The 71,523-nt window shown below is 41.1% G+C and overlaps 5 protein-coding genes across 32 annotated transcripts in view; 2 read left to right on the plus strand and 3 right to left on the minus strand.

The window, feature by feature from the left end:
* Positions 1–3,687: 3,687 nt before the first annotated feature.
* Positions 3,688–18,777, minus strand: LOC111872443 (protein D2). Of its 3 annotated transcripts, none has more exons than XM_023866376.2 (6): positions 18,745–18,777; positions 8,305–8,375; positions 6,584–6,704; positions 6,030–6,167; positions 5,249–5,324; positions 3,688–4,050 (listed from the first exon to the last, which is right to left on the minus strand). In XM_023866376.2, the coding sequence occupies exons 2-6, from the start codon at positions 8,362–8,364 to the stop codon at positions 3,909–3,911; spliced, it is 537 nt and encodes a 178-aa protein (XP_023722144.1). In that variant the 5' UTR covers positions 8,365–8,375; positions 18,745–18,777; the 3' UTR covers positions 3,688–3,908. The 3 variants fall into 3 exon arrangements, with proteins under 3 accessions (XP_023722144.1, XP_023722143.1, XP_023722142.1); XM_023866375.1 differs by lacking the exon at positions 18,745–18,777 and adding an exon at positions 8,993–9,096; XM_023866374.2 differs by lacking the exon at positions 18,745–18,777 and adding an exon at positions 8,993–9,087 and having other exon boundaries at positions 8,305–8,436.
* LOC111872441 (BLOC-1-related complex subunit 6) lies at positions 12,672–46,215 on the plus strand. 4 transcript variants are annotated; one of them, XM_023866371.2, is made up of 7 exons: positions 12,672–14,455; positions 14,667–14,823; positions 38,567–38,661; positions 40,603–40,816; positions 42,393–42,490; positions 44,462–44,533; positions 45,418–46,215. In XM_023866371.2, exons 3-7 carry the CDS (start codon positions 38,632–38,634, stop codon positions 45,505–45,507), a joined length of 504 nt encoding a protein of 167 aa, XP_023722139.1. In that variant the 5' UTR covers positions 12,672–14,455; positions 14,667–14,823; positions 38,567–38,631; the 3' UTR covers positions 45,508–46,215. The 4 variants fall into 4 exon arrangements, with proteins under 4 accessions (XP_023722139.1, XP_023722136.1, XP_023722138.1 ...); XM_023866370.2 differs by lacking the exons at positions 12,672–14,455; positions 14,667–14,823 and adding an exon at positions 28,236–28,342; XM_023866369.2 differs by lacking the exons at positions 12,672–14,455; positions 14,667–14,823 and adding an exon at positions 34,173–34,344.
* LOC111872442 lies at positions 23,649–27,941 on the minus strand. Its single transcript, XM_023866373.2, has 2 exons — positions 27,850–27,941; positions 23,649–25,151 (listed from the first exon to the last, which is right to left on the minus strand). Exon 2 carries the CDS (start codon positions 25,149–25,151, stop codon positions 24,255–24,257), a length of 897 nt encoding a protein of 298 aa, XP_023722141.1. The 5' UTR covers positions 27,850–27,941; the 3' UTR covers positions 23,649–24,254.
* Positions 46,216–53,398: 7,183 nt separating the features above from the next.
* On the plus strand, positions 53,399–70,404 carry LOC111872416 (zinc finger protein OZF). 23 transcript variants are annotated; one of them, XM_023866297.2, is made up of 6 exons: positions 53,400–53,631; positions 53,858–53,964; positions 54,128–54,276; positions 65,228–65,664; positions 66,791–67,385; positions 69,583–70,404. In XM_023866297.2, exons 3-6 carry the CDS (start codon positions 54,274–54,276, stop codon positions 70,066–70,068), a joined length of 1,521 nt encoding a protein of 506 aa, XP_023722065.1. In that variant the 5' UTR covers positions 53,400–53,631; positions 53,858–53,964; positions 54,128–54,273; the 3' UTR covers positions 70,069–70,404. The 23 variants fall into 23 exon arrangements, with proteins under 23 accessions (XP_023722083.1, XP_023722065.1, XP_033610583.1 ...); XM_033754692.1 differs by having other exon boundaries at positions 54,153–54,276; XM_023866300.2 differs by having other exon boundaries at positions 53,418–53,484.
* A 100-nt stretch (positions 70,405–70,504) lies between these two features.
* LOC111872415 overlaps positions 70,505–71,523 on the minus strand; it is a 14,566-nt gene continuing 13,547 nt past the window's right edge. The window contains exon 6 of the mRNA XM_033754690.1: positions 70,505–71,523. This exon is cut by the window's right edge and continues 1,311 nt beyond it. The gene's annotated coding sequence lies outside the window, so the exon portion shown is untranslated.

The raw sequence follows: 71,523 nt of genomic DNA on the forward strand, positions 1-71,523 counted from the left end.
ACATGCATGGAATGAGCAATGATAAGAATTTGGGGGAAGGGGAGGAACTGCCATGTCAATTTCATGGTGGCACTTTATTAGTTGAAGTGTACTTCTTGAACATAATATTGTGACTGCTGTGCTCGAACATACATGTCTTTGTTCCAGATTTTCTTGTAGTCTGTTTATTCATCTGGTAAACAGGTGGATCAAAATAACAAAGAAAAATAAATTAAACTAAAGCCTAAAATATCATGTTTGCCGGATTGTAACGTGTACAGTTTCAGTTTTCTTAGGTGTTTTACTGAGTGTTACCACTAACATTGCTGGTTCTTGAAATTCATTTTATTCTCTGAGATTTGGAATGCTCATGGCAGTGAATACCGAAGTTACTGCATTCTGGGATGCGATGTCTGGAGCGAGCTGGGACAGCTCAGTCTGTATAGTGAGTGGGTGGCAACCTGAATAACCAGGAAAGAGGAGTTCAAGTACCAGGGGCGCTGGAGGATTTTCTCCACAGCATCCAGATTGCCCCTGGGGCCTATCTGGTGTCCTATCCAGTAGGCATCAAGTGCTCTATCACCAGGGGTAAAGGAGACATGAATATGAAGCCAACCATTGTATAGTGCTGAGGTTAAGAATATGTGGAAGTATACTTACTTTCCTCCCTCCCCCCACGTCCTATTGGTGTGGTGCTTTATTCTTAGGATATGTCACATCTGAGAAAACAGTAATCTATTTCCCACTGTGTTGGGACAATTTATGTCAGTTATCCAAAACTGGTTTAAGTATAGTACAGTTTACAGCATTTAACCTCCATGAATTAAATTTTGTAGAGCTTATGTGTAAAAAAAAATAGGTTTGGGAGTTGGAATGGGCATTATGTCTGGTGAACATTAAACTTCAACAAAGACAGTATTTATATCTAATGATAATGAGGAAAACAATGTGTTAAAATAACAGGTCTCATGGCAGGACTCAAATCATGGATCTCATTAATATATGAAGTAATGACTAACATTCTGCCTGATGGGAAAAGCAAAGTATTATAGGATTCTGTTTAAAATATTCAGCAGATGAGCAGAATTCATATCGGAACATGTTGCCTATTTGTATAGTTTCCCCATACAAGGAAATATTTAAATAAAATTGGTTGAAGTGTCTCTTTTCTCTTCACTTTTGTTCATATTTTGTATTCTTTGGTATGAATAAATGAGGGTCTATTTGTAACTTGTGATTCTGTGATTAATGATTGATGAATTTTAAATACAGTGACAGTATCAGAAACCGTATTTTTTTGGTGCTGAAACTGTCTCTTAAGGACAACAGATGTCATTGACAATACTTGCCAGCACTCTATCAGACACTGTGTCACTAGCTGGGAACATTGTGAGTTAATTTCATTATTCAGTCCTACAAGGTTTCTATGAGTCTAGTCATTTAAGTAAAGAAGTAACTAGATGTATTTATATTTCTGTTTATTGTATATGTGGAAGCATATTAAAATGTGTGCATGTGTGTTGGTTTATAAAACAAGAAAATGTAATGGTTTAAATTAATTTATAAATTATCAATAATTATTTATGGCTCCCTATCCTTTTCTTTCTTCATTACTGTTGTGTGTGAACATTCTTGAGTAATGACTTAGGCATCCATTTTCTCCCATTTCAGTGCCCATCCTGTTTGCCGATATTCAGATGTTATGATGATTGGTGAGTAATTAGAAAATATTTTGAAGGAAGAAGTTGCGGCCTGATTGAGGTAGTACCCAACTGTACCTGGAAGGACTGAGGAAAATAGTGAAAACCCTTGGGATATGCAGTGTCCTGGCCAAATTCAAACTGCACCTGAATGCAACCAGAGCGTCACTGGTATGCCAACCTTCTCAATGTCAATAATATCACATTGTGTACTTAAAATAGCAAGGCAGCACACAGTAACATGGTTGAGGCACTATGCTACAAGCTGGAAGGTTGTGGGTTCGAGTACCAATGAGGTGGATTTTTCTTTTAATTGACCTAATCCTTCTAGCCACACTGTGGCCCTGGAGTTGACTCAGTCTTTAACAGAAATGAGTACTAGGAATCTTCCTGGGTGGTAAAGGGCAGCCGGCGCGTAAGAATGGCCTCACCGCCATCTGTGAGCAGATTGTCTAGAAAAAATGTAGGAGCCTCGACGTCTCACAGCCCTATGGGCCTCCATGGCCTGTTACAGGGAGCTGATAGATCCTAACCATTATAGTGACTTCATTACAGGCCTGATGATCAACCAGTCAGATTTTGATTCCCAGCACAGGCAAGACTTTTCTCCACAGCATCCAGACCAGCCCAGAAACCCACCCAGTGGATACCAAGGTCAGTCTCTTCATGACTGAAGTGGCCAGAGCATGAACATAACCTCTTATCTGAGGAGATGCAGGGACTTGAACAGGACAGAATTTTTAAATTGCACTTATATTTCTTTGATTAAATTTTCATTGGCTTAGTGTTGCAATAACTAGGCTATGTGGGATTAATAGATTTTTTTGACTGTCCATCGTCTGATTAAAGAAGATGTTTCAGAAACTGGGTCTGTTTCCGTCATTGGGTAAGGGTGTGGGAGAGAGAGACTGTTGTATCTGTCATAAAGAGCTAACCTTAATCACTCAATAACTGATTGTGACTGAGGTTGGCTCTTTCTAATAGACGCAACAGAGTAGGCATCTCCCCACACCTGAGGATGGAAATGGATCCAGTGTCCAAACCACTGTGGTCTTTAGAACACCAGACAATGGACGAAGTCCAAATCACATTAATCTCTAGTGTTGTACATGTCAGAACCCTTCAGAATGTAAGTGCATATCACAGTTTGACCATTTTTTCATGAATGTAGATTTTATTTTTAAGCCATTTAAAATGTTTCATTTTTCATATTAATGTTTTGTAGGTTTTTGTCATTGTTTCCACATGTCCCGGTGGGTGCAGAAGCATCACATTAACCATGACTTCCAGCAACGCCCATGAGTGGGACCAGAAGCCTTCAGGACCCCGCAGTTTTGTTTGTCAGAATGAACCGTGTCGGTGAACAGCAGAAATATCCACTGTACAAATGAAACTTTAGAGACATGCATCTGGGACCCCCATTTCATTCTTCCAGGACATGTAGAGTGAATAAATCTGTGTTGCATCTCCAGTAGCCACACAATTTTTAACCTTTAAGCCATAGCAATTTATAAGTTTTTTCCTTGGTACATTTGCAAGAAAACGTTTCAGAAGTGTACGTGTTGTACTCAGTCTGCTCCATGCACTAATTTAACAAATAAATGATTTTCATGAAGTTCATACAGTTGAAGTTTTCAAAAATTTCTTGACATTCCAATTTTAGATTTTATCAGACCGGAACGAAGAATGTTACAAGGGCATACATGTGTCTCGGCAAGCAGATCACTAAATATTTATCTGAGAACTGTTCTGGAAAAATGCTATAGCAAGTAGTGATACACATTTTCATCCAACACACACTTTCAGTCAACTGTATTGTAATAAATTAGGAATTTTCCAAGTTTTGATTTTCCCCAGTATCTTTCTATTGTTGCTCCAGACTCACCTGTCACTGCCCCCTGACAGGCAGCAAATTACCATATCCTTTTCTTCAGTTTAATTCATGAAATGGAGAAGAATCTTCAAGAACTAACATAGCAAGAATAAGTGCAAAAATAAAAGAATTACACATTATTTGCAACCTTTATCTTTTACAGGAAATATACACTTTACATACTGGGTACAGACAAAAAATTCAGATTCCAATAGCATATGTAATTTATGTTCATTTTGCTGAAAAAGAACATGGTCTGTAGTTCAACTCATGCCCTTAAGAAAACACCATCTGGTAATGCATTTGTGAAAGAAACATATTCCACCACTATGAAAAAATCCGATCCCTAGGCATATTTACTTGCCACTGAGCTGCTCGTAAAGTTTCGGAACATAATCGTCCCACTGAGCCTGGTAAAAGTTACCGGCAATAGGATTTCCCAAGTTGTGCTTCTTTGCAAAGTTCCTAATGGAGAACTTTCCTCTGTTATCCCCAGATCTGCAAAAAGGATAATAACAGTAAGTGGTAGTAGTAATGGTAGTAGCAGCATTAGTAGTTGTTCTGAGGGTAGCTGTATCCTCAGATGGGCCCAAAGTACCAGCACGTGGAATGTCACAGGAACTACGGTCACCTCGCCATAACAGCTACAAGGACTAGCCCAGAACTTAACATGGTCCTCTGCAGTGAAAAGTTGGTGATCAATCACCCCAAGCTATGGCATATCAGAAAAGAAAATACGAGTAGTACTGTGTTAATCTGCAATATTAATGCAAGTGGCTCTGGGGTCCATCCTGCCTTTTATTCAATGGGATACTTTCCCCTGGGATAAAGGTGACATCTCCAATGCCAAATGTGTGAACCTTTACCTCCATGCACCCCATATACTCCTAGCAGTCACTGACTAACCGTCGCAGTGCAGCAGTTGCAATTTGTTTCATAAGCAGAAGGGCCCAACACCTGGCCTCAGTCCCTACAGCAAATTCTTCCTTCTTCATCCCTTCCAGTTCATCATTCACAAATTTACTATACTATTTGACACTACATTTAAATACAAATCAGTCATTCCTAGCTTCGTGCTAGGGCATAGGGCCAACTTTAACTTTTAAAATAATTTAATTCTATATAGGTTACATTTACATGATGTCAAACTGCGGAAATGTGGAAGTGGTCTTGGGACTATTTTAAGATATTCCAGCAACACTTTTTGTCTGACTGAGAAAAGCATGAAACAACTGAATTTAAGGCTTCCTGAAATTTAGTATCTGTACTGTCTAAAGACTGTCAGTGAGAGAAACGTAGTTTCAGCAAATGCATATCTGCACTAATGAGGGATGCAAAATAAAGAAAAAGCAAACTGCAAAAACATGCATTCCACAAGATCTGAGATTTTTGCAGCAGTATGAGTGAAGATTACAGTCTTCTGAGATACAGTGTCATGTAGTTTGGTTGACAGGTAGCAATGTTTCACAGTAACCTGCTGCCACCATCTTCAGGGCAGAATAGAAGATGGAGCCAACAAGTTCTTCTGAAACTTATCTAGGAGATTATGTAATGCTACATCCTAGAAGACTGCCATCTTACAATGGAATAGGTCTTTTCTCCTTGGCACCAAAATGTCCCCATCAGTCCTGTCTGAAACAAAATAATTTCTGTATAAATTTTAGTAGGGAATTTTTTGGGGGTACTGGTCTGTTACCTGTTAGTCAACCGGGGCTCATCATATGTGATTTTTCCAGGCTGCAAGTACACCAGGAAGACATAGCGATGAAGGCCTGAAACAGAAGGGAATGTACACAAGTTTTTATTTTCCATTTGTTGAAAACTTCAGTGTTTTCCCTACCCTCACTCACTCATGGAGCTGAGCCCTTCTTGAGATGCCACCACTTGTGCAGCTCCTCAAGAACTTCCCAGCGTTTTATAGAACCAGAAGGTTCATCACCGTGTTCACAAGAGCCCTCCACTGGTCACTAGTCTGAGCCAGATCAATCAAATCCTTAGCAACCCATCCTATCTGTCTAAGATCCATATTAATATTGTCCACCGCCCTATGTCTTGGTCTGCCTAGTGGTCTCTTTCCTTCTGGCTTTCCCACCAATATCCTATATGCAATCCTCTTCTCCCCCATTCGTGCTACATGCCCTGCATACCCTTTCTCGCCTAGTTTTACTTACTCATTTTGTGTGCTTTTAAAGAATCTTAATATAGCATGAATTTGATAAAATACTGTGTACTGTCTACAGCTAGTGAAACAAGCGTAGCTATCACAGAATGCTGCAAGAGTAAGGAGTAGAGTCCGTAATATCTTTGTGTCATCCTGTATTATGTCCACCACAGGGAACAGGACAGTCACAGTTCTGTTTGCGTGTACAAGAATTACACATGCAAATACACAAAAAGTGTTCACGTATGAGAGACAGTGTAGTGACAGCATCAAATCGGTGACGACAGTGCACACAAATTCAATAGTCAGAACCCACCTGTGCCCTTTGGAGGTCCAGAACCGACGTATTCTGAAAGAGTTTCACCCTGGGACACACTGTTTCCAGGAATGTTTCCAACCAGCCAGTGGTGCCATTCTCGAAACTTGGGGTCCTTTCGGCTCGGGGCATCAGGATCTGGTGATTCAAACAATAAGATTTAGCAATACTAAAACTGAACTGCGATCAGATAGGTTCGCTTAGTGGGGGGTGAAGTCCAACTGGGTCCACTCGGCATGACAGCAACTGATTGGCCTATAGTACTCTGAGGAACCCTGCCCCAGCGCCACTTTGTCCACCACAAATCCCACTTTACCAGCGACTAACCGCCTGAGCTATGGTGCGGCCTTATCATATAGGTTAATGTGATGTGGCGAAACCCCTAGTTTACATTATGCTTAAATATCATTACTACCCCCTAAATTTGGCACAAGACATGATACAGAATATAGATTTTGCTCATTCAGTGTTAATCCTGTCGCCTGCCAGGATGACGTGTGCCAATGTTGATCCTATCAAGTGACGGGCTGTTGCCTCTATGTAGGCTTACATACCTGTCATGCACAGTAGGTAATAGGAGCCATCCTCGGCATCCCACTTGACGGTGGGTGGATCCTTCACTTGTGTTGGCGTCAGTTCATTTCCCTCATCGACGCTAAGTGACCCATATGTCACCTGAAACATCTCTTGAAATAGATTTTGCTTATATGTCAGTGGTGATTGAGGAACCAGTGTGGAAACTGGAGATCTAGGCATACTTTTTATTTATCTATTCTTAAGGTAAAGCTATGCCTGTAATAGGCCATGGATGTCCATGGGGTCATGAGACGTTGAGGCTCTCACATTTTCTACGCAATAGGCTCATAGCTGGCGGTGATGTTGTCGGCTGCACTTTACCCCCAGCAAGATTGCTGTTACTCATTTCTGTCAGGAGCTTAGTTGACCCCAGGGCCGTAGTGCGGCTGGAAGGATTAGGGAAATCGAAAAACTGCAATGACGTCATGGGGAATGAAACCTGTAACCTTCCAGCCTGTAGTGTGGTGCCTCAACTGACTATGCTCTTAATTTGTAGTTTCTTTAATGATAATGTCAGTGACTTGCATTATATAGTGTTCAGTAATTGGATAATTGTGAGTAATGAGTTGGAATGGATGTGGAAAGAAGTGCTCATGACCCAATTTAAGGTAGCTGTCCCTTCATTTAACTAATTAAGTACCACACCATCAGGGTGTATGGGGGAGTGGATATATACAACCACATTTTCTCGACTTCAGCAAAATTTGGAGGTGGGTGGTCAGCTTCATACCCCAGCCACTTTAGCCCCTCCCCCCCCTCCCAGCAAAAAAAGACCCCAGTACCCATTGGATAGGAGGCTGGGTGGGCCTAAGAGCTGGTCTGGACATGGACAAAATTCTTGAACCTACCGGGACTCAAACTCTGATCCCTCGGTCTCCCAGCCTGTAGCCACTTGCTGTACCGACTGCACTATCCCTCCAGCATTTGCCTGGAGGGACTGAAGAAAATCTTGAATAAGTATAGTTAGTGTCCCATCTGAGATTTTAATTAGACGTGTCCTGAATGCAAGTCATAAGGGTTACTACTTGAGCAAGAGCACAAGGTTTGCATACAATTAAACTCAACCATATAAGTATAGTGTGAAGGTGCTGGCTGCATTTGTTCAAGTTCCAATAGGGTCCAGTGGTGGGTTCTTGTACCACTGAGGTTCTGTTTCTTGCAAGAGCAGGAATAATCTCTTTGTCAGAACGCCCAGAACTCTGATGACCGTAATCTGCCACCTACCACTTGAGTCGGTATAGGGGACTCCTGTAAGTGCCAAGGATATGAGCATGTGGAGTTATACCTCTACTATCCTCTCTTCATAGCACTCCAGTTAATTAACAAGGGCAACTTTACCTTTACTTTATCAGTTTATGTGAGACCTATATTATCTGTGAAGAGTGTGAACTTTCAGCATAGGAAATGCAGATTCTGTACAGCTCTAAAAAATATAAAATATGATGCTGCCTTGTTCAGCAGACGTGTTGCGAGTCTTAGAGTCTACCATGGCCTTAACCCTTTCAAGCTTGAAATTCATCTAAATGTTTAAAAATTAATTTCCTACCTAACAGAAAGAAAAAACAACTGGTTATTCCTATTTACTGTGAGTTCTTTAATATTATAACAGAGTGTACATAATGTAACTGCTTTGCCTTGGAGGGTTAACACTGCAAATACTCCTGGGAACACTGGAAATGTAGTGAATTTACAGTCTTACCTCAAGTTTTGAACCTGGAGCTGTGTCGATCACATCAGGTACAACACCGTGCTTTTCCATGGTTTTTGAAACTGTGGACAGTAGGCGAGATATGATGTTCAGTATAGGCCTTCGTGCAATCATTGGTGTAACCTTATCCAAATGTAAATAAGGGCATTAATTGTTCAATTAACCATGCCACTGTAAGACATGGGGAGTTAATTCATTATTAGAAGGCATCTTTTGGCAATAAATACTGCACTCATACCGTATTAATTATCACAAATTCGTATCGAAAGATGCAACAATACTGCAGAACGGTTATCAGCATGGTAATGTATTTCTTTTACCATTTACGCCAAGAAACTGTAACACTCGATGGCTGACGGTAGTCGCAATGATCCGTTAGTAGGTGATAAATAATTACGTAACGTAATTGTGTCTTGTTTATGTAGAAGATATTTAAAATTAATCATCTTATAATAAGATATTACTAAGTATTCCTCCGTATCTGTTTGAAAACAAGCGAAAGTGAAAATTTTATCCCTCCCCCTGACCTTGGCAGTTTGTTAGTAACAGCCTTGGCTTCTGATTACCGGCTAACACGGAACATAAGAAAGAAGCATTTCTTTTGTCTGTCGTTCATTATTTATCATACCAAGTGACACATTTTGCCATACATGAAGGACATTTGACTGTGTGTACTTACTTCCGGATTTTATTGTTGTATTTCTCACTTTCTGCGAAGTAACAAGCCACACCAACGTTCATCAAGATATCGAGATACCATTGATACCAACATTCACAACTTTCGAAAATAAACGTCGCGAGATAAACAGAAAGGACTAAATGTCAACACGTGGAATATAACGTATCGGTATTCCTTGTGTTTACGGAATCCGATTTCACAATATACCACCTGCAGACCATATTTTGAGCCATTTCAGTCGAGTTCAGCTTAATACCATCTAGCTTAGGTCTCAAAATATTGTCGTTCTCTGATACCTTCCAACCAGAAATTTCGTACGTATTTTTTTGTTCCCTCTGTATGTTGCAGGTCAAAGCCATCTCATTTTTCTGGAAAAATATTAAACGAAAAGTCCAAATTTTGAAGATCTGCATTATGTTATTTTATCCATTCGTCTGATATTACGTACGTTTCCTGGATTCGGACAGTTTGTTGAGGTTGGGGACACATTGTAGAAATCCCCTTAGACAAAGTTACACTTATTCCTGTATGAAAGTGGAGCACGGCGTGCCGCAAGGATGAGTGTTGGGGCCGCTTTAATTTTTGCTGCATATAAATGTTCGAGGGGCAAAGTTGGTCTTATTTGCAGATGATACTAATTTGTTAATTACTGGATCAGATGAAGTTGACCTTCAACATAAAATAAAAAACGTGATGAGAGAGTTAAATATATGGTTCGACAAAAATATTCTTATAATACATTTTGAAAAAAAAAAATAATTTGCTATGTCATTTCATCCGAAACAAATGAGAGTTCCGTTAAGACCACAAACAAATTTAAAACTTTAGAAATTACCTATAAATCAGAACTAAGATTTTTAGGTATTTACATCACAGAAAACCTAAAATGGGGCGCCCATACTCGATTTTTAAGAGCTAAGCTATGAAAAGTAGTTTATATGATAAAAACATCAAAAGAAACGTTGAGCCCAAATATGATAAGAAATATCTACTTTTCAAATTTTGAGTCCTGTCTGCGGTACTCTTTACACAGCAAAACAAGGTCCTTCAAATTATCAGTGGGGTTAATAATCGATCGTCATGCCGACAAATTTTTAAAGATTATAATATTTTAACATTGGCAGCGCTATACATTTTTGAAGTGATATGTTTTATTAAAAAATATAAAGACTTTATGGCAAAAAATGTGGACAGCCATAATTACAACACGCGAAGAAAACTAAATTTACACGTAAATCAATGCAATACATATTTTTTTAAGAAAAGCGTTATAAATATGGGAATCGCCTTGTATAATGAGATCCCTGAGCAGATAAAATGAAAAAGTAAATTTAATTCTTATAAGAGGGGCTTAAATCCTTGCTGTTGAAACATTCCGTTTATTCCGTTGATGAATGTATGTCCCTTTAATTCTGAAGGTCGCCAGATTTAACCCCAGTGGATTTTTTCTTGTGGAGTTATGTGAAGAACATTGTCTACCAGGTTAAGATCAACGACCTTCAACACCTGAAAGCCCGCATAAGGGACGCTGTGGTTGCTACGGTAACACCAAACATGCTTCAAGCTTGGATATTTGTCGTGCCAGCAAGGGAACCCATATTTAAATTTATTAAGAAAGTTATATAAGCAGAAAAAGTTTGATAGTTTCCCTTTTTAATGGTGTAACCCATTATCTATAATAAATTCCTTTTGAGATATAATGATTTCATTTTGGATACCTTTCATCCGGACATTCTGTATGTTGAAAGTAGAGTCAAGTAACTTTCTAATGATGACGTAACGGTCAACGTCACTAAATGACGATGACTTCCTTTCGTTCCGATAGCAGATGGAGTGTAACAGTGAATAATGAATTGGATAGGATCTGAAACGAAGCGTCCTTGGCGTAGTTAAAGATATTTGCCCCGGAATTTTTTCGAGAGAATGAGAATGAGAATGAGAAACTTTAGTCTGGATAGCAGGTGTCCCGTCCGAGATTCAAAGCGTTGCCACCGGAACTTAACTAACTCCCCAGTTCATAGCTTTTGTGGTAGCGGTAGTTGACTTTGCAGGAATTCCTTCTGCCAATATGAAATTTTATGAGCTGTTCTGGGAATATTTGGGCTTCGTGATCTGAGTTTGCGCGTTGAACAGTCGCTGATTGTCGTGCAGTCACAAGTTGGGAAGTCCGGGCGCGATAAGGCTGCCAGGCAGCTGGTATCATGCCACTTCATTTTCATTTCATGCATCCTGTTGTGTTACAATATACAACCTCTTTATTACAACCGTCACAACACAACAAATTCCCTACAGAACGGACAAAACTTTGTAAGATGAGGCACCGACTAAACAATTAATATTAATTTACTACATCTACATCACGAGCCTCCTATACAATTTTATATAAACAAAATATAGAATATTCCAATTTGTCCGTGGGAATGTAACGAAATTACAAAACCAACGACTGATTCGATGATATAAAACATAAATCTAAGAATTTTATTCTTGTTTTATACTATAACTTCTGTTTTATATAATCTGATTTTTGTATTTTTACGTCAAGTGTTTTATATAATTAACAGTATTGTATCCAATTTTGCTAGTACTGCAGTTCAGTGGTGTATGTATGTTAACCATGTATTTGCCTGATGATGGCTATTGATAGCCGAAACATGTAGCAGAGCCGAAACTAGGCACTGATCTTGATATTTGTTGTGTTGTGACGGTTGTAATAGAAGTTGTATCATGTCTGTCTGTCGCAGTTTATGTGTCATGTAAATACTACACGTCGTCACCGGGTCTTACTAATATGCTTAAAGGCAGCTTTAGACTGGGGCCAACACTTCGAAAATGGGCTGAACGGCTGGAGCGCGAAGCTAGCCTTTCACATTCATCTGGCGCTGGATTTAATGTGAATATGTGGAGACTTTCCCACCAGTCGTCCTACACGTATGCATGGCACCGGTGCCTAGACGCAGAGCACTGAGCCACACTGTTGCAGACTGTACACAGTGTGGCTAAGTGGTGGTCACAGGCGAACTGAGCAGAGCAGTGATTCTCAGCCTTTCTCAGACCGCGGCCCGTTGGTTGAGAAACGCTGGAGTAGAGTATCTACTACTTAATTTGTATGTGTGGGTGTGAAACTTGGTCTTTCACATTAAAGGAAGAAAATAATGGAGGGTGTTTGAGGACACGGTGCTGAGGGGAATATTTTGACGAATGAGGGAGGAAGTTAAGGAAGACTGGATAGAATTGAACGCTCATAACTTGCAATCCTCGTCAGACTTTGCTTATCTTGAGTACGTGTACTTTAGTACTAAAGATAAGCAGCGGCACGCACACAGGGGCCTACGCAGAATAATACCTGAGCGGTGCTGAAAGCAAGAAGTAGCTGCTGAAGCACTGTACACCTAGAGCAGGTATCCCTGTGAACTTTAAATTAAAAAAAATAAATAAATTTAAATTGAGGATCTTAAAATACCAAAATTCAAAAGTCAAATTGACGTATGTAAATTAACAAAGATTTTATACATATCTAACAAATATTAGCAAGGGATTCTGATATATCGGGACCTATTAACAACGGAGAAATGAACAATTAAGAAAGCTGGTGTTTTTTTTTTAATTTTAAACTACGTGCAGTGTAACAGCTACGTGAGAGAATACACCTGATGATGGCCATTTACGGCCGAAACATGTAGTGTAGAAGAAAAGAAGACAAAAGAACTACAATAAATTGTTGCACTTAGGACGGAGTTTGTGTCATACATTTGTACTGGAAGTTCTACACTGTAATGTGACAAGACAATGCACATTTCGATCACTGTTGCTTCGTGTGTTGTTTTAAATCGCACCACTTGCAAATAAATTAACCTCTATCTTTAAACGATTAGAAGTTACCGATACTCTCAAATTCCAGAGACATTAGGAATGTAAAGACTGTACTGAGGCTACGGAGTTGAGGCCCATGGGTCGACCCCCTCCACATCTCCATCATGCCTTTACTCCCCCCCTTCCAGGGCAGCTCCCTGTGTTCCCCACCAGTCATTCAGTCACTCTCCCCATACTAATATTGGTACAAGCACCTTGCCTCGGTTTACATAGGCCAGCCTGGGTTGCAGAAGAATTCGACAGTAGACAGAGGGGGAAGCTTCGAGCATGGAGCACAAATTAACAGAACACAGTGCCCCCTCATTATTCCGCTGCTCCAGTCATTACCCCCCCCCCAACTTGATTACGTATGTTTCACGTCGTACACGTGTCAATGATGTTTTGTTGCAATACAAGACTGCATTGTAGCACTCACAGGTACAGGGGGCGAGGTCCACAGTCCGCTATGAATAGGGCGGGTGTCTGCTTTTTCTAACTTTGGGAATAAAGGTAAAAAGGTAAAGTTGTCCCACGCCATGAAGACATATGAGGAATGAATTTATACATTGACGTTTTCTTGACCTCGGCACTAGTTGGAGGTGAGTGGTCAGCTTCGCACCCCGGCCGCTTTGTCCCCAGCACCTATTGGATAGGCGGTGTGGGCCCCAGAGGTTGGCTGGGTTACATAGAGGAGTGAAAATTCTTGACTCTATCAGGACTCTTTAACTCCGACCCCTCGGTCATCCAGCCCGTAACTGGTCACCATACAGACTGCGCTGTTAGCTCAAATAGTAAAATGTATTGAGCACCCCTTTTACCTGCTCAACCTCAATCTGAAATTGCCTTACATTTCATACGTTTCTTAGTCACTGCATAAAATACGAGATCACATGACAGAGCAGGAACTGAACATGTTTGCTAACATCGGCTTTGTGTGGAGTGTTCGTTGTGTTAACAGCTGGTCCCAGCAGAGGCTAGAAACAGTTCTTTCAAAACACAAGGCAGCAGGCATAGTGCAGAGCCCGTCGATTTTTATCGATGTTGCCTTGCCTTCTTGGCAAAGGGGCGATCTGGCCCACAACCACTGGACTGTGTCCTGGGAACAAAGGCAAAATTGTTCCTATGCTTAAACACCACGCCACGAAGACGTAAAAGAGAGCGGAGTTGTAACTCCTCGCATTCTTAATATCGTCACTAGATGGATGTAAATGTTCAGCTTCACGCTCCACCTGCTTTATTTTTTGAGAAAGAGACCCCGGTACTCGTTAGATAGGATGCTGGGTACGTCCTGGAGGCGGTCACGGGGTTCCCCCGATCGTCCAGTCTGTCACTTAATCACTGCAGTCAACTCCGCACTTTGACGTAACACAATATAAGACGACAGGAATCCAGCTGGCAGTGGAATACAGCGGGAAGTACGTCGCAAAATCCACGACTGCCATCGTCACGATCCTGTACTGTGACCAGGAATACAGCAGCCAGCTGTGTAAGGGCACGTAGTTGACCGTGATCGTGCAGATCAGCCAAAACACCAATCTCCCTTCATCCTTCGCCTTCACGTTGTCAGGCGAGCTGCATCTCCGACATTCACTCACTACATAGAAAAATGTGGTGAGTACCATAGGGACTACGCAAAATGACAGACAATGAAGTATGACAGTGCGTTTAGTATTGGCGTCTTCAAAGGTATCGCCATGTTGGATGTAATATGGCGTGTATGACGTCACGGTTCCAGAGAGGGAGTAGCATATCGCCATGATCCAAATTACAAATGTCTGAGAGGAGAGTGTGATAATGCGATGAATGTTATGTTTTGGCGCAGGCGAACCAGAGCCCTCTGCGATGCTCTCCTTGCACGTGGAAGCTGAAACGGATTCGTAACGGCGTGGCTGTAAGTTCGATATTCTCAGCGCACTGAGCACTGCCACTGAGAAGATCTGCACTCCAGTTGCGACGTCACGTAGTATCCAGAAGGCCATGTAAGTAGGAAACTGCAGGCCACAGTCGTTGTGGAACTGATATATGTAGTTGATCGGCAGGCAGACAGTTGCAAGAATGTTCCCAACGACCAGGTTGATGAGGCAGGCGCTGCGTATGTTCCTGTGCTTTATGAGGGTGACAAGAAGATCCGCGTTTCCGATCGTTGCAACAAGGAAGGTTACTAGCCATGTCAGTGGTTGGTTGGCCGATTGCTTGTCTAGTGGTTCCATCTCGACACACATCTGTGAACAGACGGAACCGGATGTCGCATCAGAGGTTCTGTCCGTGTATGCTAACCTGGCTGTTGTCAACAGGTCGCATGAGAGGTTCTGTCCGTGTATGCTAACCTGGCTGTTGTCAACAGAATTCGCAGTCGATTTGGTCGATAGGGTATTAAGGTATGTGTGGGTTGCAGTAGGGCCTTAGTGTATCACCCCCTTCCCTTTCTCCCACAATGCAGCTGCAACCACTGCCAGCCACACTTCTCACGCGTAACCCAGAGATCAGGTTTAAAGCTTCTGTACCAGGGTCGAATCTTTGTCAGGAACATGACAATCTGATAGGTTTTTCTGTTTTATTAGTTTCTACAGACGAATGAATGGCTCAGTCACTGTAGTGATCAGATTTCAGGCTAAACGGCCGACGAATCGCGGTTTGATTTCTCTCCTCCACAGCGTCCAGACCGGCTCTGAGGTCCGCCCAGCCTACTAGCAAATGAGTATAGGGGCGTGAGGCTAACCACTGATTTTCATCTGGTGCAAAGATTAAGAATGTTTGGAACTATACCGCCTCTTCGCCGTACATATTCAGGTCTGTTGCTTAGTGAAGCTCAGGAGCAACTTTACTTTTGCCTGTTTGTTTATTTAACGATGCTTCCAGTAGCTACGATTATATAGCGCCGAATGATAGGATTGGTGAATAATAAATTGGAAAGAACGTGGAAGGAAAGTGTCATATCCTAATTTGGGATAAACGTTTGTGTACCAGAATTTGGCTGAAGGTACTGAATGAGGTCATGAAATATTCCAGACAGGATTTGTTGGGACCGAGGTACGAACCCGGGACCTCCAGAATAGGAAGCAGGAGTCTTATGCACTTGACCATTACGAATGGCCGGCTTTGGCACAAGCAGTGAGCTGTGGGACTCTCCCAGCAGATATTAACTGGACGCACAGGCGTCACTCAGCCTGTTGGCGCATGCGCTGGCTGCCACGATGATTGTCAAGGTCTATGTGAGGTCAGCTCCTGTTGACCCTTTAAAGCACCACGCCGTAAAGGCATAGGGGGAGTGGAGGTGTAGCTCCATCATTGTTAACGTTGGCACTAGATAGAGGTGAGTTGTCAGCTTCACGTTCCTGCCATTTTATCCCCGGCATTCATTGGATAAGAGGCTAGGTTTCTCCGGAGTCGGTCTGGACGCTGTGGAGAAGAGAAAACTATCTTGCCCTGCGTAGAATCTAACCTCGACCTTCCAGCCTGTAGCCTAGTCACACAAACCATCTGCTTCAACACTCAGTGTACGAGTGTGTTTCGTATGATTCATAAACATGACGCATCTCATAACATTATATTGCATCGTGCTGTTGGACTGTGTGTATCTGACTTTGTGCTGCCCTTTTGCCGTCTCTCTGCAACGTCGGTTAATATTCACTCGTGCCCTTCTCTTTACTGTATATCAATACAGTAACTACATTAAAGAGAGTGTATATTAACCGACGTTGCAGATAGACGGCAGAAAACGGATCGCAAACTCAAATGACTTACCATAATTTTTTTTCTAATGCAGTGTTTCGAAAGCTGGATAAGCTTCCGTCGTCAGGTACAAGGCAGGAATGGTTTCTACTCAGTTGGTACTAGCAGGTTGGCATAGCGGTAACGCCCTTGACTTGTCTTCAGCAGTTACTCGGTTCTAATCACTGCCGTGACAGCGGTCGTCCTCAGTTCTTTCGTAGTTTCCCCCAGTCACTCCAAAGAGATTATGTTACGGTCGCCTTCGTCCACTTCATTATTCACCATTCACGCTAGCCTGAGATACCGGGTGAGTCGTAAAGTAAGTCACGGGTCAGGTCTAGTAACGGCACCGCCTTTCCTCCACTCGATCTGATGATGGCAGGGCATCACAGTCGGCGGCATGGCAGAGGTTGCAGCTGTTTTGTGGGTTCTGTCACGGCGCCAGATAGCTAATGCCCCGACTGAAATTCGAGCCAGGCACCTCCCTAATATGAGTCATGAGAGTTGCTCCTTCACCTTGCTATTAATTTAGCTGTTAGTTGCAGATGCCGTGTCTTCGGGCGACTCACGGTGTCAGGCACTCTGTTGTAACCCTACGGGAAGATATTATCTAAGCCGAACTAACAGTAGATGCAAAGTACAGTTGAATTAACCTCGGAACGGGTATAAATAGGTAAAACAGTCCACGTGGTTTACTAATTAAGCACTACATCACGAAGGCGTATGGGGGATTGGTGTATAAGTCCACATTTTCTTTACCTCGGCACTAGCTGGAGGTGAGTGTTCAGCTTTACGCCCCGGTCGTTTTATCTCCGGGGAAAGAGCCCCTGGTACCCATTGGCTAGGAGGCTGGGTGAGTCTCAGAACCGGTCTGGACGACGTGAAGGGTAAATTCTTGACTCCTACCGGGACTCGAACTCCGACCCCTCGGTCGTCCAGCCCGTAGCCAGTCGCTCTACAGACTACGCTAACCCGGCTCCTACCCTCGGAACATGACTTTAGCTAAATTGCTGATGTGATAGGAGGAGAACCCGTTCAGTCTGGCAAAAGCGCGCTCTGCTCGGTTTTTGCATGTTGTTTGCTTATCTGGCAGGTGAGATATCGTATCGTAGGCATGATTTCCCGGAGGAGGGCAGATATCTTATAGCACTTCAAATAAGCGGGTATGGTGACCTAAATAAGCAGCAGATAAACGGAGTGGAGAAGTAAAGGCCACCAAAAATAATATACGGAAAAATATTCACTACTCTGTAACGGGCCAAGTGCCCTCAGCCAAGGATGTGATAATGGGCCGCCTGGCCAGGTGAGTATGCAGTTTGCGTAGTGACCGGCAGGGGAAACGCGAGCTGCTACAGTGCCAGTACGTCCAAACCGGCGTCTAACCTGCTTGTGTTATGGCGCGACCCTAAGATTTTGTGAAGCCAATGCGTGCAACGTTTTATATCACACCAAACAGGCAGTATAAAGCCACGAGGCCAAGGATTCACATGAAAATTTATTTTTGTTTGGATTCTATTACTGATCACGTCAATAATGGCTTCAAATGAAACTTATTTCTGCATAACACTAAAGCTTCTTAATAACTCCGCAGTTTCGCCACGAACCTCCTTACGACAAGCTTCCACTTTGAGGCTCATGACCAAAATTCGCCCCTCATTTCCATTCAGGACCCTTTTGCACCCCGGTAACCTACATCGCGGCCCCCAGACTGCCGGACTTTGACAAGAGGCATTTATTCATCAATCTTAACTTACCCGGAAGTGATGTTTATCTTCAAAACACCCTTTTCCCATTGTAAAATTTCACGTTTAAAGTAAAAGAAGTTTTCCTTTCGTTTGTAACAAATACTTTTGACGTCATATCCTGTTAGTTCAGTTCTTTCCTTGACATCTAGAAACGTGTCTATGCGAGAAAACCGTTATGGCTCAAAGCATAATGAAGGGTGCAATAATAAAATCTAATTTTACAAACACCATTAACATTGGTCTGGTTACAGAACGTACCCTACCTAGCCTGAGGTAAGCCTATCATCTTCTTGGGAACAATTGAGTGTCTAATATAAATAATTATAAATACTTTCAGGCTAGGAATTTACGGTTACAACAATTACCAGTGTGCTGTAAAGGGTTCACAGAGTTTCCAATAAATAAACAAAAGCTAGCGATGCCCATTGCAAAGATCCTACTTACGTTATCCTCGCGCGATGCCATGCAAGCCCGTACTGAAGTAGTCAGCAAGCGACAGCCGCCCGTGTACGCATGCTCGCTACCTCGCTACTACCCACATCCTCAGATGCGATGACATGGGTCGCTGCTCAAGGACCTCAAGGAGCGTAGCTGCTAATGCGATATTTCAACAACACATTTCTGCTATGTTCATGCTCTTATTTAGCAGCGTCGGGTGCTAGGATGAGTAATGAACTGGAAGGGATCTGCAAGGATGAGGTCATGGCGTCGTATCGTATAATATCACTAACGTTGGGTGGGGGGGTATAATTCAACGACTGGACCACATTCTACGTCGTCCAGACCGGTTCTGGGGTCCACCCAACCTCTTACACAATTGGTACCGGGGGTTCCTTCCTCAGGGGTATAACGGTTGGGGCGTGAAGCTGACCAATCAGCTCCAACAAGTGAAGAGGTCAACAAGACAGGAGTCTATACATCCACTCCCCCACACGCCTTCATAACGTAGTCCTTAATTATTTACCTACATATGTTACGCCGGCACGGCTAGTATGTCCGAGGAGACTGAGGAAAACCAGCGCGTACCGCAGGCAAAATTGAAGACCGAACCCGGAACCTTCTGAACAGGAAGGCGTTCTAACAGAACGTCACCGTCGAGCCTGCATCACTCCTGCTTCATATTTGGAAGGTCCCTGGATCAAATCTCTCCCCAGACAGACTTTCCTATCTAAGGGTGTTCGTGGTTTTCCCTCGCTACCGCAAATTGAACTCTAATCGCTTCCTTTCACATCCTTTGCAATTAATTTCTTAATGACTGTCGTTCACTCGACGCGATATGATTTGAACTACTGACAGCAACGTTGAAAGACTCAAGAGTAAGTGATTAAAGGTTTCTCGTTGGGAAAGTGGGAACTGCTCAAAGTGTTCACTTATCTGAAGGCTCCCAGAGCCATGGTCATGAGTCCCGTGCGACTAGGACCCAAGAATCACTGCGCTGGTGAGAGAGCCAGTAGCAATTGAGCAGTCAGACCTGATCCCCTGCATCAGCTCATGTAGGCTACATGCATTAGAAATGTGGCGGAGAAGTTGCCGAATTACACGGCGCTGAGCAGCTGATGCAAGGCAAGTACGCAAATCATTACAGTGAATGTCTCGCTAATATTCCACACTATATCGGTGGGAATGGTAGGGTGAATGATGAATGGGAAACGATTTGGAAGGAAGCGGCCATGTCTTAATCAGGGTACTACCCCGCCATTTGCCTGGAGGGAATGAGAAAAACCACGAATATTTCTGTCAGAATAACAAGTTTCTCGGCGGAGATTCGAACGGAGAATGTTCCGAATACGAGTGTTACGCCGCGGAGCAGGGGGGCGTGGAGTTAGCCCGCCTCTGCCACCCCTGTTATGCCGCGACGCTGGTACCACTTGTAACGCCGTGTTGCAGGAGGGGCGTGAAGTACCCCTCCTGACCACCACAGCTTACGCTGTAAGGAGTTAACACCATAATCCTAGCTCACCCTCGGCTAGGATTCTCCTGTTCGGGGTTTCCTTCTCTCAAAAAGCTGCCACCATCTATTATATGTCCTCAGTGAGGTGATGTAAGTACCAAGGGCCGGTAGCGCGTAGTCGAGCGTTCACTGTTGGCTGGCCCTTTCATCACTGTCACCTCTTATCATTGGCGTAGAGCGGGCGTATCAGGTCTGACCCGCCTCTACCTATCGTCTGTCATCTCTATTATGGGAACTACCCCCTGACATATAGTCATAGCTCCTTCTTGACAACTCCTCATATAGTTTACAGGTAGCAACGTATTACATTATTATGATTCTTATTATTACGTCTTAAGGGGGCGTTGATATTAAGGCTAATAAACTGTTGCCTGTGTGACCGGTGCCTCTCCCTGTCCATTCCTGGTACTTCGCCCCTAAGCATTCGGCTGCTGTCGCCTTTCATATTGGTAGGATCTGCGTGATCTGTCGTGGGAAGATGATTATGGAGGGATGAATCACAGTTCCCTGCCTCCATCCTACTCTCTCTACTCTGTCTATTTACACTCTTATATTTACATGATTCACAATATTTACAGTATTAACAAGGCCGACTTTCAGTCGGGTCTACATAGGCTTCACTTCACGCTACACTAGGAACCTCCCCCTTCGGGGGTGTATAACTGGAGTCTCTCTCTCTCCTCGACTCCTGACTATAGGCAAGTATTGATCATTCCATGTGATCCTGTTTCCCTACTATTCATTAGGTACGATTACACTATACTTCGTCAAGTTTCACTCTTCACATAATCTACCCTTAGTTATACATATTAAAACCCACAACTATATTTATCACTACACGCTAACCATAACCTTAACACATTCACTATAAAACCCTTATTGCCTGACTAACCTCCTAGGCAATTACATATTACATGATTCTAGTATCCTCCCCTAAGGGCTCGCCGGGCACACTGGAGTTTGCACCTTCAAATCTCACAACAACACTTTTATCAACAATACTATTAAACAACATGGCTGTTATGCGTAAAGAAACTTACTTGTAGTACAAGATGCAGGCCCACTGCCTCCGCTCGTAAGGCCCATGTTGAAGAGAGCCTTCGGCTGACAACTCAATATCCCAAGTCCCTCGAAATTCAGTATTTATAGTTTTAATTTGCTAATTCAGCTGTTGACGACAGAGGGTAGTTAACTCCTCCTCAGTGTCCTCAATTCCCAAAGTAATATTCTAATTGGTTATTATTTGTGGGTGTGGGCGGGCTCATGGCGTCTCATCGCTGTTTATGCGGTAATATTACGATACTCCAGTGGCCTAGTGAGGCAAGCTTCTTGCTAGTGCGGTTACGTATGAATGCTGATCATCACATTCTTAGCCTAGTTCCTGCCCAGGTGTTGACAGATTACTGTAATAGCTGTGAAACACTTTTCGCAAGTCTCGAACATTTGGGTAATGCCTTACAATCTCCAGTCTCAAATTTGAGCCTCTACAACGAGTCTATGCTTTCAGGCGTCCCAGGTAGAAACAACTTCTGCACATATACTGTATGGTTGCTTGTCTACAGGTTATAAATATGCAATAGGAAACAGAAGCATGTTGAGGAGAATGTTTGGACCGAAGAGGGATGAAGTGACAGGAGGTAGGAGAGAACTGCATAATGAGGAGCTTCATAACTTGTACTCTCCTCCAAGTATAATTAGAAGGATGAAGTCAAGCAGGATGAGGTGGGCAGGGCATGTAGCACGAATGGGGGAGACGAGGAATGCATATAGGTTAATGGTGGAAAAGCCAGAAGGAAAGAGACAACTGGGAAGACCAAGGCTTAGGTGGGTGGACAATATTAAAATGGATCTTACAGAGGTAGAATGGAATGATATGGATTGGATTGATCTGACTCAGTATAGGGACCAGTGGAGGACTCATGAACACGTTAATGAAACTTCGGGTTCCATAAAGTGCTGGGAAATTCTTCAGTACCTGCAGAATTGCGGCTCATCAAGAAGGGCTCAGCTCCATAAGTAAGTAAATATTTTTTTTAATTCGCTAGTGGGGATTGCAGTCCAGCTGGGTCCACTCGGCACGGCGGCCACTGATTGGCCTATTGTAGCCTGTCCGGGGTGATTATGATGGAGAATTTGGTGGAATGAAGATTGGCGGGGGAAACTGAAGTACTCGGAGAGAACATGCCCTAGCGCCACTTTGTCCACCACAAATCCCACTTGACCAAACCCGGGATCGAACCCGGGCCGCCGCGGTGGGAAGCCAGCGACTAAACGCTTGAGCTATGGCGCGGCCTCCATGAGTAAGTAAGTAACTAATACAGGATACAAATATTCACCTGGTACACTTCCTGTGGGATGTGTTCTTCGTTACCAGGAGTGGCACACATTGGCTTAGTAACCCCACGACTGTCAAACAAGTCGGGAGAGAGACTCGAACCCCGATACGGGGTGCCTGTGGCCTCCTTCTGTCATTTCTGCGAGTCGCTTAAGGCCAGTTCTCTGTATTTCACAAGGAAACAGAACCATTTTAGAGCTTGCTGGTTCTGAGGAACTCAGGGCGGTGACTAGACCAGTGCTGTCTTCTGGGCCGTGACGCCGTGCATACTGCTATTTCGGAGTTGTAGGCTGTGTCCATGTTCAGGGTCGAATAATGAGTCAAGCAAGAAAACAACAAGATTCTTCGACCATTGAAGATCGAGGCAATACGAGTCTGCGAAAAGTTTGTGAAGTTCTACAGGAATCCACGGCGTCACATCTCAGTGTATAGTATTGTTCAGGGCTTAATGATATGTTTGTGTCTCTTTGCTGCCTGTGTACTCCCATAATTATATCATTACGTGTAAGCCGCACTGCAGGTGTCCCATAAATACAAAACCTTGAGTAGAATGCGACTTCGCCTTGTCACGTTGTGGGTGATGGTGATAGGTAAAGGCGGACGTATTCAGTAGGTCGCTGTCAGTGAGAAGTGGACGGTGTGCAAATGATCTCATTTCATAGCGTCTGTGTCTGAGCTCTGATATTCCGTATTGCTGCAGACGTAGGGGGTTGCTATGCGAAATACTGAAGTGGCAGTGCCAGACTGAGGTTGATATAGCTGTGAAAGTCCCACACAAGCGCGCGCCCTGAACACAACACAAAAACAGAACACGAAAATTAGGCAGATGTACGTGATATAAATCCAGCACGCGACAGGAGAACACGGGAACCTGGTGCCGCCGTGCTCATCAAGAAAAACGTCATTACACAGGACTCGGGACTACGCGTCTAAATAGAGTCAATATAAAATTATAAAAATAGTAATTGCATTACTAACAAGAATAATAATTAATCAAAATTAGTTTAATTTTAACAAGTTCAAAATATTTTATTTATTTTAACCCAATTAAAACCAAAGTAGTTACAAAAACAGTTTCAAGGCTGATGCAAAATTAAAAGACATTTTGTTGAGAGTAACGCAGACCCTTCGGAACACTAGGAGAAAGGTTTATATGATTTACAGTGTTTAAGTCTATAAGTAAAAACCTGCGGCCAATGGAGAGCTGAGAGTTACTGTATAAGCACTCCCTGATGATGGCCACAAATAGTGGCCGAAACATGTCGTAATGTAAAACTGTATAGTTATCATACAATTATGCATATATTGTGAGCCTGTAACTGAGTAAAATATCCCACACACAGTATGACGCTAATATTACTTTCCAATTATATATTTTTTATTTTTAAAAATAATTCTGACACATGGCGTTGTATGACCTGGTATATAGGTACCAACTTTTGGAAACTTGTGTACCACACTACACGGCGTCATACACCACAATTCTGGGGTCTCGATAGTCACTAATGTGTTATCCAAAAATTCTTATGGCCTCTTCTTATGTAATGTTTTCATTATTTAAATGGCAAAGCTACAAACGCTAAGTTCAGTTTAGAGACAATTGACACAGAACTTCTAGGTTTCATTTGGCAAATAAGAAACCTGTCTCTGTAGGTAATGCCGAAGTTTTCAGTTCATGCTGAAGTGACGCCTCACATTGGGCGCAGTATAGCAGACAAGCAAGGGCAGCATGAACGCTGTCATGTAGGTAGGAAAGAACATTGAGTAATCCACGAGCATCTTGGCCACTTGAGGGTACAGTGATAAGGCACCGATACGCACTATGTACCCCGAAATGTTATTAATTACAAGCAATAAAACAAACCCCAGAAGTAAATATTGTTCGTGATTTTTCGCCCTTATCCTATTTGGTTCTATGGACTTAAGAAATACTGCCAGCAAGAGAAGAATTAGGGTAATGCTGATAGGGATAATGCTAAAAACAAGGCGCCGAATTCTTGTTAAATATATCGTGGAACTATCTTCAGAGATGAGTTTGTAATTGAGGTGCAGAGAGCAAGTGTCTTCAGACGAGGCTGCTAAGAAGACAGAAACAAATATGGCCAAAATCCATACCACAGAAATCTGTATGAAAGTAGGAATTTGGTTCGAGATAGTCACCTCTGTGAGAGAAGTAGATGTTGTATGGGAACTGCTGGGTCGATTGTTCCCTTTCTTATAGTTCACAACACTGAGCATGAGGCATGAGTAACTTTGAACTGCAGCTGGAATGTCGCGAAGTATCAAGTACGCAGTGCACATTGTAGAACTGAGAGTCCATTCATCGTCAAAATGGTGGATGCAGTGTAAGGGAAGACACAGAAGGGCAACGAGATCTGCTGCAGCGATGTTGATGATGGTTGGAGTCCTCGCTTTCTTCTTCAGGGCCAAAATCAACACAAAGGGGACGTTTGTTAGGGCCACCAGTACTCCGATAACTGTGCAGTGCACGGTAAGAATGTACTTGCTGTTCTCTGCCCAGAATCGCTGGATGGATTGTTCATTGTACATCTCGTAGTCCGCCATCTGCAGAACACAAATTCAAAGCCAAATTAGGAATCTGTGGAAAACAGCTTATACATAGAAATAACGGAATCCTACGGTTCTAAAATGGGTTCAAAATTTAGGGCCACATGTTCCCATACATTCCACTTCGCTCTTAGCCCCCGGTCCTTATCCACTCCTATGTCACTGACCATTGTTTCTTTGCGTGACTTTGGTCATGAAGATGGATGCAGCAATTTCCTACGAAACGTTGATAACGATCAACCAGACAACGCGACGTCACACCTCACTAGACTAAACTTTCGATACGAAAGTTACCGTAAACTTCTTGTCTACAGTTCTGCCTTTTGTAGCCGAAATTTTATTAATGTGGACCGCAAGTTCCTGTACTTAATTAGCCAAAACTAAATGGAGACTTATGGAGGTGTGGAGGTTTAGCTCCATGCGTTTTTGTCTTCGGCACTAGATTGATGTGAGTGATGAGCTTCACGCCGCGTCCGCCTTTATCCCAGGGTTTTGTATATCCTTAGATGGGACACCAGCTTGTTGCATCCTGGGATGGCACAGGTTGGCAGGGCGAGTTAGTGTGGGATGTCGGAGAACTGCAACTGAGGGCTCCCCGGCCGCACTTATTCATGAAAGTAAACAGACACGTTGAATGCTGATAGCGCCAGTCGCCTGCATATACCAGGGCGGCGGTCGACACATGGAGACAGTTTACCTCATTTTGGGGGCTGCGGCCGCTGACTATTTATTAAGATTGAGCGACCCCGAACTTCGAGATGTTTATCAGATACAAACAAACAAAAAACTCTGTGGCCTGTAGTCCGCAAGCGAACTATACCAACCGAGCTACCGCCGCTTGTCGGCGAAGTTAGTACCAACTTTTGCTGATAGAGGGTGTCGAGTGGTCAACGCAACGAATCCCCACGGCCGTTAATTTCAGTTTTCTAGACCGGAGCCACTACTTTTCCATTCAAGTAGCTCCTGTTATACTCACGAGGCTGAGTGGACCCCGTTTCAGACCCACTACTCCTCATAAAATCTGGTAGCCCCGGAAATCGAACGCGGGACCTCTGTATCTGCAGCCAGGAACCGTGACAATAGACCACAGAGGCGGGTAAGTGTCACAAATAGTTCGTATAAATGGTTTTCTGGGGACCTCAGTTCAGGTCGGTACTGTGCAGTTGTCTACCCGGATCTTGGCGTGTCGTCACCAGTACCCAGAGGGCACGCTGTTTCCTCGTGTATGGCTAGGATTTTGAAACGACAGGGAAAGAGAGCCGGCAACAAAATTGTCACAATGTAAGTCAGTAAATGCAACGATTAATCAGTTCATAATGATTGTATACGGAACAGCAATAGCTACATCCAGAAGACGGGAAAAACCCTGAGGGGAAATTGCGAGGGGCCCAAAACTGGCCTGGACGCTGTAGTAGAATTGATGTTCCTCAACCATCAGCCTCCCACCTTACTCACTGATAAGGCGAAGTTATCCCTAGATTAATTAAGCACCACACCATAACGAACTCTAGGGGAGTTGAGGTATAGATCCACCATTCTTAATCTCGGTACTAGCTAGTGAGTGGTTAGATTCAAGCTCCGACTGCTTTACCCCCGCCCCGGCAAACAGCCCTTGGTACACCACTGGATATGAGTCTGGGTTTTCCAGTCTGGACGTTATGGAGTACGGAAAATCCCTTGTCCCTACCGGGAATCAAACCCCGACCTCTCAGTCCTCCAGACGGTAGCCCCCTTCTTCCTTTATCAATTCATATGCTAATTACGCGGAATTTATTCAGTGTTCAATTATACGGGTGAAAGTAAACAGGAAGGGATCGAGGAGGAGCAGTAGATGGCCAATATTTTTTGCACGTCGTGACTGATATATCCCGTTCGGGATACGAAATGGGTACCAACCGAAAGAATCTCACTCCCCTGTCTTCTCTGTATCTTTTTGGGCACACTGTGGACACGAGACAGCGTCTCGTTAACCGTTAACCCTCTGAAGCTTCAAGGTCTTGTAAACATGAATAGAAAGGTGGTGCAGTGCGGGGCAGTGCAGAATATTCCGAGCGCCGTTCTCTGTACCTCTTTTGAGGCCGAGTTATACGGGGCACCCCAGGAAAGTACCAGGTATTTTACATGGAGCAAACATTAATAATAATAACTGAACATTTTATGTTCTTTAACGACCCTCTAAATACCTAGACTGTATAGCATTGGGATAAATATAAAAGCTATCCCGTGCTTAATTAAGTACCCCCCCCCATGAAGATGTGCGGGAGAATGGTGGTATAGCGCCAGGTAATCTTAACCTCGACAGTATATGGAAGTAGAGTGGTCAGCGTCACGCTCTGGCCGTTTTACCCTGGGAGAAAAAGCCCTCAGTACCCATTGCACGATAGTCTAGGTGGGCCCTAGTATGGGTCTGGACTCTGTGGAGACTAATATCTCTGGTCCCGTAGCCACGTCAATGTACTGTACTCTTACTCGTTTGTTATCAACGAAATTAGGAACGCGAGTGTCAGAGTGGTGTGGGCTTTCAGTGGGCAAGGACACCGCCTATCTTCACTGGGATTTGTTTCGCGGATTTCCTCAGTCCCTCCACGCAAATGCTGCAATAGTACCTCTGTTAGGCCACTACCGCTTCCTTTCTCGACTTCTCCTCTCTCATCCTCTCCTCTACTACCCTCCAAAATGTAAACAAAGAACGTACGTCAGTTATGTGCGCTGATCCTCTGCTGTGCTCTGCACACTGCGTCTGTACACCGACTGCCAGCGGTAAACTCTGTAAACATGGTGGTAGGGGACGAGTGCGCATCTTTCTGCACCCCTGATGTACCGGAAGGGTTGGGGTGGGTACCTCCCGAATACAAACCAGAAACGTTGCCGCTACATTAACTTGCTACTTGCAACGTTTTATAATATAATGTCTTTGGAGTGGACTTTATGATTTTAATTCCAAAAATTATAAATAAAATATTTTACCACTGATGCAAGAAATTCTAAACACGATAGACTTTTTTCTTTTCGAAAGGCACTAGCCGCCACGGACAATGTTTAGTTCTTCTGTTTGCCGCTACGTTTCGCTACCGTTTACTACCCCTATCGCAAGTCAGTCGGACGCGTCGGACGGGTCGGACGTGCAGTCATAGTGAAGCTTCTGAGGGTTACACTGCAAGGCAGGATGACGGAACACGGATTTTGGGGTGAGTACGCATTCAAACATAGTTCCTTTATGGCGCATGGGGTTGCAACTTTTGTTTCAGTTTCAGAATGTTATGTTAAGAAGGCCTGTTCTCGTAGCGTTTCGTTTATATATTTATGGTATTTCGTAATACGTGGAAAATTTGTTTAATTTTTGTGTACTCTTTATATCCCTATGTCTTAGTTCTTGATCAGCATCGCGTTTACTTTCTTAACCATTTTTTTAGAAGTCCTCCTGCGTAATATTCGCAAATTCCGTTTCTACCCACCTCACAGGAAACACATTACGTCTCCGCTACAAAGCCCAACCGGTTAATGTTGTTTAGGGAAACAGTCGCTGTTTATTGTGAGAACCATAAGGAACACACACATATACACTTTGTGGGCAGAATGTAGGGTTTCTTTTAACGTATCTGAAGTTGTACGTTTATTAACCCCAATACTTTTAGAGGATTAAAATACCGATTTGACTGCCATAACCTGATAATCGTGTGCCCCGTTTCTTTTCATTAGCCCTGTAGCACTCGTTTCATGGTGTACTACCCCATAGCAGTGAGCGAGATACGAGGGTCTCAAATTGGTGAGTCAGAATTACAGCCCTCTGCAATGTGACCCAGCCTGTTACATAGATATTTGTCGACGTTTCAGAGGAACATGCTACGTCACTACTGCAGGACATTGCTATCTGTCCGTCTACGTGGCGCCACATCCCAGAGAACGGTCTTTATATTAACATATTTCCTCCTTCACTTGACCCGTGTACGCACACTACAGCCTTCAGTGCAGCTTCACATGTTACGGGCTGAATCACCACTTAGCCCTTGCTTTCATGTAAATTTAACGGCAGGTTTCGGCCACGCAAGGTCATAGGTGTATATGGTGACTCGCTTAAGTTGATATATTGTCGTACGGTATTACATAGACGAGGCATGTCCAACGCGTCGATCGCGGGACGATTTTTGGTCGATCTCATGGGCCTATAAGGAAATTACACGTGAAAAGAATGTAGATTCACTTATAATATGATTATATTCAGATTTTGAAGGGGAAATACGTATTAAACTAGTCTCTACTTTTAGTGTGTGTTGCTTTTACAACAAACATCATGTGTCGTATTATTTTTACCAATATTTTTGCTTAAAGCGAGGTACGAGGTAGATCACTGGCAGTTTTGACACTTAAAAGTCGATCACAACCTGTTTGAAGTTGGACATCCTGACATAGACCACGATGGCTGTACGTCCAAAAAATTCCTAAAAGTTTTATGCATTTAAAATGACGTTTGCCGTTTGTGCGCCGCAGCAGCAACGCATATATACAATATAATTTTCCCTCCGTTTCGAAACCCGTTATTTTATCGATTTTTTATAATTACGCCGATTTTTGTTTTGTTTCCATCTCTTACATTTCTGGCTATAGATTCACTTCCCATGTTTAATGTAGTAAGCGCTAGCAGTTCAACCGGAGCCCCCACTCACGTATATGTAATGTGATTGTTGGGCCCTTCATTGAAAGTTCTTTGAAGCTTCCAGTACAAGTAACGGTCGCTCAGGATTCCCGAGCTACTGGACCTTGTCCATGGTCCGGTGAGGGCCGTAATTGGTCCCAAACGACACACGGATGGGCAAAGTACAGGGCAGCGTCGCCAGGACCCCTTAGAAGCGAAGGGCATGCGCGCCGTGCACTTGGGCAGAATTCGGTCGAATTTTCGGAGGAATATATTCTAAAGGCTTCTGACGATCGCGTATAACACTCGGAAATATATTTTTTTTTGGACTTCGTCCATTGTCCGGAAGTCTAGAAACTAGAAAACACAACGTTTCGAAAACTTGATCTGTTTCCGTCCTCAGGTGAGGTCCAGTGATTGAAGTTAAATCTTTATGAGGGACCGAAAAGATCAGGCGTCTCTAACCCCCTGTACCTGAGGATGGAAACAGCTCCAGTTTCCGAAACTCTGTGTTCCCTAGTTTCTAGAATACCGGACGATGGACAAAGTCTAAAATCCCAGTTTCGGATGAATGTACCGTCGCTGTGCTCATATACGAAGAGGAAGCCAACAGAGTCACTTAACTGTGGGTCACACGTGTCCAGTATAAAGCCATTTTGACGTTCTTCTTTTTATAACATGTGTAGGTATGTCCCTTGCTTACTTATGGAGCTGAGCCCCTCTGGAGGAGCCGCCAAATCTGCAGCCACTCAGCAATTTCCCAGCATTTTATGGAACCCGAAGGTTCATTACCGTGTTCACAAGAGCCCTCCACTGGTCCTTATCCTGAGCCAGATCAATCCAATCCATACCATCCCATCCTATCTCTCCAAGATCAATTTTAGTATTGTCCACCCACCCACGCCTTGGTCTTCTCAGTGGTCTCTTTCCATCTGGTTTTCCTACCAATATCCTATATGCATTCCTCGTATCCCCCATTCGTGCTACATGTCCTGCCCACCTCATTCTCCTTGAATAGCTATTATATCAATGTAATTTAAATTTTGGTGAATATAAAAAGCCGCGTGGAGAGATCTAGGCACAGATGGAATGATAATACAGTCAAATGTAGTTACAGCACCAACCTCTTTCCACCGCCGATATCGGAGTTAAAGCGGGGATATCTACACTGCAAATTCTTAGGATAGGACCGTATTTAAGGGCGCTTTCAATAGCGAAATTATGAAGCGCCGAATAGTAAGAGAATAAAGGATTTGGGAAAGATTCGGAAGCAAGCGGTGGTGGCTTAATATCGCAGCAGTTATCTCGAAGGGCTGGGGAAAATCGTGAAAGGAACTCCCTCAGAATAGCTGGTGTTCCATTCGAGATTCGAATTCAGTGCCTCCCAAATACGAGTCTCTAACGCTGCCGGTACTCCAGGCTGTTCTGGTGTGTTTGCGTTTGGGTGCACGTGTCCGTATCAGAAGGGAATGCGGGGGCGGTCCGCTGTAGTTGGGATCTTCAGGGGAGAGGTTGAGGCAGGCATGTACATACATACATACATCTTGCGTATGTAGAATTCTGTGCTTCCTACTTGTTCGCAAGGACTGAGGCCTTCAGGGCGATGAAGATTCCAGATATGATTTTATGGCTCTTGACGCCGTGACATCTAACGGGTTGGAGTAGCGGTAAAACCTTGCTCACCTGTTCGTGAGATGGCTCCGTTCAAGCGGCGGCCAGAATGATTGCTGGTGTTCATGTGTTTCCTCAACCCCTCCAGACAAACGCCACTACAGTACCTTGACCGCCACGATCACTTACTGATATAGTCATTTCAAATGAACCATTTTCTACTGATGGCTGGGCAGTTTAGTCATATACGAAAAGTTTCATATGTCATCAAGGCTTGGGTTATAATAATCTTTCCTCGTAACGTACTGAAATAATTTATTTTAAAAACAATCCCAAAGGCATGAGAGACGTGACGGTTCAGTAATCGAGAAATGTTGATGACCATATAATAACCCGTTACGAGGAATGGTGACCCATTTTTTTTTTCAGAATATAATAGTGAGTTTTAATGTAACTTTAAATTCTGACCTTTGGGATTTTAGGAAGAAGAAAAGTTTACCAACAGAATAGACTTTTCGAATATCGGAGACTAATTTTGGGAGTGTAATTGACTCACGGAAATTACAGTGAGTTTAGTGTTAAGTGGTACAGTGGTCTACGTGAGGGGCACGTGATGCTCTAGTGCAAGTATTGTAATTAGCCGCCTGCTTCTTGCTGATTTTATGCTTGGGCTGCGCTTCCACCCTTAAAGACGCAAGGCGGTATTTCATTCCGAAACGCCGGTGCACTTCTAACGGACCACAAAGCTTTAAGTGCTTTGATTTTTAAGGGACGTTTTGTATGTTAAGGGCTGAATGTCTGCCAGGTGTAGTTTAAAGACACTGAAATATTCTGTAGATGGTTCTGTAACGAACGTATATTGAAACGCTTGTGAAATGTTTCTACTAATAACTCATTGTATATTGTAGGGCCGAATACTATAACATAAATACCATAAACAAGAACACAGAAACAGTAATATGTTGATGTATCATCACCAGAAGGCATGACCAAGTCATAAGAAAAAGGTAGTTAATAAATGTTTTGAAATTGTGTCGAAGTTCAAACCTCTGGAACGACAGTAACAAACCTAAATTTAATTCATGAGGAAACTAAGAGGAGATTAAACTCGGGTAATGCTTGCTGCCATTCAGTTCACAACCTTCTCTCATCGACTCTCTAAAAAGATAAAAAATTAAAATATACGAAACAGTAATTTTTTCTGTAGTTTTGTATGGGCGTTAACACTTGCTCTCTTGACATTAAGGGAGGAAAATAGACTTAGGGTGTTTGAGAATAGGTTGCTGAGGAAAATATTTGAACCGAACAAGGATGAAAGGGTAGGTTGATGAAAATTGCGTAATGGGGAGCTTCATAACTTGTACTGTTCGCCAAGGAGGATGAGGTGGGCAGGGCATTGTCCCAAGCATGAGGGGTGAGAGGAATGCATATAGTATTTTGGTTGGGAAGCCAGAAGGAAAGAGACCACTAGGAAGACATAGACGTGAGAAGATAATATTAAATAGATGTTATAGAAATAGAATGGGGTGATATGGGCTGGATTAACTGGCTCAGGCTAGGGACCAGTGGTGGGATTTTGTGGACAAGGTAATGAACTTTTGAACCTTCGGGCTGCATAAAATGTGGGGAAATTCTTGAGCAGCTGAGCGACTGAAGACGTCTCAAGGACATAGTTCCTTGACGTTTATAAGTCATAGCTGATCAAAAGGAGGTGGTTGCGTATTTATCTTTCCGATGCCGTCTTTTCTTGCATTGTGCTGCTTCAAGACTTTGTGGCAGAGTCAGACACTACTATCGATTATGAAAGTCGAATAGGCACACAGATTATATAAAACAGTTTCAATATGGTAGATATGGCGAGTCGGAAGGAAGAATCAGAGAAAGTAGTGACATTTGAAGATGAGTTCGAAACTTTTAATCCAGAATTTGCAACGGAATTATCCAATAAGTTGGAACATCTGTCGCCTCGTAATGATTGTGTGTCAACAATTGATATGTACGATGAGAGACTTAATGAAATGACAGCCTCGTATTCCGAAATTTCATTCGACTCTCGGAATTCACCAGATGTTTCCATTTCAGAAAATCGTTCGTTAGCAACTTCACCCGGTTCATCGGACTTGGATTTCGCTGGTAAGAAAGGCGTTGAAAAGGGTCCCAGGTTTCAAGAGCCTGGCCAAGAGGGCGATAGTAAGAGACCAGATAAACTGGAACTTCGAAGATCCAACCGTTACACAGACTGCAATATTGACAGTAACCCATTCCACCAACCAATGGAAGACTTGTGCTTAGAAGGAACAGTCACGAAGGAAGGCGATATGGTTCTTTTTGTGGCAGAAGACTTGGAAACAAAAATTAAGATGTCTAGTCCTGTGACGAAGAAAGGAGATACGCCCCCATTTCCAGGGTCCCGGATTTCAACACCATGCTTGTACAGACAAGCATTAATGCCCCAGTTACCGATCATTGATCCGAATGTTCTAAATGATTTGGAAATGGAGGTCCGAAGAGTTGCTACTTCTGTGGACACATTGACGGAGAACCTGGCTGGCATTCTTCGCAGTGTGTCGGCCCTCACAGTGGAGTGCCTGGAAGTGTACCGCGATGCAGTGTGTAAGACGTGTGATGCTGTGGATTCCAATATAAAATCAATGTATCAACTTATGGCAAAGTGCGAGGAATTGAGCAAGTCAATGAAACCAATATACAAACTGGCAGAGCAAATCAAGGGTATAAAGCGATTACTTGATCTTTTCGAAAATGCGATGAACGTTTGAGTAACCCCTTTGATTATAGTCATTAATGTAAATACAAAATTGGGGATCAGTCACCCGAATATCTGTTGGCCATCGTACCAAATCCAAGCATGGTAGCAGAAGGTGACGAATATGAAGTGTATAGGAACTGAAGTGTTGGTAACACAAGAACTTGCAATTGCTGCTAAAGGTGACTATTCTAGTTATAAGCTACAATGTTTTCTTCTGTGTCAAATGTGTTCAGCATCATTAATGCCTGTAAATCTGGTGTTTGTAGATTTAAATATTTATGCAAAGGCAGCTTGGACATAAGTGTACTGCAAGGACCAATTTTGCTTCAAGATTCATTTTAGGCTATTATTCATTATCTGTTGCTGGATTTCCATTCAGTGGCATATCTTAACAGTTTGGAATAGTTCATAGGAGGAATTTACCACTACATACTGACCAATTTTCAGTGATCAGAAGGTGAGGCGGGCAGGTTGTTTTATATTCATTCTAAAACATATTCTTTGAGATAAAAGTGAGGTTAGCACTGAAAAAGCGCACCTGAAGTTCCTCTCAGCTCAAGGGGTACGCAAGGTTCACGAACGTTTCTGCAAGGTCTTTTCAAGTATGGAAGAAGGAGATAGAAGTATCAATATGTGTTTACTGTTCATGATGTTAGTTTGTATTAATATTCTTCTGTTGTCTCTAGGGCATACAGTAGCGTAGGTGGTTGAGGCATTATGGGTGAAGCTGGAAGATCATGGGTTCGATTCCTGATTCCTTCCAGCCATACTATGGCCCTGGGGTCAACTCAACCTCTAACAAAAATGAGTACCAGGAAGCTTCCTGGAGTACAAAGGGTGGCTGGTGCGTAAGGCTGACAACCTCACTACCATCTGTGAGTCGATTGCACCCTCAGCGTGTCACAACCCTATGGGCCTCCATGGCATGTTACAGGGATACCTTTACCTTATGTTAATTTTGTCATTGTATATGTTCAGGTGATGTGGGGAGACAGCATTGCTACCATTTAAAGCACAGTGGTAACGACATGTACAGGTTTTAACATTAAAGCTCTGAACTTTGCCTACACATTGTATGTATTTTGTATAATCCTCAACAATGAATAGAGCAGAGATCATTTCATTGTGTTAATCAGTAGTGTACCAAGTACACTTTGAAATAACTTCTGTCACATTTGTAAGCTTCTGTTGACCTGACATCCCATCCAGGGAGGGCTATATATAGTTTGAGTTGTGATAACAAGGAGTGTAATGTTTACATTTTGTCTGTAGTTCCTATTCAAAGTGCAAACTAATTATCTAGTCATGTATAGAGGGTCAGATGTTGGAATCTGTACATGTTTGGTATGTACACATACAGGAGGATGTTCATCTCACACTGTAATCATTTTCTTGCTTCTTGAGGTCTGTGGCTGACCACTCTTTGTGATATATTGCAGTCATGTGGTAGGGTGGAACCAGCATCTAATAAACAGGAATTCTGTAATAATATTTTCAGTTTACTTTTGATTTCAGTGGGCCATTCTGTTGAAAAGTCCTTTACTCCTCTACAGTGGCGGCTCGTAGCTAAAATTAGTGGGGTTGCTGCTCCAGAAAATTTGTAGCCTTTGTTCTAAAATTGTATAAAAGGAAACAAACATGTATAAAAAGAAAATTTATTCAGAAACTTGATAAAATCCTAAAAGAACAAAATCAAACATTTTTACTTACTTTAACCTAAATTGTTACAGTTCAAGCTTAATCTATTCATTTAAAAATGAAATCCATTCTTTTTAACCTTTATATTATGCTCATTGATTGAAAGTCTGTATGCCTCACTAAGTTTCTCCTTAATACTTACGGTTCCTAAAAGTGACAGTGAAACTACATTATCAACGTGCTTCTTTGACTTCTCATGCTTTTCAGTTTTTTCTTTCATTTTGTTTATATTTCTAAAACCATCTTTTGTCCACGTTACATCACCCCCAAACAGCAAACACGGGAAGCAAAACAGTGCATTTTTTACTTCACAGCCGCAAAGCCAACTTTTCTGTTTGTACCATTCAGAATTAAAGCTACGAATATATTTCTAGTTCTTGCTTATGCCTGGCTGAGATATTAGAATATCAGGTGTTAAACGACCTCTTTTCTTAACTGCAACTTTCTCATGGAGAGACAGTTGTGAAAACTGAAGCTGTTGAAGTTCACTTACAGTCACAGAACTTATTTCTCAGGGATGCAAGGCCATGGTTAAAGTTTTCTGTTAAATAAAAGAACCGAAAAAAATAATCAAATAGAATAGCTGGAAGCAGGATAATAATCTAATTCTACAATTAACTCATAGTTTTTAAGCACAACACACGCGGAGTAAAAAAAAACTACCTTCCACCAGCACGCCAGGTTTGGCACCGGTCGGCACTGTCGTTCCTGCAGTGCTCCCTCTCCCTTGCAGCCTCGCGTGTAGCTTCCTATGTGCGCATGTGCACAACAGACAACAGTCAACAAACACCTTGCCGCTGGAACTGTGAAGCGCACAGTTTCATAGAAAGATTTGGCTACTAACATTAAGCTTAAGGATTATATATTGTATTGTACAAGTATAAAGAAAGAATTAAAGAAAAAAGGACTCGTTATATAAATGTTATCGATAATACCAAGTGGAAATTGGGGGTGCTGCAGTTCCGCAGTGCCTACACGCGGGCCGCCCCTGCTCCTCTATATCCTTGCATGGGAGGGACAGTCGTGTTGTCTTGCTCATTGCTACCACTACCTTATGTCTGCAGAATCTGAACGGTGAACATTTTCAAGCACTATGTTGGATTTTGAAAAGCTATTCCCTCCTTGAACCTTAACCCAACAAACACTGATATAATAATTTTCATACCTCAATGTCCTTGTCTTGCAATTACATTTTTTATAAATGTAAATTGTACTGTGGTCTTGTGTGTTATGACACCATAGTTTTGTATGTAGTTAGGAATGTTTGAATTAGAAGTCCACCCTGAAGGTGGAGGCAAGAAGTTCCTCCAGAGTGTTTATAGCTTTCTACCAGACTACACGGCACATTCCAGAAGGCAGTTAATTGTCATATACATATATATCAATTACGTTAACTGTTGCAACAAATATACTTGTTGGTGAAGTTAGTGCCGACTTTAGCAGATAGTGGGTGTTGCGTGGTCATCGCAACGGATCCCCACAGCCGTTAATTTTGGTTTTCAAGACCAGAGCCGCCATTTCTTTGAAATAGCTCTTCAGTTATCCTCACGAGGCTGAGTGGACCCTATTCCAGACCCACTACTTCTCAGAAAATCTGGTAGCACTGGGAATCAAACCTGGACCTCTGGATCTGTAGCCAGGAACTCTGACCACTGGACCACAAAGGTGGACTTTATTACTATTGCATTCTGAAAATAATATCTTTAGGGTGATGACTCGAGCATCTGTGTTACTGTTTTAGATACAGTACGAGGAGGTACCCAAAAGAAACCGAACTTATTTCTTTTAAACTTATTTATTCAAATTTTAAGCACAAACCTTCAATCCCCTTCAAAGTACTCTCCACTTACACTAATACACTTGTCTAGTCTTTTATTCCATTTTTCAAAACATTGTCTAAATTCATCTTTTGAGATGCTTGACAGTGCCTCCGTCGTTTTTTCCTTCACCTCAGCAACATCAGCAAAACGCTTTCCTTTCATGTCTCTCTTCATTCGAGGAAACAAAAAAAAGTTTTGATCATTTTGGGACTCTTCTTTCAAAGCACAGCATGCTTCCACGTGACCTTGTTTTTGTTCAGCAGTCAGCAGTCGTGGCACGAATTTCGCAGCCACCCTTTTCATTCCCAAATCTTCTGTCAAAATTCGCTGAACTGAGCTCCAAGTCACTCCCGACAGCTCCACAATTTCTTCAATGGTCCGTCGTCGATCTTCCTTGATGATTTCACGAATTTTTTCAACATTTTCATGTGCTCGGGCCGTGGAAGGACGACCAGAACGAGGTTTGTCATCAATTGACATTTCACCATTTTTGAAACGGGAAAACCACTCAAACACTTGAGTTTTCCCCATAGCATCGTCCTTGTACGCCGTTTTTATCATTTCAAGAGTTTCTGTTCCACTTTTCCTGAGCAAAAAGCAGAATTTCACCGCTGCACGTGTTCACGAAAATCAGCCATTGCAAAAACGACGATCACACAAAACAGTTGTCACTATAAACTTTGCCGAAACTAGTCCTTACCTTCTGAAGCAACGGTAGTCGGCTTATCAACTCAGGAATGTTAGCTCTATGCGCTCATAGCGGCAAAACGCGATACTACAAAAGCTCTGGCCACAAAAAAATTATTTCAGTTTCTTTTGGGTACTCCATCATGTGTAGGTTAGGTTTGCAAAGTTTTTGTTATACCAGCTTTTCTGTATTTAGGAACCACCCTGACTGATGAAACACGAGAAGTCACATGGAATGTAAATCTAAACAGATATCTTCTGATGAGGGTTCAGTGCTTGACAGTGTCACAGGTATGTATCCCACGAAAAATGACCATTCAAATGAAAGCCGTTCGTAGCCCTGCACAATCACTGGACTGGGGACATGCCGCAGGGACCCATTGGTTGGTGCCTCGTTACTTACGGGGACCTTTTAATTTGCTTTACTCTTTCACACAGAGGAACCCTGAATGAGTTCCATTTGAACAGTCACACATATGGTTGTGTGTCAGTTTTATAATTTTCGTCTTTGTACAGATATTATTTCAGTATTATGAAATTCATAGGTACCTAAAATCTTCTTTATGGAGCAGACGTGATTATGGTTAGGAGTAGTTGGCTGAAGGTTACCAGGAGCCAGGATATCACTTAGTACAGGTGCAAGGCTACAGGCTTGAAATCAAGGACTCGGAGTTCCAAGCTGGGTTACAAGAATTTCCCTTCCCTATAGTGCCTAGACCAGGTGTGGGACCCTACCGGCCTCCTGTGGGTACTGTGCGTTTTCCCCAGTAGTAAAGCTTCCAGGATGTGAATTCAACCACGCAACTGCCTCTGGTGTAGAGGTTAGGAAATGGAGAACCCAAAAAGTGTTTGGACATGTAAATAAAAGGAAATGCACAAGACACCCTCAGATCAGGGTGGGAAAAACTGGCTGGGTAAGATGCCCCGCAGACAGACAGAATATCGAAGGATGAAACAGAAAACTTGGTTTCCAGTGGAGATATCTGAATAAAGGGGAGGGTAGTTCTGCACTTAATATTTAATCTGAATTAACTTGCTGTAGTAAGCATGGGTGCCAATGAGTGGAGGGTGGGGGGTGCAGTAGCCTCAGTATTGAAAGTGTCATTAAATAACCCACAGAAACAATGAAATGCTATTGGGCTGTATGATCCTCACATTTGATAGCATTGCTATTTTTGAACATGAGAGAATGCTGTGGGAGAAATCCAGTTGATGTAGAACCAGAGACCTTCTGTGTCTTACCTCTACAGTACCACAACCCTATTGTTTAAGAGTACAAGGATTGTTCAAATGAAACCCATTTGTGCTATTCATGAAGATGTCGGGGGGCCATGATGGGTGCATAATACCAGCATCCTCTTGGGCAGTTCTATGGAGAGGGGATCCACCGCCTGATGCCATCAGTAGGACATCTGCCTCTATACACCCTCATGAATGGCCTCAAATTGAACCTTCCCCAAATGTGATTCATTTGAGTAACCCTCATAAACATCATTTCATGAGTGAAAATTTTCCTCCCATTCGTAATCATTCAGGTGTTTGAAAAGGGCTATCTTCTGGGACATGCCTGAACATCAACAGGATGACACTAAAGAAATCTGTTCTCCAAGTGACGGAACCGTGGGGCAGTGGACACTTGGCTTCCTTCGGCGAGAGAAAATAGAAGGAACATGAACCAATTTGGTTTAAAAATTTAACAAAAGAAAAATCTTTTTTAGACATGCTAACTGTAATAAATATTTCAACATGTTGGTATAAGCTGCTGTAGTTCTTAAAAACATTAGATTTTTCATTTTATTATGATGACATTGTATGTATATATTAATATTCACAGAACATATTGTAATAGTGGTTTCTAATTGTATTGATATCTTTCTGAAAATGGTCTATAGGACCAAAACATGTAAAGGATAAGAGATTAAAACGAAAAAACTTCATCAGTCACACTGGACAGAATTAATTAACCTTTTGTAATAGTCTCTTGTAAGTTTGCCCATTTCAGGGCCAGCATTAACTACTCTTCCCCGTGCTTCTGTTGGTCCTCAGAGCTCCTTCACATGCCATTCTGAGAACCAAGTTTTCATTTCATGTCATGCTGTGCTTGTTGCTGTTTCACTCTGAAGATAAGGGCATTACAGTCCCCTGAAACGTCTGTAAACTATCCCAGAAGATTGTGCTCTTCATAATCATTACTGTAAGAACTGCAAAGCCACTTTTGAGGTTTTGTGTCAGATTTTCCTTGGTGAAGGGGCGATTAAGGGCGAAGAGCATATTATCCAAGTGGAGTCAGGTGGAAGAGCTGGGAAAATGAGCATGCCCATTGCACGCCTGCAGAGAGGCACCATTGAAAACTTCCCCCTGAAAGTCATGTTTTCGGATTCACCAGTCAGATTCCAGCTGATCAAAGGGTCTGGTCCCGTACATGTGATAGCAACTCACACATTTGGTAAGTTGGCTCTCATGAGAAATTAGATTCTCGTGGGATTAAACATGTTATATCCACACTTTATCCCCCCCCCAATAACGTGACAGATTTTCACAGAGGCCACTGTAGCAGTGCATTTTCAAATTATTTGATATCAGTAATGTCAACATGACAGCCATGTGAGAGCAAGAGTAGTATCAGTTTATTGTAAAATCATAAATTTTAAAATAGTTTTTCAAAAGCAATACATTACTTCTGTTAAGGGAACTTCTTTTGTAAAATGACAGCTGTTGAAAATCCTCATTAGGTTACTGCTTGGTGACAATTTAACTGCTGTGAGTATCTACATCAAATTTTGTGTGGAGATTGCCCATGAGCATATATAAATGAATGCTGAAGGAATGCCCTATGTCAGTGGGTTAGTATCCTCCAGCGAAGATAAGGGGAGGCAGTTATTTACATGTAGTTGCATGTACTGTACAAGCTAAAAACATGAACAACATTTGCATATGACTGTGTTGAAAAATTTAAGCGGAGGTGGATTAGAATACCTGCACCATAGCCCTGTGAGATGTAGAAGGCAATACAAAAGGGAACCCAGTGCTTGGGGGGTATAACTGGGCCACCCTATCATTTGGGGGCCATAAATACAGAGATCTGGCCCTCTAGATGGGGGGGGTGGGTTCAACATAAGGCTGATGACTTTGCTCTGTAAAAAAATTTATTGTTGCAAAATCAAATCTGGCAGTCATTTAAGGAATGCTATGGCTCAAAATGGCTGTTTTGCCAATGGTGGTGTATCCCTAAGTGCCTTGCCCTCTCTTCTCTGGCGAACACAGCTTGCTGAGATAACTGCTTGCTTATGTTTTACTCTGTCGGATGATTCTTGTATTCTTTAATGATAGCTTTCCAACTGTGTTGAATGGTAGGGTGATACAGACAATGTCAGGAGGTGACAATTTTTAATCTTAGCCAGGACATCAACTAACCTGACGTAAGTTCATGTATTTCTTCAGTCCCCCTCAGGTAGATGCTGGGAGAGTACCCACAGCTATGCTATGGCTGCGTCCTTCTGCCATCCTACCCAGTATCACTCTGCCATTTGATGCTGTATTGCTTGATATTCTGAGGGTACTTAAAGAAACAGCAAATAAAGAAGAGATGGGTAAGGATATGGAAGGAATCAATCATGACTTTTTAACCATTCATCTCTTCTGTTTCCTTCCTGAGAAGCCAATAGTTGCTGAGCTACTCATATTTCCAGGATTTTGTAGGGCTTGAAGTTTTATTTCCATGTTCACAAGCTTCCATCAGTGGTCCCTGTCCTAAGCTTAATGAATCCAATCCACACCTTCACATTGTGTTTAATGTCTGTTCTGATATTAACTCCTCATCTGTAATCCTGTCTTCCAAGTTTTCTTGTTCTTTCAGGTTTTCCTATCAAAAATTTGTATGCATATTCCATTCTTGTTACATATGCTCCCCGGTTCATTGTTCTAATAGCATTTGGTAAAGAATACGAATTATGAAGCACCACATCAGGCGGTTTTGTTTGGCATTGCATGTGATGTGTGACCTGTCACTGAATGTGTTACAGATCTTGACAAAGAGTTGAATAGTGAGTTTGTGGAAGAAGAATCGGAAACGCAGGATGAAGCTGAGGCAGAGACAGAACCAGATTCATATTCAGATGGAGTAAGAAACACGAGTTGGATATCAAGACTTTAATTTGTGCTTTTCTTTTTTTGGAGCTGGGAGAGTGCAGTTGATATGAGGACAGGCTATGGGCTGGACGGCTGTGGGGTTGCATTTTGAGTACCAGTAGGAGCAAGATTTTTCTTCCCTGTGTTCTCCAAGCCGGTTCTGGGGCCAACCCAGCCTCCTACCCAGTGGGTAATGGGGGGTCTTTCCCCAGGCGTAAAGCAACTGGAGCGTGAAGCTGACCACTCACCTCCGTCTAGTGCCAAGGTTCAGAGTACATGGGTCTATACATCCACTGCCCCATACATCTTCATAGCACAGTGCTTAATTAGTTAAGCACAGGGACAACTTTATATTTCTTTTACTTTTTTATTTTTCCATGTAGTGTATACAGTGAACTCAATTGTGTCATGTGTTCCATATTCATAGCCACTTTCCAGCACTTGACAAAATGCGTTAACTTGGACATACACACCAAAAGTGTTCAGGCAAATTAAATTTTTGTGTGTAATGGTTGGTTATACTCAAACACTTCCCCTTCCATTTCATTTATATCAGACATCATGTAATTCACAACATTCTATGTCAACACATTCTTCTTATATTAATAACACAGAAAAACTGAGAAATCTTCAGTCTTGTAGCATACTGGACTGACCAACAGGAGAAGACTTGCCCTTATTGAGCATGAAAATCAAAATGCAGACCAGGGATCCTTTATTATTAAAGAAATAATAGCTTTTGTCTGAAGGAGTGAAGGACATAATTTCAATACCGTCTTTAGGCACAAATGCAGGGAGATTATTGGAAGTTGAGCTGAAGCATGGCCTTTCCTGCTGTGTGTGAACACTGTTGACCTAATGCTGGATTCACGCAGGAAGAAGTCGCTTTCCTTCTAAACTTCAGTTTCTTCATTTAAATGAGACTCCTCCTCTAAAGTAAGGTGAAGGGAAAGTTGCTGAAGACATATGGGGGAGTGGAGGTATAGCTCCACTCTTGATCTTGGCACTAAATGGCAGTGGGTGGTCAGCTTCACACCCAAACCACTTTACACCTGGAGAAAGTGCTCCTTCATATTTGTTAGGAAGTTGCTTGTGCCCCACAGCCAGTCTGGATGCTGTGGAGTAGCAAAAGATCTCTGGTCCATGCTGGGAATTGATCCCCGGCCATCCAGCCTGAAACCCATCACTATACTGACTGAGCTAATCTTTTAAAATTCTTGCTACATTGTAGTGTGATAATCAAACTGAAACTGTGATAGCTCAGTCAGTAAAATTTCTAGGCTGCAGGCTGGATGACAAAGTAAATTGGAGTTAATATTTGATGGGCAGAGTATTTTGTTGTCTCCTCTGTGTCCAAAGTGACTGTGGGGCCCACCCAAACTTCTTTCACTGGGTACCAAGACTCTTCTTTGGGTGTAATGCAGCTGGGGTCTGGGACCCACCATCCAGCCTCCATGTAGTGCCAATGTTAAGAATGGGAAGAGCTCTACCAGGCATGTCCAACGCGTCGAGGCCTATAAGGAAATTATACGTGAAAAGCATGTAAATTCACTTGTAATATAATATGATTATATTCAGATTTTGAAGGGGAAAATGCATATTAGTCATTCATATTTTTCTGTACTTTCAGTGTATGTTTTATGTTGTATCTATGTTGTTTTACAACAAACATCTTGTGTTGTGTTATTTTAACCAATATTTTTGCTTAAAGCGAGGTATGATGATAGGAGGGGGTGGTAGATCACTGGCAGTTTTGACAGTGAAAAGTCGATCACAACCTGTTTGACGTTGGACACTCCTGAGCTATACCAACACTCCCATATGTTTATGGCGTGATGCTTAATCATAGCGCCAGATTTACCTGTATAGTGTGATAACAAGGAAAGTCGCATATGCCAGGCAAGAACAGGTTCTTTTGTTTGTTGATATTATTGGAAGTTAAATGCATATCACTTTATAACAGGGGTCTCCATCCAGTGAGGCAGATTCTGTTCCTGAGAAGAAGAAACGCAGGGTTTCAGATGTGAAGACTAAGGTAGGGTGACTCCTGCACAGTAATCCCAGAGTCTTGTTTGTATAGCCAACGATTCCAAAGGACTCTGCTGATGGTATTTTATTTCCACTAACTGCTGATTTCTTGAAGTGTGCCTGTTGTGTGACATTCTGCTTGTAACTTTTTGGAAGCTGGATCTGTTCCATAGGGCTTGGGCTGTCCAGTGATTGGGTTCAGTTCTTTGTGTCAGACTGGATAGAGTGGATCCCCCACTGCACTACCTGCAGACAGGAACAGGTCCATCTTGCACAGTGTTATGTTCTTGATTAAGGGATGTTAGGACAATGAACACAAAGTGCATGAAAGTAGTAAAGCTGAATTAGTCTTGTACAAGACAGTGACTTTTATGAATCCCAGTACGAATGGCATAGCACTGGATTTTCATAAGTTGCATAACACAAGGATTACAGAGTTCCACGATTATGACAAGAATCCTTTTTTTTTTTTCTATTCCAGCTCATAATGTAAAACACACAAAACTCCTAATGGCACATTTTTGCAGCTTGTTAAGTTTACTTTTATCCACTTTACTTGGGGTAAATGATATTTTGAGAGTCACAAAAATGTTCTTGCTGCATAAGCAAAGGGTCCATTTAAGGCCTTGAAAAGTGGCCTTTGATATGGATCAGTATGGTTGAAATTAGAATTGCCCAGCAAGTTTAATGAAAGTATTCTATATCACATTTTACAAATTGTCCAGTATTTTTGGTTCTGTAGTAGGTTTACAGATGAAGGGACATAACCTACACATAAGATATTATTTCATAAAGAATGCCTGGAAATGCAGAAAAGGATACGTACATGCCACTAATATGTTGTATAATATTCTGAGCTTCAGCAGTACTGTAATGTTGTATCACTTGTAGGGAGATGAACCAGAGAAGCGAAAGAAAATGAAGAAACCAAAAGGAAAAAAGAAAGATAAAACTCCATCTCAAGGGAAGAGCAAGAATTAGTTACAAATGATGATTCTTCTTGCATCTGGCATGCACTGTAATGGATGACATACACAGTAAAGTTTGGTGAGAAGTAATTACTGCGCCCTATTGTGGATATTGTGGATTTAGAAGATCCAGGGAATTGTTAAACAGACTTTGGATTCTTGCTGATAATGCAGATTGTGGATGTGTCATCATAATTAACTTCTTAACCACCTCCTCCCCCTATTCCGTGTTTCTGCTTTGTGTGGTTCAATGGATCAATTTTGTCATGTTCTTCCATACTTTATTATTTTATTTTTTGTTGTCTGTGCAATATGTAGGAATCTTAACACATAGTACAAAGGTTTTTATGTAGATGTTGATGCCAATTGTACTATACAAGATATTTTCCTGGACATTACGCACTTCCAGGTGACATCAGGGAAGCAAACTGAAATGTATTACTCAGGTCCGGCTATGCATTGTGTGTCTTCATAATTCAGTTTGCAGAGTAATGTATGTTGAGATCATATTGGGAACATATTACTGCCCGTTTTTCTTGAATATGCAATTTATCTTAATATAATTAAATTCAGTTCACAAAACATCACATAAATTGTTAATATATATATATCTCACATTTTAAAATTGGTAGGAATTTTTCAAACCCTTGAGCAATAACACTTGCTTTGTAGTACCACAGTCACAAGCACATGAATGTGAATGCAGACTCTTTCCAAGAAATGAAATGGCTAATCTTAAATACAGACCAACATGTTCTGAAAGCAAATGTATGTCATAAGTGAAGCAAATTTACAGAATGGCATATACTTATTCTCTTCATTCAAATTCCATATGAATATGGATGTATGTATATCCTTCCAAAATGGTGGATGATAATTGCCAGTGGTAAAGTGACATAGTACTATTTGAGAATGCTAGTGCGTTGCATATTTTTTTGTGCATTATAGTGTTTGTGTGTGCAACCAGGATTTGCTTGTAATCTGTAATATCTGATTGGTGAATGTAATGTCCTGGCGGCGCAGGGGGGCATGGAGGTATCCCTCCCGCTGCTGCCGNTGCATGTTACCATGTTGAGGTTGCAGTGTTTCCTGACCTTGAACTTTGTCTTTCCAAATTTGTTATTAAGTTAATACTGCCTATAAGCCATATGTCAAGTGCATCATTTTAGTGAAATGTGTTCATTGTTGTCATAGTTGAAATATTCCTTTACTTTGTTCTAATTCTAGTTCATGTTCAATTATATGTCGCAGTTTGTATAGACAACTTTTAATACATACAATTTATAACAATGTGAATAGATAAAAAGATGAACATGAAATCTGTGAGTTCATTATTGAACGAATTATATAAAAATATCCTTAGTTATGGATCCCCTCCATGTGTGATATGTGAAGTCTGTTGTGTTGTTTTATGGAAATGATAATTTGATGGACAGTGATATTTAATTTACCCTTATCTTCCCCTCCACATCTCTGCTGGCCAAGATGTTTCTTTCCTTCTATTTATGCAAATAAACTCTGTCTTATACTTCTCATCTCATGTGCATGCTACTGATCCACACATCTGATCCTTGTTGAGTGTATCATCCTGACTGTGCTGAACGGGAGTACAAATTCTGAAATTCTTTATTATGAAATTGCCTCAGTGCTTCTGTTGCTCTCTCCTTCTGAACTCCATGTATTTCCCTCAGTACCATGTTAAATACCCACTATATTATTCTCTTAATATCAGGAACCAAGTTTCACACAAAACAAGCAAAATTATAGTTTTGTATTTTCTAATCCTTGTTCACTTTCATTCTGTGCTACAGTAAGTAGTTTTTAGGCCCCGATGAATTGCTAGGCAAGTACAGACCTATTCTAGTACTGCCATCACCAAGAATAGTAATGATAAGAAGATGGATGATATAACTCCATTTATTTAAGGGCTGAAAATAACAAGAAAGCAAATACAGGCAACCATCCTCTATAAGCAGAACAAGTGTGGTTATCCATGAATGGTTCCCTGAAAATGGCTGCAAAATCTGCCTCCGAAAAGCAAATTGATGAATCTGATTAAGTGAGAAGATTTTATTACAGTCAATGTGACAGCTTCAAATCTTGAGGTTCAGATCAAGATGAGTGTAGATCCTGTCTTTAGCAAACCGCTCAATTCTATTGCATGTGCACTCGGCAGTAAACACCGCAAAGGAGATGAAGTAGCCAATGAGAAGCTGGTAGAAGGCTACACTCAGATGAGAGGCTGTGAACACAAAGAACTCTCCGTCATTCTCGTCTCTTTCACTGCTGTCCTGTTGAGCCCTTGCTATGCCCTGTAAAGTCACATTCCATAGAACTTGAGACCAGTATCTGTTTACAAGCCCTGATTCTAGAATCTGCTGAATCCATGAATTAAAGCGATCCAGAAGAGGATTTCCTTTTGAAATGTACATAGAAAACTTTGATGTCACAACGATCTCGGGGATGGTACACAAATATTTGTTCTTGTCTTCAGTTTTACCAACTGTAGCAAGTATATATTCAAACTGAAACTTAGATGACACTGTTGTCATGTTTTTATTTCTTACAAGCTGAACCACACATTCATCTATAATAGAACAGGAATCTGTTGACAGTTCTAATCTCAAATACTCCCAGTATCCTGAGATATTAACAAAACTTAACATCCTTTCATCAGTGACTAGCTTTAGCCCTGAGCTTACAAGTTCTTCGAAGGTCTCGACTCTCTTCCCATATCCTGGGTTGACAAGAAAAGAGATGAAAAACACCTGGAATACAGTGGTCATTGCAAATGAATACCAAACGTAAAGTAAAAACATGTTTCTTAATCGGAGAGTTGTGGGCAGCTTTGGCACTGAAACTCCCAGGAAAACAGCCCACACAATGTAGAAGTTATAATGAAAGGTCTGAAAAACTTTAGGGTCTCTCCAAGATGCAGAGGAAGGAGCAAGAGCTGTTTGCCAAAAAGCAAGAGCTGTTAGAACGAACACTGCAAGAACAGATATCCAAACAGAGGACGTGAAGACAGCCATGATCTTCTCCACACGAGGTGCTGGCTTGGCACATGGGACCCACCATCTCATAGTGAGTTCAAAGTAAGGCCTTATTGGGTCACCTACTCTGACAAGAAGCAGATGCAGGGGGTGAACTCCCACGGTGATATCCACCAGTCCCTGTGCTATTTCTATAAATGTCTCAAGCCGTATCTGTACAAAATCCCCAACTCGTGGTTCCAGGAATATTGGTGTAATATTCATAGCTTTGGTTAAAAGCAAAACATACTCAATTTCTAAACCCTCGTATGTGTACGTTGTGTCACCATGTGAGTCTCCATGGATATTTTTTAGTGTTACAAAAGGGATTCGTTCAACTGGAGCAATGACAAAAGGACAGCCTTGGAAGTTTTTGGGAACTTTTGAAGGGAATAAATTTATTTTACTGCGGAAGCTTCCATTACCTTTCAGCATCCACTGGTCAAGCAACTCAACTTCCTTGACTTTACCACACTGACTAGGATCATATGGAAATGAAGTGTATACATTAATTATATCAGATTCACAATTTGAACAAATTTTATGGAGGGTTGTGTTGGTTGTTGGTAACATGATGACAACGTTAATGATTTTGAAAGGGTCCCACATTGTTTCTATCATCTTGAGGGTATACAACTGAGGTAACTGAATATTGTAGTCCATTACAACAAGAAGAAATTTTGCCTGGTGATTGAAAGAATTCTTGTAAAGCTGTAATGTATCTATCTGCAATTGGAGAGAGTCAGAAGTGTTTTTATCTTCTTCTGGCCACAAGATTATGATGTAACTTTGATGTTTATATGGTATGTCACTGTTCTGCACGGGTTTATTGGACTGAACACTGAGAACGTGCCACTCTGATGGTTCATGTAGATTGTGGAACATGTCAGTGACGAAATTAACTTCGCTATTTCGAGGGAACAGTTCACCTTCAGTGACAGCACGAACTGAGCTTGGATAAGACATAACTACGGGTTTTCCTGGTGCGAAGTAGTGGCGTGCAATGTGTGAAGCACACAGTGCCAAATGATGCTGCATATCTTGGTGCGTCGCAAACAACTTTCCAAATGTTAACAGCATTAGGATTCTGTACATACTCAAGTACCTGAAAGTAGATATTGATATAGATTAGGTCCTTATATCAGGACAGATACAGTGACTACACTATGGGTTGGACTGTAGGTGAATCAGGGTTAGATTCCTGGCAGAGGCAAGAGGGCAAGGGACTGTTATATTTCTCACAGTGTGAAGACCAGCTCTGGTGTCAACCTGTCCTCATATCCAGTAAGTACTGGATACCCTTTCCCAAAGATTAGAAGGACCGGTGCGTGATGCCAACCACTCACATATAGTACCGAGGATAAGAATGCGTGGCCATATACCTCCACTCCCCCATACGTTGTGGTGCGGCGCTTAATTAAGCACAGCAACAACTTTCCCATAAATTGTAACACACAACCCAAAAAGACGAAAGATATGGCGTCCAAAGATAAGATTGAAGGACCAGGGTACTCATCAAGAGGACCGAACAGGCAAAACATCGCCTAATCCTTGAAGACGATGGTGATAGCCTTCCCATATCCTTTGTAGACTGGACTATCGGGTTTCTTTCATCGCGAAACTTGGGGCCGGGGTGGCCGCTTCATACTGACTGGCAATGTTGTCGGATATCTAGCCTTATATCCCTACCGTCTAACTGAGTGCTGAAGGCGGATGGCAGTTTCCCCCCATGTTATATACCGGCGGTGAGGGATGGCATGAATTTCGGATCTGCCACCATCCGTCTTAGCCCTTTAAACGCTACCTTTTTTCAAAATAGTATATAAAAATTCATCACTTCGTACCTCACAGGAAACTCATTACGTCTCCTCTGCAAAGCCCAACCGTTTAATGCTGTTTAGGGAAACAGTCGCTGTTTATTGTGAGAACCATACGGAACACACAGATACACTCAATGGGCAGAATGCAGAGTTCTGTGTGTTGAAACACTTTCTAATACTGGTATTTACTGTGCGAATGACAAAGTTTGTACAGTTTACCTAGTATAATAATATACTTTCTAAAATTCCACCTTCAAGATCAATGCACTTTGCAACTCGTGTGAGGACATGACGTTTTGCTCGTCTGTACAGTTACTGTATACTGAAATAGCTCTATTTCATTGACCTTTCCTTCTAGGACATGCCGTACGAACCAAGCACAGCATAAACTATCTCGCAGGAAAAATTCTACGAATTTGGTAGAGCACTTAAGACCCAACCCATTAGCTTGTTGTATTCCAGGAAATCGGACCCTTCTGTGGTAAGTTTCTGCGAGTAACGGTACGCTTATGCAGAGGTCGAATCATTGCTATAGAATGTGATGAATTGGTTTCAGATTTCTCTCTACTGGGATATATCGCCGTGTAGTCCCTTGAAATTCAGCCAACTTTTCGGAAGAACATATCAACTCCATCTTCAGGGCCGAAGAGTAAACCAAACAAGAAACCAACACAAACTTCATGCTTGACGCTGGTTTCGTGCTTGGTTTATTCTTCGACCCCGAAAATATAGGCTATATGTTCGTTCGAAACGTCAAGTTCATTTTCAACGGGCTGCACTCTGTTATATCCCAGAAGATAACTTTCGTTGCAAAATACACTGCTTGGGCAAAATGTACAGTTTCTAAATTAAAGCAGATATACATATACGCGCCAGGGATAACCGGTATAGCGACAGGCTACGGGCTGGACCACCCAGGTTCGATTCTCTGCAGGCAACATTTTTCTCTTCTCCACGTCGTCCTGACCGTCTCCGAGGAACCCACCCAGCCTCCTATCCGGTTGATACCGGGGGTAATTTTCGGAGGGGGGGTAAAGCGTCCGGGGCGTGAAGCTGACCACTCACCTACATCTAGTGCAGAGGCCAAGAATGGTGGAGCTATACCTCCACTCCCACATACGTCTTCATGGCATACTGCTTAATCAATTAAGGACCCAAACAGCTTTGCCTTTTATTAATATTCATTTCTACTGCTATTTCCCTCGTTATCTACCCAAATACAAACCTGTCTTTGCTAGAATTCACTTTATCCTCGAATCTGAAGTGTTAGCATGTGTCTACACGAACCTACGGTAGCTCCACTCTCTATACTGTCATTCTTCCACTTGCTGTGATGTATTCAGGCCAATCGTGTACCTCAGAGGACGCTGATAATTGAGTTTGGAGCTTTGGTGAATTGATGATTATGTGGTAAAGCCGAAGTAACTCGGAAAAATACCTGCTTCAGTGCCAGTTCGTTCACGACGAATGTCTCATGAAATCACCCAGGATGTAACCCAGGTTTCCGCGGTTAGAATCCAGCTCGTAACAGCCTGAGCTGTGTGGCTGCCTACCCTGCTTATAGGGCCATTAAAATTCTGTTGGTGGGCACTACACAAATGTTCCGGCTGCCCTTAATGTAATTCTAATGTACTGAGTATGTCCCTATCTCCAGCATATCTGATGCACATTTCTGTAACACAATTGTGGTCATCAGCGCGCAGGCTGTAACTAAAAAACATGCAAGCGTAATCATCTCTACACGATGGCATCGTTATCAGAAGTATGCGTCGCGAGGTGCTTTGTTCGAATCTCATACGCTACACTGGCTGTGCTTAGCAATTGACTTCATTGTATTCCTCCGCTTCCATGAGTTTGTTGCTGGGTTAGTACCCCGGTTTCATGACGCCGATTCCTTTAAGATCTTTCCGAATTCATCGTTCATCATCTCACAAATTGACACTGCACGTACAACTCAGATACTCACAGCGTCGTTGAATACACCGCCCACCCACAACACACATAAATATACATGTTCATAAGTGTATAATCTACTCTATATTTAATATGTTTCATTAGGAAGAGGGTATACCAACGGGCTGTGAAGCCGAGGTTCGATTCCTGACAAAGAAATAAGATTATACTCTTCTCCATAATATTCAGACTGGTTCTGGTGCCCACCCAACCTCCTATCGAAGTAATACCGAGGACTCGTCCCATGGGGCATAGCGGCCAGAGTAAGCTGTTGACCACTCACTTCCAAATAGTACTCGTATATAGGTCTCGAATATTGGAGCCATACTTCCACTCCCCCATACATTTCTCGTCATGACATTTTAATATATTAAAATTAAGAAGAGGTAAAGTTGTCGTGTAATTATTTAATTAAGCACCAGGGCATGAAGACGTGTGGGGGAGTGGGAGTATAGCTACACCATTCTTGACCTCGGCACTAGTTTTAGGTGGGTGGTCACCCAGGATGCTTTACCCCCAGGGAAAAGCCCCGCAATTACCCATTGGATAGAGGGTTTGGTGGGCCTCAGAGCCGGTCTAGATGCTAGCAAGAAGAGAGAAATATCGCTTTTATGGTATGCATCCTGTTGTCTATCATGCGAAAGGTATATACTGAGCCAGTCTACATAAGAACGGTTCCGAAAAGTATAAAATAGGCACTTCTGTGTCAACATTTGTTCTGTTAGCTGTCGGTTGTAACGCCACACGTTTCGACTCTTTTCTTGGGTCATCTTCAGGTGTACAAGAATACTGGTACTTGTTCCTGAATTTCGTCATTAATCAATATGAATTCATACTGTGTTTGTATGATTTTTTATGCTAACACATACATTTTATTTTAAATGTAATTCACATGTAGTTACAAGTTATAAATACTTTTAAACGCTATTTTAATTCTACTTTTAATTTTATTGTCAAATTTTAACGTTGCCAAATCCCAGAAGACTGCTTTCTTCATAGTCACCGCCGTGAAAGCCACAAATCTTACAACTTTACCCTTAACATGCGCTCCACCGTTTGAAAACCCATATGACGAGAAAAGCTTACTGCGCAGACGCAAGGAACACTGACGTACGTTTTGGAATCAGTTACAATTAAACTGTTCTGCGAACGAGATAAATTTTGTTGTTATACGTTTACGTACAAGTAAGCATGTATAAGAATATACTCTGTGTTTTGGCTGTGGTATTCCTTTCATTTATACTGCTAACATAGAATGAGTGACACATTATTATGTGTGTCGTATATCGAGCGGGCTCCATGTTCTTGGAAATAACAAGATTTCTTAAGCAGGTTAAACACTGTCTATACATAGTTTACGATCTTAAGTTAATTTAAATAAGAATACATGCATGTAATAATTTAGGGGTGTAACGTGTTTCATCTTCGCATGGTCAATTACATCCGGTAAATTAGAATAATTCGCATTAGAGCTAGGGCTTATCCCTTATCACTATTGTAAACATTGGGATCTAAAGTGACTTGTATGTAATGATGTCAGAAATTATTTATGTTACAGTCTGTTGAAGTCATGTTGAACTTTCAGAGGTGAAAATATGAGTTTTGCTTAACGCTTGTAAAATTGCGAGCTTTATAGCCAACTTGGGTGTAATGCCCTGTACTATGGTAGGTACCATCCTTCTTCTGGATCGTTGAAATCAGTTTATATTACAACACAGTGTTGTATCATTTTAATATTTACCTTAACCAGTTGTTAGACACTAAAATATATTGATATTCAGAATTAGACATAGTACTTGAGTTTTAGTTACTGATGGAATTGAGATAGTTAGCTGAAAGGCGACTGTCAGCAGGCTGGACAACCGGGGTTCCATTCCTGGCAGGAGATATTGCAGGGTAGATTCACTTGCAGGCGACCCTAAGTGATTAAAACAATGTGACATCGTCTGTAACCCATGTATCTTCACATCCACCATGGTATGTATATATATGCTAAGTTTATCTTCATCAGTAAATTGCTGTGTGGTTTATGATTATTAATTTGGGGCCTCCCCTAAGTGAATCACCATAATTTTATCTGTGGCTCAGTGTAATTGGTGTTTGTATATTAATGCAGGGGCCTCTCCTGAGTGAATCACCATAATTTTATCTGTGGCTCAGTATGATTGGTATTGGTATAGTCAGCAGTGGAGAGCAAAGGAAGCATTTGTTTTATCTGAGGGTAATGTGATGTTTAACCTTGTGCATGAGTCTCATAACATTTCAGTGACATAGGAAGTTATTTGTGAACTCTTAGTAAGTACTAGGGAATGAGGTGGAATTATTGGTATGAGGCACTAGAGATAGGTACCTCCAACTATTGTAATATAATTTATGATTATGTAAATTTAAGTAGATTCTAAAGGGTTCTGATGGTTGTGTATAACACTCATAATTACTGCGGTATTGGACTTTGTCCTTTATCCTTGATTCCATTTTGGAAACTGATCTGTTTCCATCCCCAGGTGAGGGGGGAGACACCTATTCTGTTGGCTCCTTAGGAAGTGCCAATGTCATAACTGGGCAACCCATGACAATTTTCATATGCCTTTCTATCTTAGTTTCATGTCTGTGCATGCCGTATCACAATTTTTATTGTATGTTTTCATGCTGTCTCCCGTTGACAAAGTCTGGTGTCAGGTATGACATGGGCTGTTCAGTGATATAGGTTAGCTCTTTCTAAGGGACACAACACATTGATTGATTGATTGATTTATTTATTTCGTCACTGTAGATCATTGTACATGATATATGACAAGTCAAGTTAATTCTGAATATTAACAGTTTGATATATAAGTAGATTAAAATTACAATAGTTACAATTTTTTACTGCTGATTACAATTTAGAATTAGTTAGATATTCTTATTTGTGGAGAATTTGATGGAATGAACACAGTAGGTGTGATCCCCCTCACCTGAGAACGGAAACAGATCCAGTTTCCGAAATGTTGTGTTCTCTAGTTTTTAGAATACCAGACAATGGACAAAGTCAAGAACCCCAGTAATTCTGAATGTACATATAAGTTTTGTGTGTTTGGAATATACTTTGAAAACTCAATTTTATTTATCTTATGGGAGTAGTATGGATCAGAGGGGAAAGTCTTAAGATTAAATGTAATTTTTAAAAATATCTTGAGCTTTCAGGTTAATAGAGCCAACTTAGAAACAGTGCTCAGGGAGGATGGTGTGAATATTCCCAGTGAAGTAAGTGGACATGTGGAAGAGATGAGTGAACAGCAGGATAATACTGATACTAGTCCACTTACAGAGTTTGTGAAAGTTGAAATGACATTTGATGACATGTCAGAGTATGCAGTGGAAGAGAACGCTGATGTAAATTTAACATTAGCTGAATATGTAAAGGTTGAGTTGAGTGTAGATGATGAACATAATTCAGGCAGCAAAGAGACATCTGTGAAGATGGAGAAAAGTGAATGTAAGGAGAATAATTTGTGTGCTGGTCAACTATGTAAAGATATGCTGGGAGCTACTGAATCAGAACAGATTAATACAGGTAACATTCTCAAAGGAATAGCACATGCGGAATCTTCAGTAGATCTACAGGATAAGGAAGAAATTGGGTGAGTTTTAGGGTGAATAATTTAAAGGTATCTGATTTTGTATGAAAGTGTTTATCACTTGCACAAAATCTCTGGGTTTGTAGGTTTTCATGTACCTGGTCCTAGGCCATTGTCCCTGTCAAATACATTACCAGACGTCTGCCTTTAGAACAAGAATAGCACTCCTGAAAAGTGACATCTTGTTTCTAGTACCATTCCATTCAACCATTATTTTATAGTATTGCTTGTAATCACAGTCAGATATACCACCCTTTGAAAAGGATCTGCTGTTTTTGAATGTTGGTACTTGTTGGCAAGAGCATACTTCCAGATCTTTTGATCTGATTTATCTCAACCTCTTCATGTATCACCATGGGTGGGGGTACATATTGTCAAGGAATGTATGTAGCATACTGCAAGTCTGAGGGTGAGTAGATTTTGTTAAGTGAGTAAGCTGTGTTATAATTATAGAGACTAAGCCTGGGAGCCTCGATGTCTTACAATCCTCTAGACCTCCATGACCTGTTACAGGGATACCGTTACCTACCTTTTACCTATTCATTCACATATATTATCAGTAGGGGCAACACTTTAAACTTCGTGTCCAAATGGGATGTGATGTTTAATTATGTGTGATTGATTGTGGCATTGCCTTCAGATTAAGAATTGGATGTAGAATGGAACCTGCAAGTTGGAAAATGTATTCTGATAAATTGAATACATGTGTTTACTAATAACCTGATTTACTTAGCATTTAAATTGTAATTTCAGGAGCTTCCAAACTTCTGTGGATACTTGTACTTCATCAGCAACTACAACCCACAAACATGAGTCAGATTGGAGAGAAACTGATAAACACACAGTTGAATATGCTAAGAAATACGCTGCCAGCCTAATGGCTGATCCATCCCGCAAGTTGAAGAGGTGCAGCGCAAGTCTTCCAAGGATTGACAAACACAAAGAGCCGACTGAAGACACAGATAAATGTCCATTTATATGCCAAGAGTGTGGCAAGTGTTTTAAGAAAATCAAACTTCTTAGAGAACATTCTCTTATGCATACAAATGGACAATCTTATGAATGTGAAATTTGTTTTAAAACTTTTACACAAGCCAGGTATCTTAAACAGCATCGCCGTACACATACAAGACAACGTTATGAGTGCAAGAATTGTGGCAAATCATTTTTACGTATCGGATATCTGGAACAGCATGCTCATTGTCACACGGGAGAAAAACGTTACGAGTGTAAGGTCTGTGGGAAGAAATTTAAAGACTTCAGTAACCACAAACGACATCTGTACATTCATACTGGCGAGCGGCCCTTTGAATGCCATGTATGTGGGAAGGGCTTTACTCAAGTGTTCAACTTGAAGCAACATTTACTGATCCATTCAGGATTACGACCTCATGAATGTGAAATATGTGGGAAGAGTTTTACCCAGTTTCACAGTCTTAGGTTACACTCTCTAATTCATACAGGAGAGCGACCTCATGAGTGTAATGTATGTGGAATGCATTTTAGAGTGGCAAGAAGTCTCAAGAGACATTCTCTTGTTCATACTGGAGAACATCCATATAAATGTAAGAATTGTGGTAAAGGATTCACACAATATAGCATTTTGAAGACGCATTCACTTATTCACACCAGGGTCCGCCCCCACAAATGTGAAGTTTGTGGTAAGGATTTTACAGTGACCAGGAGTCTGAACAGACATTTACTGACTCACAGAACATAGATTTTATGTATTTGCTGTAAACATAAGTTACATTCATGATGGTAAGTGTTGGTGTATGCATAAATGTACAAATTATATCTTTTTTTCTCTCTCACCTGAGCTAAGTCCAGCTGTACAGACAGTTTTCCTTTCAAAGTCAGAAATATTTGTATCTGCAGGACTCCATGTAATGTGTTGTGTCATATGGGATTAATAAAATTTGTGTATTAAGGTAAGGTAAAGTTGTCATGCCATAAAGGCGTATGTGGGAGTGAATGTATAAATCCACATTTTCTTGACCTTTGCACTAGTTGGACATGAGTGGTCAGCTTCATGCTCCAGGGAAAGAGCCCCTGGTACGCATTGGATAGGGTGGGTGGACCCCAGAGCCAGCCTGGACAACGTGGAGAAGTGAAAATTCTTATTCGTAACAGCACAAAATAAACATCAGACTTGTTTTTGTAAAGTACTTGCACATCCCATAGTACAGCTTATTGTCTTTTCCTCTTCTTAAAAGATTAAAATGTTAGCTGAGAATAATCAGTGACTTATGGTTACCTTCAGCCATGATGTAGAGTAATACCAGTTGAGTTAGTTTAAACTGATATTAAGAAATTAAGAAAAAAAGAAAATTTGGATTATGGTTTAGAATAATTATCATCTATTCCGCTGATCTTGAATAGACCATTGAACCTCAAAATAAATTGGGAGAACAAATCTGAAGTGTGTGATAATTAAATTGGAGCACCATATTTTGAAATTAAGGGCATAGGGTCATCGGTTCAGATCTCGGTCTAGAGATTATCTTAATAGTCTCAACTGTTTTCTTCAATCCTTCATGGAACATGCCAGCTAGGAGTTCATAGTAGATCAGAATCACTTCCATGTCATAACAGACTGTATCATTTCATACAGTATAAACTGAACTTTCAAAATCTTTGTTAAATACATCATAAGTAAATAACAGAGACTGGAGGTGTAAGTCAAACGACAACTTCTTCACTGAATTATACTATTTATATGAATTGATAGGAAGAAGTCACAGTTTGAAGTGTCTCTCTTAAGTGGAGAATAATATTAATGGTTGTATTTAATATGGTTGTCTCACATGTAAGGTGCACATCATGTTAAGCAAATTGTGTCATGTTTTTCCAGTTTCTGGTTTTCTGTGTTAGATCCCTTACCCAAATGAAACACTAGTTGGAAACCTATGTTGTCAGCCTGGCATTGTGATGTATGGAAAAAAAAGTGTTAAAATATAGATAAATATATTTGGTTAGAATAGTTTCATTTCTTCTTTAAAATTATTTGTAATGAGTGGGTACAAATCCGTAACACCTGTTAACCTTAAATTTCCTTGTAGTTCCCATGCATTTAGTACAGTAGTTTTATGATGATCATGTCTGCTGCTTAAGGAACCATGTGTACAGGATTTGGAGCATGAGCAAAACAAACATTCTCACCTGTTTCCCAAGTGAAAGTACTCATTCCTTACTCTTCCGCTGAATACATGGTACAGTGTTCAGTTAATTACGATATTGGTTCGAGGCCAACTGATTTTATTATCCACATCTCAGTGGTAACACAGTCACTAGTTTGCAAATAAATACAGTACATTTTTTCTTTGTTCTGTGAACAGTCTGGCAAGACATAAAGCATGGTGATGAACCCTACATATATTACATTCAGTGTCTACATTTCCAAACACTTCTTCTATTCTGTTGAATAAACTGCATACAGATAAGTCAGCTGGTGGATATCTGAATCATAACAGCAATATCATCACTAGTAGTATGAAGTCATTTTCCCACTTTCACGTAATTTGTAATTTATATTAAATTATTTCATGTTGCAATCTATAATATAAAACTAATAATTGATTTCCTCGTTGTTTACTTCATGTATTATATCTTAAAAAAAAAAAGGTACAATTTGCTGAATCATCATATCTAATAGTAAACACGTAGTAGTACATGAGTTACTTGAACACACAAACTCCAAAAACATGTCTACATGAAATTATAATTAAGAAGTCTCTTCTATATGAAGAATTACTGTTCAGCAGGCATTTTAAAAATGGTGATCTAGGTGACTAGTTTCAGTTAAACAAAAAGATGATAAAAGTATGTATTTTCATCCTTTAGCATAGTGAAATTACATTAATATGTATATTTGCACAGGAACATTTAAATATGTACAGTAAATTTCAGAAATATTAAAAATTGGAATTAAAATATACTTTGTTGATGCCACTGGAATGCCAATGCATATCTCACTTTTTATTTTATGAATATTTTTATGGGAAGCACTCAATTATTCCTTTTTGTGTGGCAAAGTAGAACTGCATAATGGAAATTCATGTTATTTTTCTCTTCTGTGGTCACAAGGATTGAGCCCAGGCCCTGTTCTGAGGGTAACTGAACCCTCTTTTCATGCCATACTGACTTTATTTTTGCAGCATAGTAAAACTGTTTCCCATGGTAAACATTCAGGTGTCTTCCTTTCTACATGTTAAAGAAAATCAGTGTCTTGTTATTGGGTGTCCTGTATGAATGTGACTGTGTTTTTTCAAAGACTTTGAAAAAGCAAAGCATTTCATACAAATACTGCAAACATAAGGTTTTTCTCCAGTATGAGTACGATAATGTTCCTTTAAAACTTGCGTGTCGTTAAACCTCTTCTCACACACCGTGCAAATATATGGGTTTTCACCAGTGTGAATACGATAATGTTTTTTCAAAACTTGAGACTCTGTGAACCCTTTATTACAAATACTGCATACATAAGGTTTCTCTCCTGTATGAATGGGATAATGGATTTTAAGTATTCCTGATTTGTTGAACCCTATCTTACATACCGGATATTCATGAGACTTTTCTCCAGTATGGGTATGGTAATGTCTTTTGAGAACCTGGGATTCTGAAAATACTTTCTTGCATACCTGCACACATAAGATTTCTCTCCCATATGTATCTGATAGTGGATCTTTAGCTTTCCTTGTAAGATCTGAGGTTTTTACGGCTGTGTGTGAGAAGAAATCAGTCTTCTGGTATGTGGCACCGTGTAGATGTGCTGTTAACCGATGTTTTGGAGGAACGTATCACCTCCATCTTTAGGGTAGAAGGAAAAATAAAATCCGCAAGCAAAGAAACAGTGAGAGTAGTTGCAAGCAGACTAATGTCGGAAAAAGCCTGCTCTCACTGTTTCTTCGCTTGCGGATTTTCTTATTCTTCTTTCAACCCTGAAGGTGGAGGCGATACGTTCCTCCAAAACGTTGATTAACACATCATCTACATGGTGCCACATCCCAGAAGACTGCACTGAAGTCGCCATCAACACAAGCAACTTAGGAAATTCAATGGAAATTCATATTGTGAAATGTGTCAATGGAGTAATACCAGTGAACTATTTAAATCAGAATAACACAGTTTATTTTATTTTTTGTGCTGTTGTTTAAAAAGTGTAACATTTTGACCATATGAATAACTCTCCAATCATGTTTGTCATGGGAGTTTGGAATGTCGTTATAAGGAGAGACAACCATTTTTTGAACATGAAGAAAGCAGTCTTCTGGGCTTTGGCGCCGTGTATATGTCGTGTTAACGTTCCTCCGAAACGTCGGTTAACACCACATATACACGGCGCCAAAGCCCAGAAGACTGCTTTCTTCATAGTCACCGCCGTGAAAGCCTCAAATCTTACACTTGTTCTATAATATTTATTATAGTCACAGTATACATACATGAATTTCGGTTTGAAGAATTGAATACTAATAACATAGTAACAACAGTGAACTCTGTGACACCTTGAATATTGTACTGAATTATTGACTGATAATTGAGTTTGCAGCTTTGGTGTACTGATGATGTAGTAAAGCCGAAGTAACTCGGAAAAATACCTGCTTCAGTGCCGTTCATTCACCATGTATGTCACATGAAATCACCCAGGATTTAACCCAGGTTTCCGCGGTTAGAATCCAGCTCATAACAGCCTGAGCTGTATGGCTGCCTACCCTGTTTATAGGACCATTAAAATTCTGTTGGTGGGCACTACACAAATGTCCCGGCTGCCCTTGATGTAATTCTAATGTACTGAATATGTCCCTATCTCCAGCATATCTGATGCACATTTCTGTAACACAATTGTGGTCATCAGCTCACAGGCTGTAACTAGAAAACATGCAAGCATAATCATCTCTACACGATGGCAATGTTATCAGAAGTATGCGTCGCGAGGTGCTTGGTTCGAATCTCATACGCTACACTGGCTGTGCTTACCAATTGACTTCATTGTATTCCTCCGCTTCCTCGAGTTTGTTGATGGGTTAGTACCCCGGTTTCATGACGCCGATTCCTTTAAGATCTTTCCGAATTCATCGTTCATCATCTCACAAATTGACACTGCACATACACCTCAGATACTTAAAGCGTCATTGAATAAACCGCCCACCAACAACACACATAAATATACATGTTCATAAGTGTATAATCTAATAATTAATATTTTAATTAGGAAGATGGTATAGCAATGGGCTGGGAGGCCGAGAAATAAGATTATACTCTTCTCCATAATATCCAGACCGGTTCTGGGGCCCACCCCCTATCGAATTGATACCTAGGACTCATCCCAGGGGGCGTAGCGGCCGGAGTAAGCTGTTGTCCACTCACTTCCATATAGTACTCGTATATAGGTCTCGAATGTTGGAGCCATACCTCCACACCCCCATACATATCTTGTCATGCCATTTTAATATATTAAAATTAAGAAGAGGTAAAGTTGTCCATGTAATTATTTAATTAAGCACCAGGGCATGAAGACGTGTGGGGGAGTGGGAGTATAGCTACACCATTCTTGACCTTGGCACTAGTTTTAGGTCGGAGGTCACCAAGGATGCTTTACCCCTGGGGAAAAGCCCCGCAATTACCCATTGGATAGAGGGCTTGGTGGGCCTCAGAGCCGGTCTAGATGCTAGCAAGAAGAGAGAAATATCGCTTTTATGGTATGCATCCTGTTGTCTATCATGCGAAAGGTATATACTGAGCCAGTCTACATAACAGTGGTTCTGAAATCGATAAAAGAGGCACTTCTGTGTCAACATTTGTTCTGTTAGCTTTTGGTTGTAACACTACATGTTTCGACTCTTTTCTTGGGTCATCTTCAGGTGTACAAGAATACTGGTACTTGTTCTTGAATTTCGTCATTAATCAATATGAATTCGTAATGTGTTTGTATGATTTTTTTAAGCTAACAAGTACATTTTAATTTAAATGTAATTCACATATAGTAACAAGTTATAAATATTTTTATCGCTATTTTAATTCTAATTTTAATTTTATTGTCAAATTTTAACGTCAAGTGGATCTATACATCTACTCCCCCATATGTCTTCATAGCATAATGCTGAATTAGCTAAGCATGGGAACAACTTTACCTTTAACATGCGCTCCACCGTTTGAAAACCCGTATACTGAAAGAAGCTTACTGCGCAGGCGCAAGGAGCATTGACGTACATTTTCGAATCAGATACAATTTAACTATTCTGCAACGGAAATAAATTTTGTTGTTCTTTCATTACGTACAAGTAAGCATGTATAAGAATATACTGTATATTTTGGCTGTGGTGTTCCCTTTATTTATACTCCTAACATGGAATCAGTTACAGGTTATAAGTGTCGTATATCCAGCGGGCTCATTGTTTTTGGAAATAAAGGTTTCTTGAGCAGGTTAAACACCGTGTATACATCGTTTACGATCTTAAGCTACTTTAAATGAGAAAACATGCATGTAATAATTTAGGGGTGTATCGTCTTTCATCTTGGAATGGTCATTTACATCCGGTAAATTAGAATAATTCGCATTAGTTCTAGGGCTTATCCCTGAACACTATTGTAAACATTGGGCTCTAAAGTGAATTGTATATAATGATGTCAGAATGATTTATATTACAGTCTGTTAAAGTCATGTTGAACTTTCAGAGGTTAAAATATGAGTTTTGATAATGCTTGTAAAATTGCGAGTCTTATAGCCAACTTGTGTGTAATGCCCTGTAGTATGGTAGGTACCATCCTTTTACTGGATTGTTCAAATTAGTTTACATTACTACACAGTGTTGTATCATTTTAATATTGACCTTCACCAGTTGTTATACACTAAAATATATTGATATTCAGAATTAGACACAGTACTTGAGTTTTAGTTACTGATGGAGTTAGGATAGTTAGCTGATAGGCGGGTGTTAGCAGGCTGGACAGATGGGGTTCCACTCCTGGCAGGTGATATTGCAAGGGTAGATTCACTTACAGGCGACCCTAAGTAAATCACGCAATAATTTAAGTGATTAAAGGAATGTGACATTGTCTGTAACCTATGTATTTTCACATCCACCATGGTATGTACATATATGCTAAGTTTATTTTCATCAGTATTTTGCTTTGTGGTTTATGATTATTGATTTGGGGCTTAGCCTGAGTGAATCGCCATAATTTTCTTTCTGGTTCTCAGTGTAATTCGTATTTGTATATTAATGCAGGGGCCTCCCAGAGTGAATCACCATAATTTTATCTGTGACTCAGTGTAATTGGTATTTATATATTAATGCAGGGGCCTCCCAGAGTGAATCACCATAATTTTATCTGTGGCTCAGTGTAATTGGTGTTTGTATATTAATGCAGGGGCCTCTCCTAAGTGAATCACCATAATTTTATCCGTGGCTCAGTGTAATTGGTATTTATATATTAATGCAGGGGCCTCTCCTGAGTGAATCACCATAATTTTATCTGTGGCTCAGTATGATTGGTATTGGTATAGTCAGCAGTGGAGAGCAAAGGAAGCATTTGTTTTATCTGAGGGTAATGTGATGTTTAACCTTGTGCATGAGTCTCATAACATTTCAGTGACATAGGAAGTTATTTGTGAACTCTTAGTAAGTACTAGGGAATGAGGTGGAATTATTGGTATGAGGCACTAGAGATAGGTACCTCCAACTATTGTAATATAATTTATGATTATGTAAATTTAAGTAGATTCTAAAGGGTTCTGATGGTTGTGTATAACACTCATAATTACTGCGGTATTGGACTTTGTCCTTTATCCTTGATTCCATTTTGGAAACTGGATCTGTTTCCATCCCCAGGTGAGGGGGGAGACACCTACTCTGTTGGCTCCTTAGGAAGTGCTAATGTCAATAACTGGGCAACCCATGACAATTTTCACGTGCCTTTCTATCTTAGTTTCATGTCTGTGCATGCCGTATCACAATTTTTATTGTATGTTTTCATGCCGTCTCCTGTTGACAAAGCCTGGTCTCAGGTATGACATGGGCTGTCCAGTGATATAGATTAGCTCTTTCTAAGGGACACAACACAGTAGGTGTGATCCCCCTCACCTGAGAACGGAACAGATCCAGTTTCCAAAATGTTGTGTTCTCTAGTTTTTAGAATACCAGACAATGGACAAAGTCAAGAACCAAAGTAATTCTGAATGTACATATAAGTTTTGTGTGTTTGGAATATACTTTGAAAACTCAATTTTATTTATCTTATGGGAGTAGTATGGATCAGAGGGGAAAGTCTTAAGATTAAATGTAATTTATAAAAATATCTTGAGCTTTCAGGTTAATAGAGCCAACTTAGAAACAGTGCTGAGGAAGGATGGTGTGAATATTCCCAGTGAAGTAAGTGAACATGTGGAAGAGATGAGTGAACTGCAGGATAATACTGATACTAGTCCACTTACAGAGTTTGTGAAAGTTGAAATGACATTTGATGACATGTCAGAGTATGCAGTGGAAGAGAACGCTGATGTAAATTTAACATTAGCTGAATATGTAAAGGTTGAGTTGAGTGTAGATGATGAACATAATTCAGGCAGCAAAGAGACATCTGTGAAGATGGAGAAAAGTGAATGTAAGGAGAATAATTTGTGTGCTGGTCAACTATGTAAAGATATGCTGGGAGCTACTGAATCAGAACAGATTAATACAGGTAACATTCTCAAAGGAATAGCACATGCGGAATCTTCAGTAGATCTACAGGATAAGGAAGAAATTGGGTGAGTTTTAGGGTGAATAATTTAAAGGTATCTGATTTTGTGTGAAACTGTTTATCACTTGCACAAAATCTCTGGTTTTGTAGGTTTTCATGTACCTGGTCCTAGGCCATTGTCCCTGTCAAATACATTACCAGACGTCTGCCTTTAGAACAAGAATAGCACTCCTGAAAAGTGACATCTTGTTTCTAGTACCATTCCATTCAACCATTATTTTATAGTATTGCTTGTAATCACAGTCAGATATACCACCCTTTGAAAAGGATCTGCTGTTTTTGAATGTTGGTACTTGTTGGCAAGAGCATACTTCCAGATCTTTTGATCTGATTTATCTCAACCTCTTCATGTATCACCATGGGTGGGGGTACATATTGTCAAGGAACGTATGTAGCATACTGCAAGTCTGAGGGTGAGTAGATTTTGTTAAGTGAGTAAGCTGTGTTTAATTATTACAGACTAAGCCTGGTGTCAGTCACCAGGTGGAAATTTGAGAATGTAATGTATTCCAACAGTTTCCTTTGAAACTGCATCCTTGAGACACACAGATCCTTGACATTGCTTTTAGTATTTTTGCACAGGTATACATTCACGCAGGGGAACGTGGTAGCGTAGTTGGTTGAGGCACTATACTACAACCCAGAAGGTTGTGGGATCAAATCCTGATGTGGTGGATTTTTCAGTTTACATAATCCTTCCAGCTGCACTATGGCCCTGGGGTCAACTCAGCCTGTAACAGAAATGAGTACCAGGAATCTTCCTGGAGGTAAAGTGTGGGCGGCTGTGTTGTAAGGCTGACAACCTCACTGCCATCTGTGAGCTGACTGTCTAGAAAATGTGGGAGCCTCAACATCTTACAATCCTATAGACCTGCACGACCTGTTACAGGGCTACCTTTACCTACCTTTTACCTATACCTTCACATATCATATTATCAGTAGGGGCAACACTTTAAATTCCATGTCCAGATGGAATGTGATGTTTAATTATGTGAGAATGACTGTGGCATTGACTTCAGATTAAGAATTGGATGTACAATGGAAGCTGCAAGTTGGAAACTTTTATTCTGTTAAATTGAATACACATGTTCACTAATAACCTGATTTACTGTGCATTTAAATTGTAAATTCAGCAACCTACAAACTTCTGTGGATACTTGTACTTCATCAGCAACTACAACCCACAAACATGAGTCAGGTTCAAGAGAAACTGATAAACACACAATTGAATATACTCGTGTATCTACACGCCACACGAACAGACAGTGTGATGAGTTGTGCTACGGAGGAACCATGTCAGCTTCCATGTGTAACAAAACATTCATGAGCCCGGAGTTTTTGACACGGTTTTTAGAAGCGTACCGTGAATTGCCGGTTCTGTGGCAGGTTCGCAGCACAGAGTATTCAAATAGGGGAAAGCGGGATGAGGCCTGGGATTTACTCGTGCAGTTCACAAGAGAGAAAATCCATGATGCTGACTTGAATTTTGTTAAGAAAAAAGTGGATAGTATCCGGGCATCATTTAGGAAAGAACTGCGCCGAGTTCGGGAGAGCAAGAGAAGGGGTGCGTCTGGGGATGATGTCTACAAGCCAACGCTGTGGTACTTTGACCTGCTTTTGTTCACGGCAGACCAAGAGAATCCTCGGAAAAGCAAAAGCAGTTTGGATGAAGACGCTGAAGATGTTGATTGTGATTCACAAGAAACAACAGCTTTGACAATAGCAGAGGTAAGTTAATAGGTGATTACTTTGTAGATTTCAGTTCAGTAATGAGAATTTGTTAAAACACAGGAAGTAGGTTCATATAAGGTGCCGCGACTAGCTTTACAGAGCTATTTAAATAGTGTAGGCTGTATAAGTAAAGCACAAGATTTAAGTTTCTTCACTCAAATTTTTTTTTGAAACTGTCAGCTGAAATAAACTAATGTAAGCTACCGTGAAGCCAAAGATACTACCATACTAATCTGTTGCCCACCATTCTGTTTTGAAATGGTACCTTTCCTGGCCCACTGAAGTATTCAACATACTTATCTTGACTGGCAGACACTTCCATAGATGGAGTCACCTGGCACACACTTCAAATCATGTTGTCATGTGTTGGGTGTGTCATGCGACAAATAACTTCACGTGGGTCTCGGATTTAGTGAATCTTTATTGAACACTTACACTTACACCTTACAATTATTATTGTTTGCAGTATCACTTGACTTCTGTCTCTACTTCGGTGCTTATAGTGTCCTTGGCCATGGCTGGATCTCACCTGTCTTCGGCGACGGCTATCCCAATTCTGGCTTCTTGCTGTCTTTCTTCTATATTGTATGGCGTCTAGGTTCCGACTAACTTGGCAAATGCCTTAACCCTTTTTATAACCTCGGCCGCTGCAATGCAATGAACCCTTGTTATAACCATGGAGACTCATCTCCGGGGAGATTCGGCATTCTCTATGCAACGGCTCACTTTTAGAATTACAATACCGCTATTGTTACATCCTATGCAACGGTCTGTTCTAGCGTTTCCATGGAAGTAACATCCTTAAGGTTGCTCATTCCTCCAGTCGCCTTCAAAAATATTATAAAAGACAAAACAATTCTGTCCAGTGTGACTGGTGAAATCTTTTTTCCTATTTCAATTCTTAATGCCCTTACATGTTTCAGTCCCTAGAGACCATGTAGAAGCATGTAATGGCATTAAGAACTGAAATAGGAAAAAAAACTTCTCCAGTCACACCTGAAAGAATTGTTTTGTCTTTCATAATATTGTTAGTGTGGAAAACCAGAATGAAACAAATCAAAAGCCTTCAACAACATTTGTGTCTTCTAAATCTTCTCTCTCCAACATTGAACCCAGAGTATACTGGGTTCCATGGTTCCTTCTAAGAAATTTGTGTAGAACGACTTTCAACGGCTGCAGATTAATCATATGAAAAATACGAAAACGTGCTGCAAGCACTCCAAATGCATTTTCTGCACAGTGTTGTGCGCACGGTAATCTGTAATTGAAAATTTGTTTTTCATGGGTCAGGTATTTACAGGGGAAAGGTTTCAAAATGTTTTCTCTCAGCGCAAAAGCCTCATCTGCAATGAAAACGAAGTTCATATTCCCCACAGTGTCATCATTTTTCAGAAGTGCAAGTGCGCCATTCTTCAATGTTCTGTAAAATGTTGTCTCTTCTATCACACCTCCATCCGAAACTCTTCTGTTACATCTTACGTCAGCCATAAGAAAAGTCAGGTTGGCATCTACAAGTCCCAACAAAACAACACTATGGTATCCTTTGTAGGTGAAGTAGTATGACCCTTCAACGGCAGGTTTAACAATAGCCACATGCTTCCCATCCAAGGCACTGCCACCATTGGGGAAGTTCCACATTGATTCAAAATCCTTTGCGATCTTTTGCCATTCTATCGAAGAGGTTGGGAACTGGAAAAAAAATATTTCAAGATACTAAACCTAAGTTGTTATAAAGATATTAATGAAAGCTCTCCACTGCTAACTACTGCTAGCCCCCAGCATGTAATAACCATAATGAATGAAAACGAAACATTGTAATATGATACAAAATCTACATGGCAAAACAATCGAGTAGATGTAATAATGTCAGTGAACAGTGAAGGTCTTCTGCAGAGGAAATGTTTAAACAAGTTTCAGTATTTAATTCAAATAATTTTTATTAACACATAGGATATAGTACATTACACAATTTTGAATAGCTTGGGGGGGGATAAAGATGAAAGTACGAACATATTTCCTGTGAAGCTATTGGCATGAAAGTTGCGAGTGAGCTCAATGGCCAGAACAACATAATAATGAGAATGCAACAGTGACTCTTCTGGTCACACCTAGATACTGGGGGCTAGCAGGGTAGCACCCGGTCATCCCAGACCCGACTTATGCACTCTCCGGTTAAGTTTTCGTTTTGTTTCAGGATGAAGCGAGGGAAGGCGAGATTACTCAAATGTTACATGAAGGCAAACAAACTTTGGACATGGTTTCACAGTCTCCATTTCTAAAAAGGAAGAAAACCTCTTCAAAAACTTCTAGAAGTGTCCATGCCGAAGAAACACAGCGGCAAACTCTTATTCAAAAGGCAATGGCTATATTTAACCAACAAGATGATGAGTACGACGCCCTAGGGAAAACGTACGCTGCAAAACTGCGTCGCATGCCTGCCACTCAGAGGGACATTGCTGACAAATTGATTAATGATGTTCTGTTTAAAGGTCTGCAGAGTAATCTTACACCTTCGACTTTTATTTCTGATTATGGGTATACAACTGGTGCCTGGAGGTCAAGTGATACACCCTCTCCATTCTCCACCTACTCAAACCCAACTCCATCAGCAACTCCAGGTCCGTCTAACTACCCGGTACACTCCCCAGAACAGGACCCAGGAACTGTATTTCCTCCCTAATGACTGTATTCGATGTTAGGTACATATTTAAAGTTTTCTTACCTTCAAATATCTTTCTTTTAGAGCCTTGCAGGTCTCTGGAATGATTTTTTCCAAAGCTTGAAGTGATATAATAGTGGCAAACTTGAGATCTTCAAACGACCGTCCTGGGGCAAAAAAATAAGAGTCGCTGCGATTCGTGCTTCAGGGGTAATAGCATTCTGCATCACAGTATCTTCTTTCACTATGAACGGTTTTACTTTTGCTACCAAATACCTGAAGTTTTCATCTGATATTCTGAAGTAGTTTTTGTAGTCTTCAGGTCTGTTAGTTCCAATAAAGTTCAATAAATTTAAATGTGTAAATCTGTCTCTGTTTAACCAGTTCTTATCCCACATTTCTCTCCTCTCTCTCCCGAACACACTGCATTCATCTAGTATTATCACCGCGGCTGCAGCTTGCTTTGATGAACTCATTCTGGATACTGAAATGTACTAGGAAAGTCAGGAGTCAGCTCATGCGTGTGTGGTGAAATTAATCTGAGCCCGGCTCCCAAGTCAAGCTCGCCAAGCCGAACAGATAAATGTCCATTTATATGCCAAGAGTGTGGCAAGAGTTTTAAGAAAATCAAACTTCTTAGAGAACATTCTCTTATACATACAAATGGACAATCTTATGAATGTGAAATTTGTTTTAAAACTTTTACACAAGCCAGGTATCTTAAACAGCATCGCCGTACACATACAAGACAACGTTATGAGTGCAAGAATTGTGGCAAACCATTTTTACGTATCGGATATCTGGAACAGCATGCTCATTGTCACACGGGAGAAAAACGTTATGAGTGTAAAGTCTGTGGGAAGAAATTTAAAGACTTCAGTAACCACAAACGACATCTGTACATTCATACTGGCGAGCGGCCCTTTGAGTGCCATGTATGTGGGAAGGGCTTTACTCAAGTGTTCAACTTGAAGCAACATTTACTGATCCATTCAGGATTACGACCTCATGAATGTGAAATATGTGGGAAGAGTTTTACCCAGTTTCACAGTCTTAGGTTACACTCTCTAATTCATACAGGAGAGCGACCTCGTGAGTGTAATGTATGTGGAATGCATTTTAGAGTGGCAAGAAGTCTCAAGAGACATTCTCTTGTTCATACTGGAGAACATCCATATAAATGTAAGAATTGTGGTAAAGGATTCACACAATATAGCATTTTGAAGACGCATTCACTTATTCACACCAGGGTCCGCCCCCACAAATGTGAAGTTTGTGGTAAGGATTTTACAGGGACCAGGAGTCTGAACAGACATTTACTGACACACAGAACATAGATTTTATGTATTTGCTGTAAACATAAGTTACATTCATGATGGTAAGTGTGGGTGTATGCATAAATGTACAAATTAATTACATTAATATGTATATTTGCACAGGAATGTTTAAATATGTACAGTAAATTTCAGAAATAAT

The sequence above is a fragment of the Cryptotermes secundus genome, unplaced genomic scaffold (assembly GCF_002891405.2).
Source record: "Cryptotermes secundus unplaced genomic scaffold, Csec_1.0 scaffold247, whole genome shotgun sequence".
In the NCBI taxonomy this organism is placed as follows: Eukaryota; Metazoa; Arthropoda; class Insecta; order Blattodea; family Kalotermitidae; genus Cryptotermes; species Cryptotermes secundus.

Excerpts from the sequence above, each read along its gene's own strand:
- LOC111872443 (XM_023866374.2), bottom strand. The coding sequence starts at position 8,427 with ATGATTGCACGAAGGCCTATACTGAACATCATATCTCGCCTACTGTCC. Across the intron at positions 6,168-6,583 it reads TTACCTACTGTGCATGACAG|ATCCTGATGCCCCGAGCCGA; the intron begins GTATGTAAGCCT and ends TTGAATCACCAG. Across the intron at positions 5,325-6,029 it reads TGGACCTCCAAAGGGCACAG|GCCTTCATCGCTATGTCTTC; the intron begins GTGGGTTCTGAC and ends CTTCTGTTTCAG.
- LOC111872441 (XM_023866368.2), top strand. The coding sequence starts at position 28,321 with ATGACGGAACACGGATTTTGGG. Across the intron at positions 28,343-33,480 it reads GACGGAACACGGATTTTGGG|AAAATCGTTCGTTAGCAACT; the intron begins GTGAGTACGCAT and ends TTTCCATTTCAG.
- LOC111872416 (XM_023866294.1), top strand. The coding sequence starts at position 63,384 with ATGAGAAAACATGCATGTAATAATTTAGGGGTGTATCGTCTTTCATCT. Across the intron at positions 63,453-65,227 it reads GGAATGGTCATTTACATCCG|GTTAATAGAGCCAACTTAGA; the intron begins GTAAATTAGAAT and ends TTGAGCTTTCAG. Across the intron at positions 67,386-69,582 it reads CAGCTTTGACAATAGCAGAG|GATGAAGCGAGGGAAGGCGA; the intron begins GTAAGTTAATAG and ends GTTTTGTTTCAG.
- LOC111872442 (XM_023866373.2), bottom strand. The coding sequence starts at position 25,151 with ATGGCGGACTACGAGATGTACAATGAACAATCCATCCAGCGATTCTGG.